Here is a 68,430-nt window from a genome sequence, read left to right on the forward strand (position 1 = left end):
GACTTTGTTGGTCTAAGATGGGGTAACGAAAATAAACTTGCACCTATTGAAAGTCGCTTCAGGCTTCTGCCAAAATTTAAAAATAAGCTTTGAAATTTAATTATTATTATTCTGATAGTAAACGCTGAGTTTGGTGCATTCGCTAGGGCATTTAGTGATTAGATTAGTCATGGATTGCATAATATATGGTAAGATGTGAATAAGAACACATTAAACCGCTTGGTTCGTCTGTATGTTGTAAATGAATAATGATTAATGAAAAATAAATGTTTTAATAGAAAAATCTAGTGGGATTGCACTCGAATGCATTTATGCTTGAGCTGAATTGAAAGTTAAGCATTCCGTTTAAAAACCGTGACAATTTCAAAGTGCATTCTATTATAATTAATTAATTCTGGATTCACTTTAAACTTTTTTCGCCAGAACAGAATTTGCTCTGACCGCATGGAAAGTTAATTTAAAAACTCGTTAAGGTCGGTATTAAGTTTATTTGTAATCTAGTAGACTTTTAGCTATTTTCTTTTATCTCATGCCCTGTGAAACTGACTGTGAAATTGACTTTATTTACTTCAGGCGCTTGATCGTTTAAAGCTTTTGAAATTCTGAATGGGTTTTTGTATCAGTTTATTTTCCATGCGGATTATTAAGAAGCTATTGGCACAGCCGTTTATGGTCGTTTGAACAGCACATAAATATCAACATAATTGGCCTTTTATTGGCAAGCTTTTTAGAACTGAAAGTCACCGCGAAATGAGTGTAGAAGAGACGAGAGAAATCAGAGAAAACTCCAATTCAATTAATTTCTAGGAGGCGCCTTTCAGCAACAAATTACCTAAAATCGCTTCGGAAATATGCACACCCAGAGCGAAACATTTTATCTACGTATTATTCAGGGCTCAACATATCGATCTTGAAAAATTTCTTACTAATAGGAAATCAGAGTGTAAAAGTGCATGCAAATCAGCAATAAATTTATATTGTTGTTTAAGTGCAAGGAATTTATTAATTAACAAATTAGATAATAAAAAACGCTTTTTTCTCGGCTTCCATTCGCTCCAAAGCATTTGGAGCAAAGCTATGAACCTTTTGGTTCAATGAGCACATTTTCCTTACACAGCAAGCAGTGAAATAAAAGATTAATTGCATTAAAATATTTAACAGATAAAGTAACTAGAACAATTCAATGCTCAAAATAAAAATACTTAGACGAAGTTCGCATATTCTTGCTACAGTTCTTTAAAAAATCAACAAAGGTTGTAGCAAAAATTAAGGTTTTCATTGACCAACTGCGCACTTGTTAGTTTGTTCACCTTTTCTACTGAAATAATTTAATTTCCCTTGGTAGGTGCAAATTTATGAACCTTTCCTCTTTTAAGCAAAGTAATTTCCCCTCGCGGCTTTATATCTCATATAAGACAATGCATGTTGTTGAACGACTTATGCCAACAAATTAAGCACACAGAGTTAAAAGCTGATAGCTTTATTAAAGCAATAAATCAATAAAGAGTTAATTTGTTCCAGATAAAATGTCAAATAAATTAATTTGGGTTGACGAAGACGACATGGAAAAAAGCCAACGACAACGGAACTTAGATGAAGAAAACGACTTCGTAGAAAGATCCATGGAAGAAGGTGGAAAATCCATAATGTTCCGGATACCAGCCGAGCTGGAAGAAGATCGTGGCGGATGGGGCAATAAACTGGACTTTCTCATGTCCTGCATCAGCTTGTCTGTAGGACTAGGAAATGTTTGGAGGTTTCCATATCTCTGCTATAAAAACGGAGGAGGTGAGGCTTGATTTTTAGCCTGGAAAGTTTCTGTATATTAACATGCAACTGTTTTCAGGCGCATTTTTGGTGACCTATTCAATAGCAATGGTAGTGTGTGGAATTCCGATATTCTTCCAAGAAGTTGCCATTGGCCAGTACTTGGGTTCCGGTGGGATGACTTTTGTTGGACAATTATGTCCCATCTTAAAAGGTGTAGGTTTCGCCACCATGACCATAGTGTTCCTATTAGATGTGTATTATTGTGTGATAATTGCTTGGACTTTATACTACATTATTAGTACTGTTGCGTACCTACCAGTATTACCCTGGCAAGGCTGTGGTAGGTCATGATCAAGCAACAGTCTCTTGGGGTTTTCACTGATAAGTCCCTTACAGATAACCTGTGGAATACCAAAGATTGTTTTACTAGTGGCAGTAATTTATCGTTTGTCAATGGCACCAAGAAGTTTTCACCAGTTGAGGAATATTTTGAGTAAGTCTAATTGCCAATATCTACATAAATCAATTGCTCGGCTGATAGCCGTTTAGTCAATGATTAAATGGCATTTACAGCGAACTTAATTAGCAAATCATGCGGCAAACGGGTTCGTGATTGTTGGTCTATCAATAGCGTGTTGGTTGGTTTGCATTTTCGGTGCAATAAATTTAACTATTCTTAATCACTCAATGATAAAACGCCTGGATATGAGTTGAATTATTGTTTGGAATATTTGGTACACCAGGGCTTGGGGGCTCCAAAACGCACAAAATCAGTGCGCAAGAAAACAGTACAGCTTTATCAAAATTGTCTAACAGTTTTGTTCTTATACTCAGTATGCGTATGCTTATACTCAGTATACTCTTATACTCAGTGGGCGATAAAATTATTTCTTATAAAATATGAAACTATTAAATTCAAATTCCAACGAATACAAGTAATAATCGACATTTTCCAAGGCTTTTCCCTTTAAAACACTACACTAAGTAAGGCAAATAAATACCATTAGTGAGAAAGTCGAAAACGCAACTAACCGTATTTTCTTTTCAGCCGACAAGTATTGGGTATCTCAGGTGGTTTAGAGGAAATCGGCGGAATGCAGTGGAATATATTCGTATGTTTATGTATCGGTTGGATATTGGTATATATTATCATAAAGAGAGGGTTGCATCAAAGCGGTAAGGTAAATTTACGAGTATCACCCTTCCATTTTATATGAAAATTGTTAGTCTCAATTTTCGCAAAGGCACAAACATTGACTTAGCTCTTTTGTTCAAAGATCTGGCCATTAAATAATCTAGTGAAAAATTGCAAATATTTGTTATTAAAGTGAAAAAACTGCGTGACTGCTTTTTTTTTATCAAACTCTGCATTGTTAAAAGAAATTTTCGACTGTTGAGCATCTTCATTTGCATGATCTGAACAATTTTGCTCTTCAGGCTTAATTTTTCTCTATCAGCTAATTTTTCTTTAAACAGATTATATGGTTCTTGGCGCTTTTTCCTTACCTGATCCTGATCGTGATGATGGTTCGAGCTGTAACATTAGATGGTGCAGGCGCTGGTTTGCTGTATTACGTTGTTCCCAAGTGGGAACAATTCTTAACACCTGGTCCGTGGGTCGATGCAGCTTCTCAAATTTTTTTCGCCTACAGCATTGGATGTGGAGCCTTACCAGCACTCGGATCTTACAACAAGTTTCACCATAACTCCTATAAGTAAGGGAAAACTTTCATTTTTTATATTGGGGCTCACGCAGATGATTATCCGGATGAAGTGTTTTCGTTTCCTAAACAACCAGCTTTTAGCCATTAAAATCCCTCGTTACAACTTTTAGTTATATGCCAATTACCATCACAAATTCAGATATAAAAGCAGTTAAACTTCGACAATTTGTTAAATTCATTACTCAACAGCACTATGCTTGTTTTGCTCATAAAATTGAGATGTTGGGTTAATATCAGAGTTTTTTAAATTTTATTTGACGGTTTACTTTAATAGAAAACTTAGAATATTGACTTAAACGTATTTGTTTGCAAAAGCAGATTGCTTTATTAACGTTGAGGATATTGACCGCCGCGTTCTTTAAATAGCGAAATTTATTTGTTAATGAATCACTTAATTTATCGAGAGAACGATCAATAACGCTAAGGCGAATTAAAAACCGCACGCTAACATTGTCTCCCACAATGAATTAAAGAATCATATTTTACAAAATATTCATATTTTATGTTGTAATTTAAGTTAATAGGCAAACGTAAGATAAGAAAACACTACATAAAACCTTAAGGCAAAAAAAGATAAAACAATTTAAAGGCCTGTTTGAAAACTGAAGTAAAATGACTTATTTGTACTATTCTCCATTACCTATTTGCCTAGTATATTTTTTATTAGTTTTGCAAAAATCTCTCTTGAGAACGTGCTCGTTTACCACAAGCCATTTTACTATGTACGTGTTTAGCAGAATTTAGAAAAATTAATGCTATTAACCTGAAGGAAGCGCAACTATTTGCAAAAGGAAAAGGCAACAGGTACAGGCATTTTTCTTTAGACTTCGGGCGTTAACTTAGCTTGATGGGAAATCCGAAGAAGACGAAGGTGTTATTCTACCTACGGGGGTTGTTCCGTTTATTAAAAACCGATTTTGCGTGCACAGATTTTCTAAGCAGTTGCGAAAGTATCGAATCGAATTTTCCTTGTTAGAATTGTTAGATTACTTTCATGTCGTATAATGGATTTTATGCATGGGATTAATTTTTTTTGCTTTTTTTAGAGACGCTGTGATAACTTGTGTGGTCAACACCTTCACTTCAGTACTGGCCGGTGTGGTCACATTTTCTATTCTGGGACATTTGGCACACGAGCAAAATGTAAATGTAGGCGACGTGGTTAAAAGCGGACCCGGATTAGTATTCCTGACGTATCCGGAAGTCGTTTTGAAATTGCCTGGAGCACCGTTTTGGGCAATTATATTTTTCATCATGCTACTAGTAGGTTTCAATCCAGAAAAAGATCAATTTATCATACATTTTCGGAAAATTTAACTGTAGAACTGCCGTTGTTTGTGTTGTGAAACTTTTAACTTTTTCCAACAAAACTGTGTTTTTTGCCATCAGCATTGATTTGGATCAAGGTACTTAATAAATATTCATGTTTTCGATGAAATATGTCGACAATAAATTTATCGCAATGGATTTTCCAGATATTGGGAATAGACAGTGCTTTCTGCCTCGTTGAATCTTTTATTACTGGATTGATGGATAATTGGTCGACCGTATTGAGGCCGCACAGGCAGAAGTTCACTGCCACAGTTTGCATAATAATGTTCCTGTTGGGAATTCCGATGGTTACTCATGTACGTACAAAAAAACCGTTTCACTTTGCCCGAGGCCTAATGAAGCGCTCTACCGTTCCAGCTTTAAACGACATTTGGACTTTTTTGCAGGGCGGAATGTACGTTTTCCAGTTAATGGACTATTATTCAGCCAGTGGGATGTCGCTTCTTTGGGTCTGTTTCTTTCAAACTGTGGCCATTTCATGGACGTTTGGAGTTGACAAACTGTGCGATTGTATCGAACAAATGATGGGAACTAGACCGAACATGTTTTGGAGGATTTGCTGGAAGTATTGCGCTCCTATTGTTATTGCGGTAAGTGCAATTGGCTAATGCAGTAGAAACTGGCCAACAAATTGATGATGAATTATGACAAAATGTGGCATTAATAGAACTAATGGCCAAACAACCGGCGTTGCACAAGCATGCGATATAAACGATTACTTCTATTGTGAAATATAGTGAGCGCCTGATGCAATAATGAACTATCAAAAATGGTTTAAGAAAACAGCCAACCCGTCGATTCAATAGCAGAGTAAATATTCATTATTCTTTTCGTTACAGGTGATATTCGTGCAGCAATGCATGGAATACCAGACGTTGCGTTACGGTGAATATAATTATCCGTTGTGGGCAAATATTTTTGGTTTGGGAATAAGTTTCTCTTCAATGTTATGGGTTCCTGTTTACGCCATTTACTATCTACTAACACAGCCGAACTCTATTATTCAGGTAAGAAAAACTAAAAAAAAATAGGAAAGGCCATTGTTTGAACTGAATTTCTTCCATCCGTTACATAAACCTAAATTAGACTACATCATAATCAACTTTTAACAAATAATGTATGGTTTATTTCAGAATTTCAAAGATGGATTAATTCCGGCCATAAAGCAAAGAAAAATATCCATATGCGATAAAACCACTGGCCAACTTATTACCCAAAGTAAAGTCGGATTAATAACGCCGTCCGTTTCTTTGGTGCAAAATGAGAAACTTAATTCGTAGAGAATAGAAACTCAGTCTGAAGCACATCTCTTAACAAGTCCAAGGAAAATTTATCTTCAGCCTTTGGGTTAGTTTCAAAATGTGTTAAAAGAGACTCTGAAATGTGAGCATTAATGGATTAATAGATGGGCTTCAGCTTTTATTAAATATAGGAGAGATTTGATTTTCAGTTCTCGAAACTAAACTTAACTATTATATGTAGCCATTTATTTAAGTCGCATCCGTACTTTCGAAAATTCTGCAAACTCTTGTGAAAATTATAGTTTCACTATATATTTTTTACGTTCTAGTAAAGTCACAGATAATTAAATGTTTTACATATGGAAGTTAGATGGTTTCGTCAATTATTTGATATGCTAGTTTGTGATAAATAATATCCATTAGAGAAAACATTTCGTAGAAAGTATCCTATGTATGTTAGATTGACTACCGTATGTTGCGGTTAAAGTATTATTTTTTCCTTAAAACATAATACGTTATGCATTATTTATTGCAATCATTAAAGTTAATATTATTATTCAAAATACTTAAATCATGTGAATCGGCTATTGAAATAAAGAAATCACTTTTATTTTCTTTCTCTATTAACAATAGGCTAATTTCCTCAATCAATTATTTATATGTCCATTGCGACTTCATAAATTAAAGAAAATATTTACAATTTATGCATCGTGGTAAGTAACAAAACTCGCAAATTGTGGAAGGAACACAATGTGATTAAGAACCGTCCCTAAGAGAAGGATTCACTTAACATAATAAACGTAATGTGCAAATTAGACGGAAAGCCCTTAAACCGGCATTGCGTTGTGAGCACTTAAGGAAGACTTCCTTTTTTCCTAATAAATAAAACCCGACTAAGAGATAAATCTTCATTTCCGCTTTCTTTGCAAACTCCCACGTTACTTCCACATTTTTTGCTCGAGAAATGAAAATGTGTTAAACAACCTTATTATGAATGATTTACTGTAGTTGAATATTTCAGCTTATCTTCCGTTATTCGTTTCATTAGTTAATCAAAATAAACTACTTTAAACCGCCGATGGATTTTATTTTGATAAATTATCCAGACTCCGCAACTGAACTCATCTCAACAACTCAAAAAATTAATTAATCTACTTATTTAAAGCGCAGAAATTTGGCCAAATGACTATAATGCATGATGTCAAACTCCCTAAATTACATTCCCTGAAACGATCAACAAGTCTTTAAAAAACCCATATTTATTTCATTTTCATTGTGCTTACGCTAGCCTTCAACAGAATACCTCAAACACCCTAAACCATTATATCATCCATTTGTTCTTATTAAAGGCTTTAGGGCGAAACACGCATTTAATCTAATAAGTAAGATAATTAAGAGCAATGGCTCATTTGGATTATTTTATTAAGTGCAGCAGGGGCGTATCAATATTTAGACAAGATTGTGAGTTCAGCAGTTAGTCAAAAAATATTTGTGTAATGTTTCATGTTCCCGTCAATAAAATGGAAGAAATGGAAGCTTCTTGAATGAAAATAAATTCGAAGAAATCTCAAATTACTGCTATACAGAGAAAAATTGAGAAAGATCTATTGAGAAAAAATGTCTGGCTCTTCCGCTGTTTTTTCCTGATGAGATTGAAATGACGAAAAATGGATTTTAACGCAACTTTTTAATAATTCTTTGAGTCAATTTTTTAATGAATTCTTCAGTGCCTTTATGCAAAAACTACTAGAAGGTTTTATTTAGTCCTTGGAATAAACTGTTGTTTTTGAGTTGATGCAATAATCCTTTTTGGACATTTTTGGGATATCTGTAAGATCTTGTGGAAATCGTAGTTTATGAGACAAAAAAACATTTCCGTGTATTGATAAGATTGATCCAGATATTGACTGTAAATGCTATAGTAAACGATAATGTTTCTTATAATAAGTTAATTTGCATGCAAGCGTTTTATAATTTATAACTGACCAACAAAGCTTTAGAGCCCTGGTTTTTTGGAAGCGTTTTATTCACAATGGAGTTCATAAAAAATCTCACGGAAAGAAAACGAGTTTTTAGAAAAATATTGCAAAAGATCATGAATGAAAATTGGAAGTTGGCGAGAGAACAAAAAAATTGTTTTTCAGCAAACATTGTGAATGCTACAAGCCTTTACAAAGAGGGCAAAAATGTCACCGAGGATTGGTGCAAAAAGGTGGTAGTTTTTGTAACAAAACATTCAAGAATTTCTCACTTTTCCAACGTGGATGAACTCGGTTGCTTCGTCAGAACATCGGTCTTACTTAGGAACAAGTTCACAGTATTTCAAAAAACTCATTTTTTCAATTATTCCAGCATCAATTGAAGAGGAACCAAATAGTTTTCTGAATTAAACTTAGGTCAGATCGACTCTTTTTGATCCAAAGGATATCGCAGTAGGTATCACCTTTTTAATCATGGGTTTTCCGGACTAATTTGTGTTAAAAAATTGATAAAATTTTTACCAATTTTTTGAGATATTCTATCTTGTACCGAGTGAACTTTAACTAGTTGTACTTTGCCTTTTATTGGCTCGCTGCTATGAACCTTCAATTCCATTCACAAAACTTTCAAGAAGTCTAGTTGCTTGAAGTGTTTTAGTTCACTTCTGAAATAGAAGATGATTTAATTTTTATGGAGGGAAGTAACTGCTAGAAAGGACAAGTTTTGCTATAAATGATCAGGAGGTTGATCGACTGCTGTTTTCTTGAATAACCAAGCAAATATTTAGCTCAAAATTGCAAAATAACAGTTGCTCTGAACATGTATTCAAACTATAGCATCTGGCTTCTGTCTGGACTCCAAATGATTCCACTTGAAAGCTGCGTTCTGTGTAGGCAGCAACAGTTTTTTTAGATCTACAGCAACAGGCTTGTGAGGCTTTCAGATGGCAAATTATAAGTTTAAAGTGGAACCCGTTTAGTCTAGGTCGGTTTGAAAATAATTTCGTCTAAATTGCTTCCATTTTGTTATCACCAATCAGCATTTTGAAGCGTAGGAGTAAAGCGCCAGCATTAATGTGCACAGGTAAGTCAGTATTGACCGTCTGCTATTTGGAAGCATCCCCGCAACGAAATCGGGCGCTGGCGGCGCACAGCGTCTCGACGCTGTTCTTCAGTCAGCGCCCGTCGTGTGTGGAGGCTATGTCTAGTTCCTCAAAGTGCTGCAACTTACGTGGAATTTAATTGGTAAGTCAATTTTTATTTTGCTGCAAATCGTCCAATTTTGCCTTGCCAGAAACAACTTTGTGCTTACCGAAATTTGCTTACCATATATTGTTTTTTGATTTAAGTCTTGCGCGGTTTAGAGCAAAATGCGCCTTTTGGCGCGCTTTTAGGCGCTCAGCTTTTAACAATTCACCCGAAAGCTTCTCCGAGCAGATAATTTCATTATTTTTCCAGTACTTTTTAGTAAAATGCAATGGGGAACAAGAACTCGAGTTTAGAAGAATGGCGGTGTGAGCGCTCGTTCTCACCCCAAGCGCCAACAAAGAACAACAGGTTTTCACTCTGTTAGAGCTTGGAAGTTCGCATCCCCATTTATTTCGAATACTTATGAAATGACTATCATACCGAGAAAAATTATGGAATCCTTCTACAGAAATAATTCTAATTTACTTCGAAACTTTCATATAAGAATCCGAATCAGGATATGTTTGAACATCCGAAATAATTAGTTTGACTGTACCAAAATTACCGATCGTGCAAGATTCTTGGTCATTTTAAGCGCTTGGAATTCCGACTGTGCATGATTTAAATCTGAAAACTATTGATGTTCGTTTAAATTATTGGTAACTAAAACTTAAGAGGCTTAAATCACTAAGCACAATTCATGTGTTCATTATATTCAAATCCTCTAGACTTGAATATTTAACATTGTTCTGTAATGAATTGTCAATAAGTTGGGTGTTTAATTAAAATTGTCTATTAATTAAAACACCATCATTATGCGGAAATGTTAAATCTGCCTTATGAGCATCAGTTAAAAAACTCATCTGCAAACAAAATTGGCAGCTCCTCGTTTATTTGAAGCTTTCATGTTTTTCGATACAGGAAAAATATTATTCTAACATTTTTTATTTGTATATGGACAATATTGCTTCCCAGTACAATGGAGATTTGAAATTCAAATACACGAAAAGAGCCCGCTTTAGATTGAAAGAACATGGTTGGAATTCTTTGAATTTTGAATTATTCCAAACCTATAAATCATTCAATAATTCCCTTTGGGAAACAATTTTGAATTTCGAAGCGATTCAGCGACGACGTCTATATTGGGATATTTCAATTTGGATTGAAGATAAGCAAGTTTCTGGAAAATTTGTGTCTTAGAACATTCGCTAATGGCAAATGACTAGTTTTACTTCTGTAATATGAAACAGTGCAACTTCAAATAGACGTTTTATTTAATAGGCAAATATTTGAATGTAATTGATGCGGATTGACTGCATGCATTAGTTAAATATTAGTTGCATAACATTTATGGATTTAGCGGATATAATGGCTCATTACTTTAATTGAAATACTAATTAACTGATTAATCCTTAAAATAATTCTGACTATCGATATTTGAAGTTGAATTGAATTATCCAATTAAGAAAGTAACGTTCAATTATGACTTTGTATTTATTTTTCGATCGCTAAATCGACATTCATTTGGATCTCTAATGAGCTTTTTGTTAATTAAAGTGAATCAAACTGCTTGTTTAATTATTAAGATAATGAGGGCAGCAGACGTTGTTTTCTGCTAAATGACTGAACTATTTGTATTAGCAAAAGATCAAGGAATAACAGAATAATGTATGAAATGATGATTGATTGATATACATTACGTAAGCTCGGAAAAACAAACAGACGAAGAACATTAATCAGTTTTATTAGTTTGCTTAATGTTTGAGGCAGCCCATCTAAACACACAGCACAGCGTCTTCAAACATTAAGCTCTCGCCCATTTTGGTGCAACTTCAGCATAATTTACACATCGTCTTCCTCCACTTCAAAGTTCAAAACTTTCAACGCCATGGGAATTTCTGGCTGGAATTGTGTAATAGCAATGGAACTTATGGACGCTTTTACAAAGTTGCTGAGGAAACCAGTTTATTTTTTCCTGGGTGTGCCAAATTAACCAGGCAACGTGTACTGAAAACTTTCAGCAAACGAATTTGAACTTATTGTAACGAACAGACATGTAGATGGTTTATCAATAGTACTGATTTTAATGAAAAATTAGGTTTAAGGATTTTTGGACGCTTCCACAAACGGTGCTGGAACAATGAATGAGGGTGTAAACTTTCGGCTCTTGCGGTTGATTCTTGCAGTAGTGAGGAAAAATTGTAGTCCACAGATTGTCAGGTTCTGTTTTTTACGGTCTTGGTTTTTCTTAGCTGGTGGTTGGGCCGGTGGAAAAACTTGTTAGTCCGAGTTACTTTGTCGTATATGTTGTAGTCAAACCGACTCCTTTTGCTCAATTGTAAAATGTCCCGGAACACCTATTGATAGTATTTTTTTACTTCTATAGAAAAATGTTTATCTGGATGTTGAGGAGATCGAGAAATGTATCTACAATAGGTTGTCGCGCTAATAGTTCCAAATCACAAGAGTGTCATTCACAAACCAGCAAACCAGGATGTTGGTTTAAGAGTTGCTTAAATTCAACACTTTTTTTCGAAGTTTTCCATATAGAAGTCTGTTATGACCTCTCTAGGTGAGCTCCTCATGGCTTTCCTTGCTTCATATTCGCAACGCGTTCGATTTCACTCGAAGGAGCTTTCTTTTAGGCAAAATTTGGAAGGAGTTGGTTCCTCCTCATTAATCTCTTAAAACACCTCCACTTCTAGTGATTCGTTGATTCCAGCCCAATATTTTCGGATTTGCAAGACGTCTTCAGATTGTCTGAGATGTTTCTTCGTGGATTCAAGGCGATTTTGAACTTTAAAATTTAACAAAAAGTTTCCAGGTTTTATGGTAGTCAGAAGGACAAACTCCGTGTTTAAAGGTGCAAACCACCCCGATTTATAACATGTTAATTCATATTTAATGAAAAGCTTTCCCCTTTTCATGTTAAGTTGGAAACGCACCTAACTTTTATCGATCGTCTTGAAACTCTGAAATATCACATTATGGTAATGTGTATGGCGCAACATAATATACACTTACGGGGGCCCGGAACTAATAAGAAATGAGAACTGATGTGTAAACTAAGAGGAAGAACATGCATTTTCAATGGAAATTTCGCTCGCGGAAATTCGATGCATTAAGGCGATATAACAATAATAATCTTTGCTGGAATATCACCAATTGCTAATACTAATTGGCGTTCGTCTTTGACATAGAGTGCACAGCGAATTGCAAAAGTTTGGATGCAAATATTCCAAAATATGATATAGAACTACTACTGAACTAGTCAAATTAAAATTTTGCGATTAGTTCAAATTGGGTTTCCTAACAATGCTAAATATGCAAATAAATCCACTTTTCTGTGGAATGGTGGGAAATTTATTACAACACGTTTCTGAGCGTAGGACAGTATAATGCAGGTGAAAACTTTGCGTGATAGAAAAACATAACCACTAGGAATAATTTGAAAAGTTGTATTGGAAATATAAACTTTTTTTATAGCTTATAAGTACTGAAAACGGCTAAAGTAATGATATAAAATCTGATCCTTTTTTGGCAAAAGCTCACCTATCATTACCCTTTAGGAAATTAGCTGCTTTCATTAAATTTGCATAATTAATAAAGGGAAGTTCTTTTATCCAAAAGCCAGGCCCAGATTGTAGTCCTCAGAGAACAGGTTTCGTGACATTTAGGTATTATTAGACCTGCAGTTTTTTAGGACAGGCAAATAGTTACGATCTAAATATAGTTTCCCTATCAAGACCAGGAAACTCTTTATAAATCTAGAGGATCATTTGAGCTGTAAAAATGTATTATTTCAATACCTTTTCATATGTGCAATATTGTCGTTTTATTTTCATTGTCTGATAACACAAAAATACACCAAATTTGATGAAAATTAATGATTTTTGAGAATAGACCAACTTGAGGATGAAAGAACGCGAAGACTAAATAAGCCCTCAATTAATCATTATAGCAGCTCGCTTATTTTTAGAATATCAATCGATTAATACCATATAAAGCATCCACAAAAGGTGCTGATAAAAGGCATGGCCTTTTTTGTATTTGTCTATTGTTGCTACTCGCCTACCTTAGGCCAAGCGAAAAAAAACATCCAAAAGCAAAATAAACAATCATAATGATTGCTGAAAAAGCGACATTTCTACTTCCCTAATTTCACGTTCTTGTTGCTGGTGCTCTAATGTTCTTCTCTTATCAGTATCAATCTAAATTACTTTTATCGACCACACATTTGAGTTGCTCATTAAATTTCTGTACCATAGAAATGATTGTTATTTGAAATTAATTTGATTGTAGAAAAATAATAGAAATAATTTTTATAATTATTCCTCTAAATTCCAGATTTTATTATTTCGAAAATAAACTAAGAAATTACAGTTAATATTTAACCAGTTGCTTTTAAGAGACTACTCGCAATTTATCGCTTCTACGTTTCCACATAAATTTACTTATTTCCCACACAGTCTGACGGTTTTGGACCATGACAATAAGAAAATAAACTGAAACATTTATAAGTGTACTATATGTGAAGAAACAATGTTGAAGGCTTAAGAAAGCGCTGAAACTTGTGCACGTCTGAACAAAATTTTTCAATTTTTAGAGATATTTCCTGCAATTGTATTTACACTCATGAAATGTTTATCTGCAATCTGTATATAAAGTTTATTAAAGATGCATTGTTTAATGTTCTGGAAAGTTGCTGCTAAATAAGTTCGTTTGAGTTTTGTTTTGATAGAGGAAAACTACTTCAATAATTCAAAAACTTTAGCATAGTGCAAGTTCAAAGAAGCTGCAATATCGCGCCTCATTATTTACTTGGAAAATAAACTCTTAGGCATGCATCCATTCACTTTGCGAGTGTGTTGCTGGACTAAATTATTCTTAGTCAATCTGGTCGCTTAGACGGAAAATTAATGCAAACATTGTTGGAATATTTAATAAGATCCGCATTTAATTAAAACTGTTAAATTTAATTGTCTAAATTGTCTAAAAATCATGCTTAGAATTGTAGATATTAAAACTTCATATTTATAGAAGACCTCTGGGCACCGATTAAGCGTATGAAACATTCAACTGGAAACTTTTATTGATTTTTAGTTATTAACAGCATTTGCAATCGTGGAAAATGAATATATTTGCATAACCGCGTCCCCTAGCCATTTTCCAGGCAAGCGAAGTTTTCCGAGTAGTTTGTTCTGGTAATTGAAAATTTATGTAGAATAATAAAAATGAAGCATTAATTCATAAGCCTTTGAAAACACTAACGAAACCAACAGGTTTCTATCGGAACCAATCAGTGAGCAATAAGGAAACTTTAGAAAATTTGTTTGGTTTCAGATGGAAGCAGCCTGGGTTCTTCATTGGTAAGTCTAACAAAACTGCAGCTTAAACAGTCGGAAATTATTCTATTAACTTGTTCCGCCTCAATTTACATGTACTAATTGGATGGCAGCCATTTTGGCACAAATTTGTTACACTTTGGCTTGGTCGCAGCTAATTTAACAACTGTTGCTACAATTCCTGCCCAAATTTCCCAACAAGGGAACTGGGAGAGTGTCAGATAAATTCACGTGCGAATGAACTACCAAACATCCTATTATATCGGAATTAGTTTTCCTCTATAGTTTGAATAATTAGATGTTGCTTTGTGATAGAATGGAGCTTAATGTTAGAATAGATTCAGGTAGATTAAGCAAGAGGATCGCTTTGCATAGCAATCAGAACAGTGAGTTTTAAATGTTCGGGCCAAACTGAAATAAATATAGTTTCAAAATCAAATTCAAACACGTTAAATATGCAAAGGTCTGATTAGCATCCTCCTATCAATTCATTTGTAAAGCAAAAGGAAAGTTGCATATTTGCAAATATGTTTCTGGACTGATTGCTGCTTAGACTGAAATTGCTGGTCTTTAATCCCATAATGGTTTCCGTGATTATACGAAATCATAATATACGTGTACAACTCTCCTGTGCAGAAATCCAATTTGCCCATCTAACCAAGCCTAGAATCTGGATGTTGAAGGTGAATTACATTAACAGTAAAGGGCGGATTTACGCTGCATAGGTATGTCTTCTTTTGGGTGAAATATTTAACTGTTTAAAGGCAGACCTTTAAAATAGCTTCATTACGTGAAATCGGCTAGCTGAAAACTTTTTCGGAGAGAAGACAAAGAAACAGTTGGCCTGATTGTTGATCTTCTGCCATTATCTGAGCTCGCGCTAAGTTATGGCTAATAAATGCACGCAAGAGTTCACACGTTTAAGACGGCTTATATGAAAATTGCGTTTGTTCCGATTCAAATTACAAAGTTTTCCATTTCCTGAAGGTCGAAGGAATGGCAGGCCGGGGATTTAGCTTTATTGCTAGATTTACATTGTCGTGCCTAGAATAAACAGACTGAACTTAATGACTATAGATTTATGGGCCCATTTGAATCATTTACAGAGAAGCTTTAAAAGTCATTACTTTGCATTTGCAGCGAGTAATTCCGGCTTGGGCACTTTGGGTAAGCAGGTTGCCCTTCTGCAGCTTATTTCATTAACAAATATAAAAACCTACCGAGCTAGTTCATTTAGCTTTGTAGCTTTGCCGTCTGATAGTTTCAGATAAGTGGTTTATGGCGAAAAAGGTGTTTTGCTTTATTTATCCAGACACGTCTGGATGGCTTCTCAAAGTCTTGAGCTTGTCAGCAATAAGTCAATGTGCGAGGTAACAAATGGGGCCATAAATTTGGTTACTTATATACCGGCTGATATTTATCGTGCAAAGTATTAAGATAAATATATTATAACTCAATTTATAAGCACGCACAAAGTTTACCTGGAAAACTGTTTCCATTGTGGAGTTGTTTTGGAACAAGGACGCTAATACTAACATTCGGTAATCAATCAATGTCCTAATCATTTTGTGAACAGCAGAACTTGTAGAGCGATAAATATATCATTTTATAGGAATTTCATTGTCTTAAATGAGAGTTGAAGGAGGTCAGCAAGACACTTTTTGTTTTCTTTCTCGAAAAGTGCTGGATTTCCTTGGAGTTTGTGATGAATAAGTCAACTAAGCTAACCTGAACTAACGCGAACGTTGATAGAAACACCTTGATGGAATGTGAAGAATATTTTAAAGTATAAAGTTTCATTACAGCGTTTTCTTCCCATTTTAATGAAGCTAAAGAAAACAAAAAATAGTAATTAAGGCGTAAGCGCTAGACCTTTGCAGTCAAGGAACAAAGGAGTGTATTAATTAAATTTTGCGTTTCAAGCTGGGCTTTATTACAGACGCTCAACTTTGCTTCATTTTCGTTATCTGGAGTGTAATGCGATATTTCATATGAGCGTAATTTTTAAATAAAATTTGCTTTCCATATTTCGGTCTCGAATGACTGGAGACCGGAAACACACAAAGGAAGACAATGAACAATGAACAATGAAGTTCTGTAGGAAAACCGAATCGGAAAAAAGTGCTCTGGATGCAAACAACATGGAAAAATCGAATTTGGAGTATTGAAATCTCGCAGATGAATTTATGGCGAAGCAGAATTGGAAAATCCGAGGCACATGATTTGCATCTCAATCCTCCATCGTGACAAAATGCGCATAAATGTTGAAATTCCAAGCCATATATTAAGGATTTTTGTATGGATGCGTAGAAGCGAGGATTACCTGGATGATATGAGATTTATGTGGACGTCTAAAGACGAAACTACCCAAAAATATCATGTCGTCTAAAGGCAATATCAACAACCCACTTAATATGGAAACATGCAAACCAAAGCTTCAAATTTTATGGATTTTTTAAACCACTGTTGATGAGCAGAAACTTTATAATATATGCGATTCTTTAATAAATCGGGAATAAATTAAGCAAGCATCAGGCTAATACAGTTAATAAACACTGAAGCTCATGTGGCTGAATATTTGACCTTTTCCTTCAGTATTGTAATTCTACAAAGAAGTAAATCCATTTTATCCATGGCATTTTCCTCCGTTCCTGATCCCGGGATTTATTGTTAGAAAGAGGGTCAGCACGTATTAAAATCCCTTAGGGGTTGTCTGTAAAATCGAGAACATTAATACGAATGAGATTTATCGGGAATGTTTAAACAATATACAATTGAACTGAAGTAGGTATAGTGGAATGAATCAATTGCTTGTCCCAAACCTCAACTGGAATTGAAGACGCTCAAGGGAAATTTGAAAAAGTAGCTTTTTTCGCGCTTTAATAACAATCACCGGAACGCAAGGAACGTTTTTTTTGTATCAGTTTGTACAACTGGGGAAAGAAACAATACGACGGAACTAATGTTTTATTTTATCCGGTAAATTTCCCCCAGTATGTCCACCCCTTTGGAGAGCTTTTTACTCCACTGATATTTACATTGTCAGTGGAGTTGAGGCGAGCATCAGAAAATATTTTGAATTTTTAATAGCTACCGTTGGAAACGCACTTGACTCTTTTCCGACCTGGGAAAAATAAACATTCACTCATAGAGGCAGGGGTGTCTTTTGAAAGCCGAATTGTTAGTTTGGAGAGTGAAATAAATTGAGGAACTAGCAACTATTCAACTTTTTTTGTAGGAAAATAATTAGTCTTGAGCAGAGTGAGGCCTCAAGCATGAAAGACCATCCATTTATCTCATTCTTTCGGTTTTAGAGATTTTATTCTCTAGAAGCTCATCAATAATTAATCACTAGCTGGTTCACGTTGCAATTTCTTTAAGTTAATGTGATTCGCTCTTTAGAATGCACTTTTATAAATTAAAATTCTGTCAAAGTAACAAGAACCTTCGTCAATTAAGTAGCAGCTCGACAAAACTTACTAAGGAAATCCCAAGAATGCTCTTTTTTATTTAATTAAGTACTTAAGCAGTTTCCATTAATAAGGCATAGATTTATGATGCATTTCCTTGTAAAACCTGAGCTTTTCTAAGAAAGCTTCACTGCCGGCATGAAAATTGCGGAAAGTTACGAATTTAGCTAATTGAGGTTCGTAGGCAAGAAATATAGTTTTTAATAAGACAGTTCTAGAGGCAGAAGTAACGGATTGGCCAGTCAGCTTAATATATTGTATTTAAAGAAAATTATAGTGCTAGAAGAGAACATTGAAGAAATCAAATGGATAAAGCAAATATTTAGAATAATCTCGATTAGATGTTGTTGTTTCTACTAAAGTAAATTAACAAAACCTCGCTTTCACCTTGAAAAATTTATGTTCCGGATGTAAAGTAAGGTCTTTTCAATTATTGAGCATTCCGGACTTGCTGGAACCAACCCGCTTTCTTCATATTTGATGGCTAAATTTAGATCCATTTGAAATTATCTTGACTCAAGACTCAATTGAAATTCTGATCGCATGTTATATAATTAAGCTGGATCTAAATATATTTTAATAGCGCTGGTAATTTTAATGCGTTTTAGGACCCGATAATTTATAAATTTTCAATTGGATTTTCTCGGTTAGGTTGTTAAATAAGCAGTTTTTATTCGCTGTTCGATTATTTTCATAATAAATCCAATATTTCAGTCCCTGTGATCATGTAATGCATTTTCCTTTCTTTAGGCTGTTTTATGTCTCTTTTATATAGTGCATTTCATTGTCTATTTTCGGCCATTTTTACACCGTTGGTTTTATCTTATCGACAATATTTTAATCAAGCAAACTGCATGCACATAACCAACAGCTAACATGTAGCAATAAAACAAAGTTATGTAATTTCCTATTTACTAAGAAGCTATTAAATAACTCTCCAAATACATATAATATTTTAACCCTTTTGTTTCTTTTAGTTGAATCTAGACTCGAAAAGGCAAACCTCAAATATTATCAGCGCATTTCCACTTTTCTCACCGAATAAATTATGTTTCGTTCCATTTTACCATATTCACAGCGTAATGCAAAGAAAATAAAATATTCAGTAAAATTTATTTTAGGGCCTTGGTACTTCGAATTTTATGTGATCACCAGTGGCAAGTTTCCTATACCTACATAAAACATTATGCAATGAGAAATTTCACGCAATATAAACCGCCAAAAATGGATCCATTCCATTTTTCCTCTAAATTTGCTTTTAGTACCAAACAAAAGTGTAGCAAATGAAAAGGTTTAATTAAGCTTAAATTTACTAGGACATAAATTGTTTCATTTATCAAAACAGTGTTTGTAAATACGACGCTTATTTGCGATACCTGGCCCGGCCTGTCTCTTGAGTAGTTCGATTCGTTGAACCAAAGATTAATTACCTTGTCGCAGTTAACCCTTAAGATCATTAATTAGTGCGCGTCTTTGTTTTATCACTTGGTTATAGAGTTTATCGTAAGGCTTTTTTTATTCACAGACAGGACCACAACCAGATATTAAAACATTTTTTTTCAATGCTAACAAAATTGTAAAACTCTACTGACAACACAAAAAATGTCCTCTGGGGAGCCAAGGAAGATTTCTGTGATTTTGTATGCATTTTAAAAAATTGAAGTGCCATAATTTTGGATAAAAAGCTACAATATTCAGTTTGAGAACTTCATCTACTTTGCAACGTTGTTGTAAATTTTAGATGGGAAGCGTTGGGTAAAAATATTCAATTTAAAGTGCTTTAAAATTTTAAAAAAATATGTGGTTTTTGTTAGATCAGTTTTTACGCCAGTTAGAGGACAAAGTTCCCAAAGAATAGTCGATTTAGCATTACTTAGAATTGCCATGCTTGATTATAAGGAAAGAATGCGATTGCTTCTTGGATAATAATTTTTTTGGATGTCTATAATTGAACGTACAATCAGCCAAATTTGAAAGTAAATTTAACACAAATGGATGCCGAATCCATTGAATCCGAACTGCTTGATTTGACAGAATGATCACGAGTTGTAACTTGAAAATTTCCAATTCCCCACCAGGCGGAAAATAGAAAACGAGTCTCTTAAAACATTCACAACAAGTCACGAACCTGATAAAATTACAAATATCTTGAAAAAACCCCATCTTGAACAAAATCTTCTCAAGTAATCGCAAGGAATAAAGAAAATGACGAAAGCGTTTTCCTCATCTAGCACTTTCAACTTTACAGCTAAAGCACACGTAAATATGAGGAAAAAGCTTAAGTCCCTGAAAAACTGTTCAAAATATGCAACAAACTTCCCAAATCTGTGCGAGAAAGACAATGGATACAAAATCAATACGCTGGCATAGAAGATTTCATCTAATCTTATGCCTTGCCCAAAAACTCTATTATTTACACCAAAAGCTTCCTCACTGAATGATTTATCTATATTAAATGATCCTCTGCCGAAATATGCTAAATAATTTATAACAACGCGAGAATTGCCATTATCTACCGAGCCAAGGCAAGGAAAAAATATGAAGGAAGGAAACCATCAAATATGAAAAGGTCGTTCAAAGAAAGTCTCTGGAGTGAACCGCACAACAGAATGATTTGGAAAACTCCGCGCCAATTTTCCATATTATGGATATTTGCCATAATTTTTTTAAGTATTTGCAAATTACAAAATAATATTAGGGTTTTATGGATTTTTCCTCAACGCAACTGCGTGTTTAACATCGCTTTTCGTCATTAGGTATTTGAATCAGTAGTATTTTTTTAATTATACAAATAGCAATTATGTTAAGTGCATTTCAATACATATCAGCGCCTATTTAAACTAAATCAAAAATAGCTAAATATTTAAACCTGCAGGAACAAAGACTTCTAGAGTAATAGGGTATGAATGCACACAACTAAATTATGTGCACGAAATTCAAACAAATGTGTTTAGTTTTAGTGTTTGTTTGTTTCGTATACCGCATAGTGGATGAGCATGAGGTGTAACGACAATGGAGCAACATTTTGAATAGAGAAAGATACACGTTTTGGCGCAGAGAGGAATAAATTTCATTTTGTATATTCATGTGGATGCGGCAGAACAATAAATGATAGACAACAGACAATCTTTGGTCATACCGCAACGAGGAATTCTCATGTTGTTTAGGCTTTATTAAAATCGTATTTGATTGGGTTCTGATTAGCTGAAATTTTAAATTTATTTATTAAGTCGTTTTGACGAAGGCAGACGGTTTCTTTGTAAAATATTTATTTTTCTTTAATGATTGTTCCTCAAAGGCATTCTTTAATTAATAATTAGGAAAGAAGCCATCCAGTAGCAGCTTTGATGGTGAATTTTGGAGTTGGTAGTCAAGCGAACCTCGCAAATTAACAAGCAAACGTGCCAAAAGCGATTGATTTTGTCTACACGAAGCAAGTTCTTTGAGTTTAATAGGTAAAATTAAAATGAGTCAATGGGATGGCCGTAAAAAATGTTATTAAAACAGCATTAACACCATACTTCAAATAAACACATTTTCTAAAATCAGCAGGAAAATACCCGCATTAATGGAACATTGTGAAATGTGTGTTGTGAAAATGAGCGGTCATTAGTTTAGCTGAAACAAACATCAACTCTACTAAATGCAAACAATGAAATATGCTATTAACCGCGCTAACTGTTAATTTAATTAATAAAATATACACGAACCATGGAGAATGTGTGCAAATTTTCATTTTTGCTCAGAAAAGATATCTCAATTCGAAATTAGCCTCTTAACGTATACAGTAATGTAACAAGACACTCTCTAGGTTTGTCTGAGAACGACTAATATACATTTTTTTTAGTTTTCACATTGAAAACTTGTCTATTTGTCTTCCAGACAAGCCTGCTGATATTAATGGGTTGGGGTGTGCTTTTAATAAAACAAATAAACATGTTTGCTATTAATTCCGTTAGCTCATGCAAGAGCTGAGCAAGATTAATTGAACCTTTTTGAGAGACTAAACAGTTAGCCATTAAAAGCTAGATGATAAATGGTCAATATACTGAAAATAAGTGCGTTATCATTGAGGTGACAAATGCGCTGCCTGGAAAATAATCTTCGATTCTTCCATCTGTCTACTACTATTCTATCTATTCTCCACTAACTTTGATAAAATTGAAAGCTGCCATTATTTTAATGTTTCTTTATTGAACATCTGCTGTTTCCCCGCTTGTTTCCCCGACCCTATGCTGGTTTTACTTATGTCGACAAAAATGCTCCATTCTTTAAAACCAAGCAAGATGGAAGGCCTTTTATAATGCTCTTGAAAAAGCAACGCTGTTCTGGAAGTTCAAACAACACATTTTGTTCCGACTAAAAGCTTTTCTATAGTATTTTATTGGCTATTTAATACTGAAGAAAATCATCGCAAGCCAATATTATTTGTTATTAATTGAAAACCAACCTGTAATTGTACGTGTGTTAATGTAATTAATCTGCAGTGGGAGCAAACTTGTAGATAGCAATATCAATCGCAAAACACAGCCTTAATGTAAAAACAGCAAAGCTTAGCTCTAAAAATACACCCTAAAAGTAGACGCCAGTGTGATCAATATTCGTTATAGTCACCCTAAAGTTTGCTTTCTCCTTTTAGACTTCAAAAATATTTGCTCACGTTCTGATAACTTACACTCTTGACCAGCTCTCACGATTCTCTTGGAAAAATACAGTTTTGTAGCAAAGTCTTTGGCGAAGCTATTCATTTCAGGGCTCGGGAGTATTTAAAAAAAATATTATAAAACTAAAATATTTTGAAATTAGAAAACCTAACGAGTTTTCAAATGGTTTTATTGTTTAAAATAAAATAATGTAGGAGTGTCGTAGTGATCATTAAAGCATAGTCAATTGAAGACATAAATTAATATTAAAAGTCAAACTGTAATTGTATAAACCAACTGATTTAAATCATAGCCACATATGCCAATTAGAAAACATGGGTTCCATTGATTACTCAACTTTCCCTCAAGTTCCCACAAGTCGTATTTTCTCACATCACTGTTCTATTTATAAGCAACAAAGTTTGAGACTTAATCTGTTGATATTACGATTCAAAGTCAAAGTTTCTGTTGCTTTAGAAAATTCACCGACTTTGGAAACTACGCCATTTCGCCAAAGTTTCCCAATTAAATCTCCCTATTTAGTTCAAGTATAAGTACTGACAAAGTATCTGAGTAACTTCATTAAGCTAATTTCGATTCATCGTCTACAAAAATAGTGGTATTTTGCACCTTTTGCTGCCTTTTCAACCAGGTTTAAATGGTAATTTTCTCAGGCCACTAAAGCTTTTTATTGTAAAAACTAAAATTGGGTTAAGCCAGTAAAGCAGATTTCCTGTACCAGCCAATAGCAGTTTTGGTCCAGTTTGAAAAGTTTAATTAAACTTCAATAGATTGTAAACGACTAGTCGATAACGGACCGCATAGTTTAAAACTACTGTTTCCAAATAAGTTACTGGACCTCGGAAAAGTTTGGGTTGGAAAAACAAAGAACAAGAGAATAGTAAAGCGGGTTACGAATAATTAACTCTGTTAATGGTTAAGGAATAAATGGACGCTTTTTGTTTCATACAAACCGATTGGGTTCAGTGGTTTGCTCAGTTTCATAGCTCTAAAGCTAATTCAGTTTGCTTCAAACCTCATTAAATGTCCGAACCCAATTTGCAAATTCTATGATTAGTCAAATTACTGGACACGTTCTAATCAAATCAAAGTGCGCTGGCTGTAGGAGATTTGAAAAGTCGCTCGCTTTCCAGTCACGTCTTGAAAAAGGTTCGAAAGTTAGATAATCCAGCTTTTTTGTTGCCTTACGTCACCTGAATTCTTCCTGATTCGATTTTTTCCCGCCGCTGCCTTCAACGAGTTATTTGTGAAATGATAGAATTTTCATATTCCGTGGTCGCTGGGAAAACGAGAAATAACCCGAACGTGTTTTATAATATTACATTAAGGATGCAAATCTGCCAGCATTGAAATACATTCTTCGGCAGTATGATTATTGAATCGGAATTCAAATACCCTATATTTGTGTATCATGCCCTCGGTTTGCTGAAGAATTTCTACATTTCACTTCAAATCACTCCGTAGAGTGTTGATTTAACGCCACAAATTCCCCAAAAAAAAACCCGGGAGCACTACATGGAAAATGCATTGTATTTAATTTAATCTGCGAGCTTTTTTTAAAAGCGCTGGCTAAATCGAACTCTGGGGAATCTGTCTACCTTAGTTAGTGCCATTTTTTTTGCTTAATCCCGCAATGTTGCAAACAATTCCGTGTAATTAACACGCTAATCGTAACGGGCCCTTGTTGGTCGGTATTTCCACAGCACGCAAACTATTTTATTTTCGTCTACAGATGGACGCAATTCTGCTAATTTTGTCTAATATTCCATCAAACATTTTAATGGCACTTTGAAGAACATTGCGCTGAGTTTCATTCGACCGAACTGGCAGCGTAAGTCGTAGAAACGCGAGTTTCAGCCATTAGAACCATCAAACTCGTATGGTTTGCGCCATAAAACAGCAACAATTGAAAATTTACTTCATGAAAGACAATTTTGCCGGCTGGCAATAAACGGAACTGTGCATTACTCGAGCAACTACGATTAAGGATATACTCTGGGGCATCGCTTCGTTACCAAACTTTATATAATACCCTCTAAAGCACGTTAACTTATCAGAAAAGGCTTTAGAAAGGAAATTAGGAAACCTTCAAAAGAAACGAATGGAGGGGTCTTTAGGGAATCACTTTGCAAAAGTTTAAAAATATCTTTGAATAGACGCATTTTTCCAATGAAATAATATACTTCTGAATCCAAGAGGACAAGGAGACTCAACTGAAAGTGCTATCAAGCAGAATAGAAGACTTTTCTGATTTAAGTAAGTACACATCTCTCTCAATCAAAGAGCTAATAGGCTAGAAACTAGGCCTGTAGGTGAATGCGATTATACTTATACTCGGACTATATTTTCAACATGCCCGTTTTTCTTGTTGTGAGAGAAAGTTTTCTGATAAAAATACATAATTCGGCTATAAAAACGATCGTTTTAAACCGGAAGACTATAAAACAGCATGTCGAACATAAAGAACAAAACCTTTATACCAACTTGTTCCCGCCTAATCTCGCAGTCTTCGAATACGAATTCTCTATTATAATAATGGACCACTTGTGGATGTCACAACTTCCAGCAATGGAAAGAAAAGGGCACGTAAGACAAACCCGAGGGAATACTACATCAAACCGACAAAAACACTTGGGGACTAAGGTTATGCGTTATCCTTCCTTAGATACGCATCCAATATATCCATAAAAATGAAAAGGGAATCGTCCCTTCTTGCTTAGGAAAGGACAATTTTGGTAATGGAACGGCAAGGGAATAGGCGTTGTAAATTGTGCTCATCTAACGCTCCAAACAATTACTGTTGGCAGTTGCATTATTATGCTGAAGAAAAAATGCGTCCACTTTGTTAAGTTCCTCTAATGAACAGCTACAGGCGACGGTTGGATCTCTTGAGAACCAGATATGATAATGGGCGAACCCAGCTATTAGCCAAACGGCAAAGTTAAAGGCGTTTTCAGCTTAAACGTGGCTAAATTAGGCCTGAAATCTGACCAATTTGTTTTCCAGCTATCTTAATCTTTCACTCTCTTCTTTATTGGGTTTCGCTGTGAAAATGAGCCACTTGTGGACGTTCCAGCAAAGTGGAGCAGAAAGGTCAGAAAATCAAAGATTAGGGCGGATGGGATCGGATTTCTATCATTTCCACGAATAAGCGGCAATAATCAACCTTTAATATTGATGGAGCTGATCATTGAGAGAATTTTTATTAGGCTTTTTTCATTGGGGATAATCTTTTTTTGAAAAATTGAGAAACTGCTATTGAAATAACCATTACAGATAAAAATTATAAAAAATCGAGCTAAAGGTTTAAATCGAGCTAAAGGTTATTTGCCATCGACCCACATTTCAAATAAGACGCATTAAACCAAATTTTCACTGAAGCCATTATAAAAATATCATTTAAATAGGCATTTAAACAAGCAGATTTTCTACACGAACTAAAACGTGTCGGCCTCTATGGATAATTTTCCTGAACGTGTTTCCCTCCGGTTAACACGCAATTATCTAAAAACGTTTCCGTAATTAGTAAACAAAATGCGTATTTACATTTTTCGTGACCTGTTAGCTCTCTGGCTTCACATATTTGTTTCATTTGAAAAATGATACTATGTTAAATAAACTTGACGCCATCGCATGCCAAGCCCTAGATTTGAATTACGGTTTACTACATCAGTTGAAAATTCGCTGATAAAAGCTCCAGCTAGAACCACTTTCAATAACTGCTGAATAAATGTTTTTATCGGGGGCAGTTTAAAACAGTTTTTTCTCTTGAACAGTTGCAGTCTAGCGCTCTTCTATTTCAGCATTTCAACGGCAATAAAAGTTGGCAGACGTTCCTAAATAAGGGCAGAACTTTTAAATTGGTAGAAGCGGAGAGGAAATTGGGTTTGGCCGCGACAATTGTTCCAGTTGTGACAAATTTGAATCGACATTGTGTTGAAAAAACTGGTCAATATATGCAGTAAAGACTATTTGAAATGTTCTGTGTTTGGACAGATTGATTTTGTCGCTCAAGGTGAAAATACGGAGTTAAAAATGTGGAATTCCAGTATAACTATTATGGAACAAAGCCTTCACAATTCATTGCTTGAATAATACACGGTATTAAAAAACAGAACGAATCCACTGATTTGCATGGCAATTTCCTCAGTTGACATTGTAAATTATAGCAGTAAACGTAATTTCCATAGCAAATATCTGTTTAAATCGAACATGTTTTCTAAATCACATGTTGAGGCTTAAATATGAAACTCAGAGGAATTAGAGGTATACATATAATTATTATGTTTTATAATTCTTAAATTGTTGTTAAGAATATAAACAGAATCTTAGACATGAACGCAAAGCTAATGCGGATAAAGACAAAACCAGGGAATATGCAAGGGAGAAAAGAAAGAGCATCTAGCGTTTATATCGGACAGAGAATGTGAACTCTTCATATGCACAAATCAATGAGGTTTCTATTAGCGACTGTCTGTGTGTTGGCGTGAGAAAATCGAGCATTCAACATTTGGGTTCGCCTGTTGTTTTATTTGCAAATTGTCTCTCAACACGGTTTAAAATTCATTAATTTTTAATCTGCTATTGATGGAATTATTCGTTTTTCATTTCCCCCCATTTCAGAACAGCAAATTGAATAACCTCCCATTGTTTCCTTAGTTGGAAAAATTGTATTACTAACCTCGAGGTCATTTCCAATTTTTACTTCAAATTACATTTTTAAGCGCCCGATATCTGAATACAGAGAATAAATAAAAAGAAGCAATTTAGCTAAGTGCACTAAAGCAACCGCAGTTACTTTTAAACGTTCTCTAAATAAGTATTTTCATTAAATTCAACATTTAGAAACGAAGTGTGTCGGAAATTTAAATATACAGCAAATTATTTTATTATCATTCCTGCCGCTTTTGGCACAGAAAAATAATTACACTGAATGTTTTTCTTTGGTCCCAATTCGCTGAATAATTTCAGTGCCCAGCTTTGCATCTCTTTGCCCAAGAGACGCAACTTTGAAAGGAGCTCGAAACTCTTGCGGTTAGTAGATTAATTTGGTAGTGAAGATTGGGAGACCCAATCTTCCTATGAACTGTTTGCTTCGGAAAGTGTTTAAAAAAGTGATTTTTGGGTCAAAAAGTGCTAATAATTTATAAATAGTTATATTATTACATAACAAAATATGCTATTTTTGTTTCTTCGACTGTTTCTACGTTGATTATTTTGTTATTGCATTCTTTAAAAGTTGACAGCTGGGCATGAAAACCTAATTAAATTTCCGCAATTTAGCAAAATGTTCCTGGGCCGATTGCCGGAATTGGCATTGAAATAACTATAGAAGAGAATTCTCCGTAGATTTAACATCTACAGAATTTCAAATAGATTATAAATTTTCCCTGATAGAGTTTAAATTGGATTTGCCGTGGTAACATAATTACGTTCCATATTTTTCTTTCGCTCTTAGAAACTGTGTAAGTAACAAACCAATAAAATATACCAGAAATTATTTCTCCTTGACATATTTCTCCTGTCTATTAATTGTTCAACGGAATTTAAATATCTACTATTTCGACGTGAAATTGTACACATTTTCTTGGCGTGTGACAAAGTTTAAACTATTTATAGCAAACGAAATAAACCCCAGATTATAGATTGAAGCAAAGTGCAGCGCATTCTATTCTAGGTATATTATAAATTTAAAAGCCGAATTTGAAATTCAAATAAATCATCAATAAACCATCATGTACGAACGATGGGTAATGAAATAAGTTTGGGCTTTTCAGCAAGTTTTCTCAAAAGATCCCACAATCTCATTCGTTTTAATTTGCGGCGTTTTGTTGTCACGAGAACGAAATTTTGATTTATGTGTTCGAGACTCACCTTAATATCTTCCAATTAGGTCTGAGAGTCGGTGTTTAGATGAAAAATACCGACAAGGCGGGCAAGAGAGAGAAATATAACGGCTATAAAGAAAAACCGTACCGGGATTAACATTTTTTCGCCATAAAAACCTCTTTTTGAAATATAAGCGGTTTAACATCAGGAAAGGACATTTGCTAAACAGCCCCCACATTATAAATAAGAAAAAAGCGGATTGAAAAACGATCGGATATTTTCCGCGTTAATGGAACAAAAGAATTCAAGGATTTCCGACCGAGGATTTTTATCATTGCAGCTTTTCATTTGCTTTTAAATTCACTTCACTTGGATTCTGAACATGCAAATTTTTCCCATTTCTTTCAGCTATTACTATTATTACAATTTAAATCTCATGATATTTCTTTTGTACGATTAAGCAACATTTTCATGCGAGTTTAGTTTATATTTTGAGCTTAATTTCTCTCTCACGTTTTATCCGCTTACTTATTCTGCTTGTTTTTCCAAGTACATTGGTAAGTATACATTTTCTTCTGTAATTGATTAAGTTTAAGCAATGTTTTTACTACTTTTCCTGACATTAAAAATACGCGAATAGTAAATACAGGTGGGTATAAAAAATGTCATCGCTTAGAGTCTGTGTTCACCTGTTCACCTAATTTCGCTGGAACTTGATAGTAAAACCGCCACGCTTAGCATTATAAAATTAAATGGCCACTCTGCACTATACCAAGTGTAATATCGTCATCTCACATCTCATTCTCATATTAACGGTCTCAATCTCTTTTATTCTCAACTATTGGCAGGAAGTCATCCATTTAAATAAATATTCTCAGTAAATGATACGTTTAAAATTAAATTTGTATCAGTTTCGGCCTTCCTTCGGATGTGCGACAATTGGAACTTTACGTTCGAAATAGCTTTTTGAAAAGTGATTTTGGAACTAAAAGTGGTCTGGGAATACTGAACTACTTGTGATTGATTGTGTGTGATTATGAGAGATTTTTGTGCAGTTATTCGACCAAAAAGTGCCAGCAGCGTTTCGGATTAAAACTTTGTCGGTCTGCAACCAGAAACTTACATTTGGCAGGTGAAAAAGTCGAATTGTTTCTCAAATGTAAGTGAGATCCACAGTGGCACTAAATATTTTCCAGTTGGTTTTATACAAACATTTTACAATTAAATGTTGCCGTTAAATGATGGGAAAATTGTTAAAAGTACTTTAGAGATGCTGCAAAGATAAAAACAGTTAGCGTCTTTGCTAACACAAAGTAAACTGCTCTTTTTCAATTCCGTGCTAGTCGTAAAGTTAGCGACATAAATTGGAGTTTTTAAGAGCCTTGTGAGTTAGGCTTTTATTCAAAATAGTGCAAAATTTCCTTGAATAAAAACTCGAAGAACCTACAGATTAGTTGCACTATATAATCCGCAGTTTGTATTGCTTGGAGACTCGACTGCAAAAGCGTTAACAGCACATTGATGTAAATAACATAAAGATGGGATTCTGTATATTATTCCAAAGCAGCAATTCATAATAAGCAAAAGGAAAAATCTGGCCCCATTATGAAAACATGCTGCTTTGGCCTTAAGTAGTCGCGTGAAAAAGTTATTATATTTATTTTTTAATTTTAACCAATGCCGAAACGTTGTGTAGTTTGTCGCATTTCTGGGTTAAGGCAATTAAGCCACTATCCACATGGAATGATGTCGAACATCTAAACAGTGGATTTTTCTGGTAATGTTTTAATCCAGGCAGAATTGAGATTGTGTTTTGGCCGAGACTATGTGAAAGTGATTGTTCTTGTAAGAAAACTGTGCGAATAGTATATTAATTTTGTTGCCATTTCGACCGGAGCCTGTTTGGCTTTGCAGGATTTTTACCAGGTATTGAACTGTTGGGATCATATAACTAATTTCTTAAAATAATCGCAAATGCTTTTTCTAACGTTCTTTTATCGCGCTTTGTCGGGAGTAAGGAGACAATAATTTGGGTTTTGCCTCGATTGTCCAACAGTAATAGTAATTTTTCGTTTTTTTTCATCATTGATTCAATAAAACAAAAGCAATGTTCGGTCACAACGTGTTTTTGCATCCGGTGCTAAAAGCCTGGTGATATTTATCAGAAATGAAATCACAATGTTTATTTACTGCAGTAAAAACGTCAGCCTGTTATCATGCTTTCAATTTTTTGCTGCCGATTTAATTGATTAAAATTGCATGAGGAATATCAAATATGAAAATGATGCAGATGATCTGGTGTTGTAGATCGAAAGCTGACTATACCATTTATCAAAAATTCCAGACCGTAAGCCGTTGAACGAGCATTAAATTTGCATTTTTCCCAATGATACATCGCAAGTATCCACTAGATAATGGCAATGGTTGTTGTAGTTTATTCCAGACATGCAGCTTTTTTATTGAGTTAGGCAAACCTAATAAAACGCTGTTGATACCAACTTTGGTCAGACATTAATTTTTGAATAAATTCCTCATTTCATCAATCAGATAGAATAATCTAGCCTCAGTTGCATGCGGTTTGATAGCTCGCAGTAAATTTGCAAAACCGCATAAATAGTATTGTATTCGTGTTTTTACAACTATTGGCTAAAATCGGGACAAATATTTATGAAATGGAAAATGGTATCAATTTTTCCAATTAATGTTTAAACATCACCATCCAGTGAAACACGTCTGTGACCAAATGTAGGTATTTGGCTAGAGAATCAAACGTTATTTAGTTGCAAAGTAATAACAGCAGAAAATTAAGTTTAGGAAAAAGTTAAGCATTTCAACTAAATTATACATTGCCAAATAAGCGCAACTGTATGCATTCAAGATGATTAATTTCCCATTGTCTTGTATGATTTGGCATATATTGGTAAATGCTCGAATTCAATTTGTACAACACGGACAAGTGATAATAATGTTCCCCGTAATATCAAGCGATATGCCTCTATTACTGTAATTGGGCTTATCTGGGGTTTGAGGGTCTCTTAGCATTTGCACGTGGCTTAATTAGGTGTAATTTGAGGTGCATCTGGCGCCAAGCCGAGTACCATTTCTACGCATTCAAATCACTTTGGTTCAACTAATTTTGAAACACCAAAATGTTGGCAAAAATTACATAGCGTCTGTTCCGATAGAGGGTTTGCAACTGAATTGAAAACGCGTTTTGTTTTTCACAAATTACCAAAGTTTCAGCGCTTTATTCAGGTTTTTATCGAGGCTTCAACCATGAATCCATTGAAATGGTAAAATTTCTCGAGTGCAACTCGTATCTAAAGCTTTTGAAATGGACTCAACCATCATACAAGTAACTTCAATTAAAATTAAAATATATAAAAAACGAAAGGAATAACGTTGCACAAATAAGAAGATTAAGTTAAAAAATATTCACTCAATGCTGCGGCGTTCGACTGCTTAATATGAGTTTTCGAGTAAAAATAAGATACGGATTGACACGATTAATAGATATAAGTTTATCAAAGAAATGCTAGATTTACGCTTATGTTGCCTTTAATTCTATTTGATAAATTTTGCCCAAATTGAACAAAGAATGAAAATATGAAGGAACTAAATTTCTATGACTCTTCCTCCACAAAAGAGTTTGGAAGAATAAAAGTGATAATTATCTAAAAGAAAAATTACACCCTGTGGATTTTCGCAACTAAACTGCTCAACAAAATGAAAGTTACACCGCCAAATTTGCCCAAACTTTGCAACTGGATAAATTCTGATTGTTTGGGGTGATTTGCTTTCTGTTTGAAGTCGTATTTAGCACCATTTGGGTTCCGTTAGTCCCTGTTCTGGCAAAAATTAAGCACATCAAAGAAATTTTCAACAGAGTAACAAATGAGAAAATGCAAAGTTTGACAAAAAGGGTTTCTTTTGGACCTCAACAGCAAAAGTATAAAGATGAACCAAATGGCTCCAACTGCTTTTTGAAATTTCGGTCTTCTCGTCTATTTACAGGATGAGCTCAAAAAATTACTTTTTGATCCTGGCAACAATAGCTTTTCTGCTCTTAGATTTTAAAAAAAATTTAAAAAATTTTAAACTTCGTAGACAATTTAAGACAAAAACTCGATAAAGGGGGTTGCATAAAAATGACCCAAAGCACAATTGCTCCTGAAATCTGTGATTCCAGCAAACATTCAACTAAAGTGCAGTTCACTTTCATATGTTTCGTTTATTTATGTAACCTGGTATGTTTTAGCTCCAACATAAACCTTAGATTCTGCTAATCGGTTCAAAAGAAAAAAACTTATCACTACAGTACCAACAATTTTTTAAGACCCTTCTATAAATAAACGAAATGAGCGAAAACAATTTTTTTTTGTCTAGCCATGTATGCAGGTGGAACTTCGTAGGATCTTTATTTGTACCACAATTTTTTTGCAAAAACATGCACTAACCGACAAAGGAATGTGGTAAATAACGCTTCAAACAGAAATCTAATTGCTCGTAGCGATCAGAATTTATCCAGTTCCAAAATATTTATACATTTTTCCGAGTAACGTCTAATTTTTTGAGCATTTTATTTGGCATAAATAGAGATGCCTAATATCTCATATATTTAACGACAAGTCTATTTTTAATTGTATTATTAATTTAGAAAAATTATATAATCGACTTGTTCATGTCCTATTGTGCAGAGGTATTGTTACTACCAAAGGGAATGCTTTAGTTTCTGAAGAATATGGGTTTATATGTGATTTCAACAAGCTGAGGTTTCTGCTTATTCCCTTAGATATGCGAGAAGTTGCTTAATTGAACAATTTAGAGAAAAATATATTAACCTTTAAACCCGAATTGATTTATTCAATAGCTATAGTTTTCTTTGCGCTTCCTCTGGATGCTAAACAATCCATTGATAAACAAGACTATCGCACTTCTTCTAATCCATCTCCAAGCGAGATTAAAAAATACCTTTAAAAGAAAAATCCGTATTATAACATAAGCTCTAAGTCCACCTATATCTTTCGTAATTTCGTTCTCTGCTTTCATAGTTTGCGGAATGAATGCCCAAAAACCGAACACGAGAGAACAAAAATGAAAAATGTTGTTGCGAGTTAAGACGAGCTTTCACTTGGTAAAGTTATATTATTCAATTGGCTGAGAAGTAAAGAAAAACACTATAAAATTGCCATTTTTTTGTTACTTATGGACCTATTGACTTTTATCTTAATTATAATCCGTTTACTCGGACAATTTTATCACGTTCTGGGCTTAGAACTGTTTGCTTGAACATAGTTTGTAATGGAAACTGATTCTTCTCCCTTCTAGATAATGATGGAATAGAATGTTGTCCGGAATGTCTTTCCTTTGGAACATTAGAAAGATGCCAACGGTTTGAAGCCCAATAACCTAATCAGTTGCTAATCTGTGCATTTTTGTGAAAGTAGAAACACCAAAATGGATAAGGAATTTAAATAGAAACTAAGGCACAAAGTTGCTCTAAAGAATAAGCAACACGTTCTTCACCAAACGTTCCGAAAAAAAATATGGAGAAAATACTCAGATCAAAGTATCATATCTGAACAAATTTTATGTAAAAGTGAAAAAACACAAAAAAAGCGAGAATTGAACACATAAAGCGTCTTGTACACATAAAGCGTTACAATCTTCTTCAACCACCTCAATTTTTCAAGCTTTCTTCCAGAGGATAGTGGTATTGTGGTCATTTAGTAGCCACTCCATATACAGGATGTTTGCTTTTAAATGGGGTGCTAAAATTATTTTTGTTTCAGATACTTGTGGTGCATGAGTCGGGACGGTGGGCGTTGGAAATGATGGCTTAGCGCCCCGGTGGCGTGACGTCATGGCCAGGGTGCAGGCGTGGCCGTTAAGAGGCTGGACCTGGATCCTGTGGTTGGTAGCATTGTGCGCTCTGGCCACGGCAGAGGTAAGCTCCAAAAGCGCACCAAAAGCTTACCAAAAGCCAACCATTTATCCCAAAACTACGTATTGATTGGCCCACCCAAACTCCCGTTTTACTTTACTAAACCATCCAGACGCAATGGAATTGCCAGTTTTGTAACCGTGTTGTGATGGTTCAGTTCATTTAAAATTGGAACCGTTTTAAACGTGTATGAACGCAGCGAATAAAGTCAAGCATAGGGCTCAAGTTCCCATACATATGTTTAGCTTCGGGCCTTGATGCTCCAAGCCTGTTTGTATAGCTGGAACAGCCCTTAACGAAGCTTAATTTCTTGATATATACATTCCATTTGAATTGCTAAGAATTACGGAGCTCTGTGCTACTTTGCGGAACATTCGAATAAACTGTTTTTCTCGAATTGCGATAAATCGCGAGCGTTTTGCATGAAACAGTTTTGAACATGAGCCGCGTGTTAAGGACGGAAGGTTTAAAGCTAAAAATAACAGAAAAATTTTAGAACTTTCTGGAGATTTAAGTTAAATATTTGAAGACGTTAGTTATCTGTTAAATTAACCTGCGCAATAAAATAGCACCCAGTTGCTATATTGAAATTCACTCTGAGAGCCAGACTTTCTTCATTTGCTGCATGTAAATCGAAGAAGCTGATAAATGAGTCAGAAGCCATTCAAATAAAGTGAAATTCATAATATCGCCGGGTCAGTTTCAGCCGTGCTTATAGCCGGAAGTTAACAACTACCCAGGAATAAATGACCAGGAGAATTACATATTGAGGCATTTAGCAGACAACAAAAGCTTGTATAGCGTCTAATAGCTTCGCTTTTGCAGCATCACGAATGCAATATCGATTACCTTTTCTATTTTAACCCTTTTATCAGCTTTATAGAAGCTCGCTGGATCGGTGAAACAATCAAGCCTCTAAACCCGGAAAAGAAAAATATTCTTAAAATTCTTTGCTTGCAAGTGGTCTTCTAAGAGACTCTATTTCCATTGAAAGCCATCAGCAAAGGAAATTACAGATGAACTTTGAACAGACAAGCAGCTTGTATGAGTGCAAGCAAATTTTCACTTTCGATTCAGTGGGTATTAAAATTCCGGTTGAAAGTCTTTTTTGTATTAACCGACAAGCAAAGAAGCGTAAAAAGAAACGTAAAAGATCTCCCAGCCAGCTAATTCGATAATTTACAACAATTCTGACACTGAATAGAAGCCGATTGAAATCGTTCCATCTCTTGGCCTTTTTTGCGCTAAACTAGTTATTGTCTTGCAAATCCCGAATTTACACAGGACGAATAGACATCTTTTATTCGAAAAAGACGCACCCCTTGGGGTTTCCTTTAAAGTCTTGGATTCGTTCGGATTGTTAACCGGGATGAAAACAACCAAGCAGTTTATCGCAATTTTTCTCTGGTTTTCTATTCATTCTCCCGAGTTTTTTTAGTTGTTTCAATGGAAATATTTGGGGCGGTTGAAAATCGTATTTCGTCCGGTTTAAATACAATATGAAGAAACGCTGTTGATTTAAATGTGAATAATTAATTAACTAGTCAGGACGAAATATTTAATTTGTATTAGTGCAGAATTATTCCATTTAAAATATTTAATGCGCTCGAATAACAAATTTAAATTACTCGACGTTGTTTAAATGCATCCTCCAATATCCGGTCGTATTTGTCAGTCGGAATTTTAACGAATAATGCAATAACTTTGCGATTGGGTTGGGAATTGTTGATTTTGCTGCACATTTCCTGCAGATTAAAGTTAACAAGTCGGCATTTTAACCGAAAAAAACCGTTGAAATGTATTCGAATTCTAGACCATCAACTTGATCAAATATTATGGATTGATTCAAACGATAATTTCGTTGCAGTGCATTTTCGGCTGATTTGCCAGGACTGTGATGCTGTTAAATTTCCTACATTATCTACTCAACGTACACATTTTAATAACAAAGCAAATTAAATCACTAATTCGAGGCATTTTATGCAATTTACCAACATTTGCTAATCCACTATTTATCGCTTGAAGTTTATATTAAATATTCGACTGGACCCGTTTTCTGGCGAGCCAAATCTAGAGTCACATAATTAACTAAAATTTCCATATAAACTCGTGTTAATACAGCTCAACTTATTTTTGCTGTACAGAGCAGATGCCAAGATTTGACAAGGGATAGCCGCAGGATGTCTTCGAAATTAATACACCCCAATTTCCCATATTGCAACTTAGCGATCATTCGAACCTTCGCAGACTTGGAGACGCACTATTGCTCACAGCTACTCGATTAGGTTGAAACGGGACTGAGGATGTAACGAAATTTTCGTCTCTAATTACTCAATAAAAACTTTTATGGAACTCCCTGGTTCGGCTAAGTAACTTCGAAATTCATCAAAGGGTCAGAACTGTGAATTATTCAAACGATTCGCGAAACGATATGTGTCTAGCCATCTGCTGAAGCAAACTTTATTATAAAACTCGCAGCCAACATGCGCATCATCGGGATGGCAATTTTGAACTTAATAATTAACTTCTAGTTCAGCATCAACTTTTAGCTGAGTTTTGCCAAATAGTTTATGGAATTGTCCTCAAGAACTTACATCAACTCTAGAGCTCCCAAATATGGAAGGACATAAAGAATATTATTTTTAAATGGCTCTTTCACAACATAGCTACGTTTCTCTATAGAGGCCTTGATGCGAAAGCTTACAGAAAAACATGCATTTGCACACACATTTCGGTGTTACCCTGAAAGCATGCATTGATTTAGCAAAGCTTGCTCTAATTTGTAGGCCTGGATTAAATCCTAATACACAGTTTGTCAAACGGTCCCAAGCAATTCTGCACGTGTATTTTATCTATACTAAATTTACAATCCCCTGGGGCGTGTAATAATATTAAATCGTGCCTCTTGTCTTATCCACCCAATTGTTCAGCCAAACCGATAAAACAGACTTTCAAATGTAGCTTTCCTCAATATGTTGAAAGCAAACATTGTGATACTCTTGCGGCGACTGGAGACTAACATAGACTGAAATAATATTTAACAGAACGTTGTAAATCGAGCTCCAAGGCTGTTGGCTCTTAACTCCATTTAGATCTCAGTGAGTTTGCAACCAAATAAATTTACATGGATACTTCATAGAAGTATCAGTGAAAACATCTGGGCAATTTCTCTAAGGATGTTTCAGCTTTCAACAACGACCTTTCCGAATTTCCTTTCCCATTCAGTGTATTTTTAGCGAGTCAAAAGTAAACCGGCCGACAGAAAAACTAACTTTTCCACAAGGTTTTTCGACGTTCTCCTTAATTGCTTACAGGAAAGCACGCTTAATTGGAACTGAACCTTAATACATTGAAAGGAAACAATACATTGAATTTGTGACATGTTCTGTTAACTCAATTTCCCGGCCATCAACTTTGGATTGATTTGGCAGGAATGATTGAGAACATATAGGGGAATTTGTTGGATTTTGGTCGAAAGTTCTTAAAGCCATTAAGTAATGAACTGGAAACGCTTTAGTAAATTCTCCGATATCGTTTTGATATGCAGAACGAACTAGTGGAGATACGTTATATCGATTTAAATCGTCTAGTCAGTTTGGAAACATGTTTCGTTGGATATATTGATCAAGAACATAAATTCTCTGATTTTAAATGAACAAGACGAGTCTCCGAACTTTGACTGCAAGGAAAAATTTGTTTTAAGGTATTTTTTCATTCTGTACTTTTTTTATAATTTTGTCACTTTCTCTTTATTAGTAAGTTTATTTGATCAGCTGTTTAACTAGCTGGCTGTATTGACAATTTCGAAGCGCTTTCTTTTGGTATTGATATTGGCCACAGCTTTCTATTGTTGCGTTTGCTTCTAACAAAATATATTTAATTTCTTTGTTCTGTTCGGAAATGTTTTTCATTTTCCCTTTCCCTAATGCTTCGCTAACAGTATTATCATTTGAAAACTCATAATTTTGATCCCAACGAATTCAATTCATTAAGCGGATTGCTTTTTGCCTTTATTTTTACGCATTAACAATATTTTCTTTTGTGCACTTAGACATTACTTGCTTTATTCTCGTTCGTTTATTCGAATTAGTGCATTTCTAAATATTATTCGTTTTTTTACTCAAACCATATTTTATTTGCATTACGTTCGGATTGGTTTTCCTTCCTTATAAACTGCTCAACAAAATTATCGCCAATTTACAAAACAGCCAAAATCTCTCTAACTTCGGAACTGGATAAATTTTGATCGCTTAAAGCAATATGGTTTCTGTTTGAAGCGTTATTGAGTGCTATTTATGTTTTGTGAGGGGCCCTTTTGGTAAAATTTAGTCACCTCAGCTAAGTTTTCTACAGGGTGGTAAATCAAAAAATTTCAGAGAGTTTGGCATGCTTCTCGTTGAACACAAAAAAGGTATTTTCGATCTCAACACCAAAAGCTTAAAAATAAACGTAATAACTGAAAACGGTTTTTGAATTTCCTCTAGAGGCCATTCCCTCTATTTACACAGTGGTCCAAAAAAAATTTTTGTTCTTTAAACGATAATCTTGCTGCTCTTGGTCCGATTTTTACCATCTAAAACTCATGTTAAATCTGAAATTTTATAGACAATTTAAGACCAACACTCGCCATATACGCCATATAAATCTGTGAAGTCCACTGATGAACTCTAGATTTTGAAAATCGACAATAATGTATCTCTGCAAGACCAAAAACGTATTTCTTGAAACAATTCTGTAAATAAACGGGATAGTCGGAAATTACAAAAAATTCAGATTGTTCCTTTAATCAAATTAAATAAAAAGAAGAAATCCAACAGCTTAGAAGAAGCGAAACTATTTTTAATCTTCTTACGTTTGCCCATTTTCAACTGAACATTTTCAATGAGCAATTGCACCATTGGAGGTAATTGTATATGAAATGTGAGTTTACAAAGCTCAGAAAGCTCACAAAGCAAAGAAAATTATTAAGGTAAATGCAGTAAATTGAATAATTTCCAACTAGGAATATTTAATCGAAATGGCTTTTACGTTCTATCTCAGCTGGTCAGTATCATTTAATATTGGCATTTCGAGCGCAAATAACCATTCCGATATGCTGCCAGTTATTCTAAAGCTTTTTCAAATTTGAAATTGTGGCTGACAACAACTGAAAATAAATTTTCTCTCCATTTCAGGCAACATGCAATTACTAACCCAGCGAAGTTCTAATAAAACCAAATAGCACATTTTTGCTGTTCAATTTCCTACACGAAAGATTTAAAGCAGCCTGTTTGTAAAACAAAAATGTTTTCCTTTGCAGGAAGCAAATCGAGAATCCAGATTCATTCAATCAATGCCATTTAAATTGTGTCGTGTCCTGTTCCTCGAGTGTAGCGAGAAACGAGAGACTCGAGACACAAAATAAGAAATATGTTCCAATATGTCAATGCAGTCGCTTGCTGCTTCTGACCATTAATATTGGATACTTTATATTCCGCCATTGCTCATAAAATATTGCAAGCTGTTGCTGCTCGCTAATGGATAATAGAATGGTTCTCGAATTTTTCAAATCAATATACGAAAAGAAGATGGAAAAATAAATTTGCTTTGAGCTGTGCTTTACAAAAATAAAACGAATCAGGGAATATGCATCGGAAATTGAAAACTTTATTACTAATGCAGAAGATTTTAAAAGAAAATCGTTTTTTTTTCAGGTGCCGCAAACATGTCCCCAACGAGCAGAAATTGCGCCATGCACCTGCCAAGTGAAAAAGAATGGTCTGGATATTCTTTGCGAGTTTACCGATCAGCTGCACATCAACAACGCGATGAGCATCCTGAAAGGAAAATCCCTAATTATTTTCTATTTAAAATTGCGCCATAACAATTTGAGAAAATTGCCTGGCTTCGTGTTCCTCGGACTTGATATCCATCATTTAACCATCCACAACAGCAGCTTGTCAGTCGTGGAAGAGGCGTCGCTCAGCTCGATTGGTAAGTTCATTTTTCCTGTAAGACCGATTGAAAAAAGTGTGAAAATCAATGAACCAATTTATATACTTGAAGAAGAAACAAATATATTTACGGCGAAGTATATATTGCGATGAAAAAATGGCCGCTTTACGGAAGTGCTTCATAAAATTTACAGCGCTGTTACTGAAATGATCTACAAATATCATGGTGATTGTGATCTGAATGGTCCCATTATTCAGTCACTATTTAATTAGCTTTGATGGGAATGCGTGTTATGGGCTCGTTTTGGGGTTTGGTCGCATTTGCCCAAAAACCTTTAGTGGTTGAAGTATTGCACGATACATCAGTTCAGATCGTAGGTTTGCACTTCAGCTAATAAAGTGGGACACTGACAATATATTTTTATATACTCAAAACCAACAGAACTTAACACGTTCCGTGGATTCTGGCTGCTTTTGCAAAACAAAATCGCGTAAATGAATGAATTAGTTGCTCGAGTACAATTGCTTAAACTAAAGCGGCAAAAAACTAACAAATCGCGATTATTCCATTACCGTCCATTACAGCTTAGAAAATTGATATAAAAATAGTGGCTATAGACATAAAATATTCAAAATCATTAATGCGACAAACAAGAAACAAGTAGAATAAAACTCAGTACATACTTCGGCCCAAGAACCATCCAAAAGAGGCGTTTAATACGGTATTTGGGACCATAATTAGCTTTCTACACCATTTCTGCTACGAGTAAAATTTGTTGTCGCCCTTTATTCCTCCTCTTTAATTTCGCACGCGATAAGGCCTTGTATCTGTTATGGAACAACAGGACATTCATTCTTCTGTTGCTAAGCAGGGGTATTTTACCTTGGCGAGCTTCAGTGCCTTTATTCATTATTTTCCATCTTTGATTGTTATTGGATTTTTTCAAAAGGTTCCACTGTTTTTGTGGATACTTCTTTAACTGTGTTTTTTTATCAATCTCTTCAGTTGCTTTATTCACTCTAACTGCTTCTTGATAACTGATTGAATGTGAGTCAAGATTTTAAGAACGCTTTTCCAGAGTTCAGAGCATATTTTGTTCTTGTCGTGCCCACTAGTGCGTAAATTTTCATTCCATCGGTGCTATTTTGTAGATTAAACTCCAACCTGCCTGGGGTGATTTTCAGTTGATCATTAAAAACGAAAGGTTTAATGAAAAAGCGGAACTTGAATGTTTGAATACATAAATCTGCGTTCTAATTGCTGTCAGCGCCAGATTCTTTAATTCTGGATTACTTTTTGTGATTGAAGCACAGTTGGATGAACCACTAACGCGCTTTAATTAGATTCGTTTGAAGACGGGAAGTTTGGCGTTTTTTCCTAATAGAACACAAAAGGGTACTTTGTCAATGCGTACGAAAGCCCAAATGTGTTAAGCATTATGCAATATCAGACTTATTGGGCAGGAAACTCGTTTGCTTGTGCAGGTATTGAAATTTGCAATTTTCCTGCCCGGTTTGCCAGTGGAATTTAACGCTAAGCCAACGGGAAGCAATTATTTTGCGCCTTCGTGTCTGTTTTGCAGGATTGCGGGCTTGGTTTTAGAGGACGCTATTATAAAATGCAATTGGAAACTCCAGAATTTCTAACTATAAGGATTAAAATTATAATGCATTAAACATGTACAATATTTGCGGATTTGTTGCAGGAAAAATGTTGACGCAGCTGGATGTTTCGCAGAACAGCCTTACGCAAGTTCCATCTCCCGCATACAGGAACCTTAATCATTTGTTGATTCTCAACATGAATCACAATAAGATTACCAGCCTGCATGCGAAAGCTTTTAATGGACTGGATACTCTGGAAATTCTTACTTTGTATGAGAACAAGATCACATCGATCGATCCAGATGCTTTCGTGGGATTGGAAAAGTAAGTACTCAGGTTTACTATCGCGTCAACCTGATTTATACCCAGAGAAGGTAGAGATAAGACGTAATGCTTTACTGGCTGCGACAATAAACGGGTATACATTATTTAACTATCCTCTCGCATTAGGTGTGCAGCTAATCTGTTGATGGTTATTACGGTTCGGATTATCTTAGCTCTGAAGCCTGCAGGCTCTTAGCAGATTTTCCACAGAACGTTATATCGAATCTGTAAATAATGTGAATTGTTCTGGCAAATTGCCGTTGGAAACAATTAATTCTCGATTTTTTTCATAGTGTTATAAGTGTGTTAAAATGCGTTTTTCTCGGATAGCAATCAAGAAGCAAGTAATTTGCAGCATAGTCAAGCTGTCCGACACTTTAAGAAAATGGCGCAGTAAGCAGGCTTAAAGAACATGATGGAAGCTAAATGATTTAATAAGGCTTGGAAAAATCCTCTACCGAAAAAGATTAAATGCTTTGCTTTCTACACAAAAACGCTCTGTTTTGTAGAGTTTTACTTAAAAACGCTGACGATTTGGATGTATTTTTCCTAAAAAATGAAACGATTTATTTATAGCTTTGTAGGAATTTTACAAAAACTTTTCGGAGTCAAATTCGGGACAAAAACGAAAATAAATTTATTCCGTTTGTTCCCGAAAACTTTTAAGGTTTTCGCAAAAACCGATCACCAAGTAAAAGTTTTTAATCAAAAAACGTAAAAATATACTTTTTTGGTGATTTTCTTCCTTACTAACAAAATAGGGGTCTTTGCAGCCAAAATTTACAAAATAAGTTTCGGTTCATTTATCGGTTTGCAGAGAACTTTGGAAAACCCCTTTCAGCTTCGAATTTGGTACAAAGACCAAATGATTTTATTCAGTTTTTTACCGAAAGCAATTAAGATTATTTTGAAAATACCGCCAGAGAGCGAAAGTTTCCAAAAAAATATTTGGAAAATTTGCCACCGTCATCGGTCTGAAGATATTTCAAGTTTCTTTAAAATTCCAGGTCATTCCAGTTTTAGCACAGTTTCTATTAAGCAATTCTTGCTACGCAAAAAACGTATTATTTTTAGTTTTACTTAAAATACTCACAATCTTCAGGTATTTTCTGTGAAAATAATAAAATAAATTTTATTGGAACACTCGTCCTGAACAGTTTTGTACATTTTTTTCTGAAACCTTTTGCAGCTTCCAATTTTGGACAAAAGCCTAATAACTTTTTCTAGATTTTTGCACAAAAATATCTCCTCGAGCAGAAGTGAAAGTGTATAATCAATTATTCGGAAAACTCGTCACTTTTGTCGCTGTGAATAATTTGGTTTATTTAAACTCCGGTGTCTTCACTTTTGGGTCAATATTTCTAAACAAATCTCTCTAAACAGAACAACGCGTTTTTCCTAACGTTTTACTGTAAAATAGCGGGAAACTGAGAGTCGTTTATGCGAAAAAGTAAAAAGATGGATTTTAGAAGAAAAGTCATCATCATCTTTACAGTTTGGTCTTCTTGATCATCTTATTCGAATGCCCGTTTTACGTTTGAATTTGGGACAAAATCGAAACAAAGTTATCTTGTTTAGAAAACTCGTCACCTTGATCGCTCTGAAATTTTTTAGTTTCTTCAAAATTTCCTAATTTTCCCCCATTTTAGACCAAATAGTTTCAAGCAATCGTATGCCCAAAAGCAATATGTTGATGGTTTTATTTGTTAGATGTTAAAATTCCGTCATCGGCCATGAGTTATAACTCATTACCCAATGAGTTATAAGACTCATTTACTCATAGAGCTGCAACAACTCAAAAGTGCAACTCAGCAGTGTTATCCAGGCCTACAAGGTGGTCACCGTTGTGTAGTTTGCATTTAACTGCGAATTTTCTTGCAGGAAACTGAAACGGCTTAACCTAGGAGGCAACGGATTAACGGCCATTCCTCAACGGTCGTTAGGCATACTCGATATGCTTAAGAAACTCGAGATGCAAGAGAATCGGATTAGTGAAATAAAGGAGGGAGATTTTGAAGGTAGATATTTTATGTGCCTTATTGATTTAAGGAACGTGCGAAGGGGTCATAATTCGCCGGTGATACAATGGCTTGAAAGTGCTATAATTTAAAAATTCCTCGTAAAAGTTCACATATAGAATAAAATTGCCCTTCTCTCATACCCACAGGTTCCTGTTCCTTTTCACGAAGTTATTAAACTACCAACTCTCATAAATTTTCCTGCTTGGAGTTTCCAGCCAGAGTTGGTGATAAAAAATGGGTTTCAAAGTTCACAAAGTTCATTCCAGCAACCTTATTACATGGGAATTAATATGACAAAATCTAATCAACTTTCACAATAGAAGTGCCTGGGTGGATTTTTTTATAGTGAACACGAATAAAACAATTTTGAATGCACTTTTTGTGGAGGTGAATTTATTTGAGCAAACCTTCCAAATTAATTTCCTGCTAATGAAAGCAACACACGACTGCAATGAAACTCTTTTAAATTGCATTTATCCGGGAATAGCGAGCGGGATTGGAAAATATCCAGAGTAAAACACAATAATGAAATGTAAACATTCCATTTCATTCTATTCGAGTGAATGGGAGTTGTAATGTATGCTAAGTAGAGTCTATTTAATCCTTGCTGCGTAAAATAATATAATTTGTGTTTTTGGGTGAATTTATTAAATTAATCGTCTGACTTTTTAATTAAAAACCTTTGATTTTTTTGTACAGGGATGCGAAACTTGGATTCTTTGGGACTGGCACACAACAAACTTCGAACGGTCCCTTCACGGGTATTTTCCCATCTCACCCTTCTCAATTCTTTAGAACTGGACGGAAATAATATCGACACAATCGATAAGGAGGCTTTCGCTGGATTAGAAGGTAAGATAGCGCCATTATGTGATTTCTCCTGGTGCAAAGCTTGTACCCAATTAAATTCAGCTGAAGAAATCAATTTTTAAACGAATGGAATTTTCCTGGATATTAGCAAAGCTAAAATATATTTCTCTTTTTCCAAACAACCATTAAGCCCTCAGGAAATCATGTTCATACATATTGCAATACTTCTAGCAGTTAAGGCAAAAATAATAAAAAAATATTCCAATTTACAGCTACTGTTGTAAAGTTATATTAACAGCACAGTATAAGAAAAAGGGTTTTACATAGATTCATAAATCAAGTGTCGAATATGGCAGGAAATACATTCTTATATTTAATATGAATTTAATAACGCAACCAAACCGTCACTAAAAATGATAAATGATTGGAAAATACCAATAATAAATTCCAATTTCAGCGTATACAATTTAACGTTTATAAAATCGCCAGCACGCAAAATATCGCAACGTTTAGTTCGTTTTATTTTTTAATTAAATAAACAATTCGAACATTAATTGGGCGCTGTTTAAAGGGGAATTATAAATTAAGTAAACTGGCACTTTTTTACTATCAATTTGGAAATTAGACTTCTATTGGAGTGGAAATGGAAGAAGATTTATAATCGAAGTAGCAATATAGGAAAGTCTAAATACTCATCCTGCTGGATAAAACATGAGGTAATTTCCTCTAACTGCCACAAATTGCGTAATTAGTGGCAAGCGATTTAGTGAGAGCATGTTTGTATCTGCAATATGGAGGAAATGGGAAAACTATCCTACTGGCACAAAACTGCAAGTATCGGAGATTATAGAGATTTCGATCATTAATTTACTGCTAACATGAACATAAGATTTATTAATTAATTTACTGAACGCACTCGATTCTAAAATTGTATTCATTAAACACAAATATTAAGGAAGCAAAGAACGAAATATGACTGAAAACCCAAATACTGGTTTAAAATGTTCTTAATTTAGTTCATTTATCAGTCGAAAAAATATTAAGGCTTGAATTGGCACGATTAATTTTTTACAATCCCCTAGAAACCAATCTTTTCACTTTTCAAAACGAAAACGATTTTTCCATTTAAATTCATGAAACCTATTACAATTGTATTGTGACAATCGTAATAATTTAAATAAAACACGTCTTTCCCAAAATGGAAGTGAAAATGGTGCAAATAATTTTAAACAAAACAAGGAGGAGTAAAACACACCTGAAATACAACATGCTATTTAATCTGTCTAATATTATATTAAATTATGGATAAGAAACAAAGCAGATAGCACTTCGAAATAAACTAATTAATAATTAAGTCTGACTCATTAAATTCCACATGCAAAGCGAACTTTGAGGAACAAACATTCAACATATAACACGCAACTGGTATTGGATTCATCATGCTAACGTCGAAAAAAGGCTGATCTGTCGGATGTTGCATAGATTGTTGTTTCGTTGTCTTCTGATTCGAGAAAATCTTTGTTTTGTTTGCAAAGTTTTAAAAAGTTGAAGAAGATAAAAATTGCAAATTAATCCACCCATCAATTTGAATATTTCAAATGCCCCGACCAGAATACATTTAAAAACGCAAGATATTTCTTGCAGATACTGCCATTTAAATTCTGACAATCTGGGTCGTTGCTTTCCATTAGTCCAGAAGCATTGACAAATCGCTGAGTGTTTAAACTCAGCGAACAAGTATATTTTCCATTAAACCATTGCGGTTAATATTTGGAGGTTTATTTTGAACGATAAATTTTAAACGAACAACTTCAAAAAAGATCGGAGGTTTTCATTGAAACTCCTAATAGTATACCATTAAAATCTTTTATAGAATTCGATTTGACTTCAGTATTTCCAATATCCGATCTACAATCACTCAAATTTCCCGGCTTTTTCAGTATCAATATAAAAATGTTTAACACAACACAAAAAGTTTAAATTAAAATATTTTATTTCATATGGTAAACTTTGCAGAAGAACTCCAATAAAATGCATGTTTCTACTGACTGAAAACTAAATATTCATTATTTCCCAATTTAGCAACAAAATCGCATGAATGTGTTCGGGCAAATTCTAAAATTTCAATTAAATCCGTTTGAGGCAAATGCTCAACTATTTCCGCGAGAACTGAATTCTATAGCAGGAATAATAGGGCTTGTTTACAAAACAATTAAACGGCCAGAATATAACAATGTTTATCTAATTTTGAATTTAAATCCAAACCAACTAAAACTGCTCCATTTAGGCAGCTGCGCTACTTCAGGGTTATTTTATCAATTTATTCGGCACTCTGCATAAAACATTTTCGAACATTTCAACAATATTTTCTTTGCTTGACACAAATAGAATAAGACAAAAGAAAAAATTGAGGCCTGCAGAACTAAACAGGGTTGGGAAATATATGTTTAAGGTAAAAAAGCATTTTATAAAAGCCCCTAAAAGTAACCAACCCTTTGGGCTTTGAACATTTGCTTATCAGAAAACAGAACCGACATTTGCAAGTATAAGCTTTTATGTTCATGTTAAAGATCCATCAGCAATTCAAAGCAGCCCCCGATCTTTGTAGAAAAAATATGGTTTTCTTAAGGTCAAAAAACCACAATTCGTTTATCTTATCTTCAGTTGTGATATGAGCGTAAATCCAGACGAAAATTTAATTAATTTGTGCATAACTCGATATTGTATGATACACATATTATTTTTTACGTGTGAATATTCTGATGAGAACTTCGTGATTATTTCCAATTCATGTTTAAATTATTCGCTGTATTAACAAGTTTGAAACATGCTTAATAATTTAAAAAATACCTACCACGGAAAAGAAACAAAACATAAATTACGGTGCAAAACAAAAGACGCTATAATTTTTAAGCGAACTTTTGCATAAATAATTGCTTCTTTTTAGTGCTTTTTGCACTTGAATAATTGCCATCTAGATTTTTAAATCTTTTGGAATTTAAGGCTACGGTATAAACGAATGCACTTGATGTGAAACATTTTAATTAGACTTTAGCGACCTAGTTTTAGCGCGAATAATTTCAGCTTGCGAAGTGGGAATTGGCTTTCGTGTGCTAACTGTTGAACATGTTTTCTGCAAATAAATATACTGGCTTCAGTAGAATTTTATTATAATTGTAGACTGTCTGCATTTTTAATGAAACAACTACTACTTTTGTATTTGTAACACGTAAATTTGCCCAACTGCTACCTAATTCTTTTTCAACGCCCTTAAGACTGGAATCTAGACAAATTTATTTGCTGAGAAACTGTGTCGTACGGAACTGGGCGTTTTCCTGCACAGAATTAGGCCGATATTAATGTTTTTTGTCTTAGGAGTTTTAATATTCTTCTGGTTTCATATCAAGCAGAAATGAATAATTGCTAAGCTGTTCTTGTAAAATTACATGAATAATTCATTAAATCATACTTTTGATTAAATATTTTGTTGACTAATTGCCTAGTAGTTACGTTGATTAAGATTAATTGATCTGCAGAAGTTCTACGTGTTGGCACTTTGGGCCATATACGGTTGATAAAATTCTCAGTATTTACCCTCACATTTGGAATCGAAATAAATCACAACGACGCATAACTCAACAACTTATGAGACACATCTCGGTGAGTTTGATAAATCGGCTCTTACAATTGTTGGCGCTTCTTTGCTTTTGGGCCTATTTCGCTGGAGTTTATTCACACTTTATTTATTCATCACATGTAAATACCTAATTTACAGTTTCAAAGGTAAATTAAATATGAAAATTAATGAAATAAATGTAGTTTTATTTCCCAGAGCAACAGTGAAGTACAATTTTGAAATTATTCGCACCAAGCAATAAGAATAAACTAATAAATTCACATTTTCCTTGATAGCCTGATCAATCAAGCTCGTGCTAAGCATACATCAAATAGCTGAGAGGTAGTCACTTTCTGTTGCCCAACCAATCAAGCAATTTTATCTACCAATGTCGATAAGCGTAGTTAATATTCATAAACGCATACATAATTCATGGATTATGTCATGTCAAAAGGCGCATAAAAGCTTTTTGAAAAAACATTAAGTTTCTAAAGAAATTATTTTTTAATGAGCAGAAAAGCATCGATGTTAGACAGAAATAGAACCATTACACGCGAATTTTATATCTCACTTAGTTGAACTCTGTACGATGAGCGTAAAAGTTTATGTACACATTCATATTGATTGAAGGGAAATGATCTGATCCGTGCTTAGTACGGTAATAGCCTTTCAAACACATTTGGGTTCAGATTGTAGGGAAACTGGGGTGTTAAAAAGGATTTAATCTTTGCAAGGATATTTCCAGAAAAGCTGCTTTTATTACTCAACCGGAAAATTAAAGTCACTTTACGGGTTACGAACAGAACAGAAACTTTATAGCTGATTAGTATCTTCATACTTCGCTTCGGGGCGGGCACCTTATCTGGCACTTTAAATAATTTGTACATTACTTTCGGAGCAATCATAAATTCTCTCTGACAATTGCAACTGATCGTGAAAAATTATGTAAAGCAAAAACATCCATTACACGTCCATACACGAATAAAAGCAATTTTCGGTATAAATAAAAATCCACAACAGACCAATAACACACATTCCTGCTGGGGATATTTTTCTAACTTAATTTTGTTGCGGCGAATTGTCTCGATAACGACTGGAATACGTGCGAAATAAAATTCTATATGATGGAATGGATGGAATTGCGATCTGGAAAATAAAAGATCGTCTCGCTAATCTAGCTACGTAATAAAAGGCTTCAAGGTCCATTTCAGACGGATAAAACGGATCTCGCTTCGCACAATACCGTCCAGTTAATGCACTTAATAAGAGAAAAATTGTATTATTCGCAGAAAACCTGCAATATCTGCGACTTGGGGACAACAACATTCACACCATTCCAACAGAGGCTCTTAAGCGCCTGCATCGTTTGCGTCATTTGGACTTGAGGTCCAACAATATTTCATTTATATCCGAAGATGCTTTTGCAGGATATGGAGATTCGATTACGTTCCTTAATTTACAGAAGAATGAGTAAGTTCTGTTTCAATTTTAAGTACGGGCAAGTCAGCTCAATTGACACAAAAAGTAAAATTAACTGGCACTGAGTTTCATAATAATAAGTTGCAAAACAGTGGAGAAGAGAATCCGTCAATATTACTTGCCTTTTACAGCATCCGTTCGCTAAGTGGCATGATTTTCGAAAACCTGAATTCATTGGAAACTCTAAATCTGCAAAACAACAAGTTGATGCATGTGCCGGAGGATGTAATGGAACCAATACTCGATACTCTCCGGGTGGTGGATTTGATGGGTAAACCCCGTAAAAAGCCCTGTGTTTTCTCTCAATTTTTTGTTTTACAGATAATCCTTTACTGTGCGACTGCGAGCTGCAATGGTATAAAAACTGGCTGAGAAATCTGAAAGACAAAGACGACGAAATGATGCAGAAGAAGAGGACGGTGTGTACCATGCAGCACGAGCATCGGGAATACAGTTTACAGAGTTTGCCTCTGGATAAAATGAAGTGCAAGATTAAATCGTACGAGAATTCGGCTTACAGTAGCGCTGACACGCAAGTAGCTGCATCCAAGGCCCTTGTGGCTCTCAACCTTTTGGTTCTAGCTAAGTTTTTGCTCGTGTCTAGTTAAAATGTGGTAAGTAATATAGGAATTTAGGTTATAGATGTTCTTGAGACCGTAGTGAGTAGATTTTGGTATGACAATTCACATTAGAAGGAAAAAGAATGATGGGATTGAGCAAGTGAGTTTTGGACACATCAGAGATTTCCAGCGGCAAGCTAATGGCACTTGCCATACCAAATCAGAGGATTAAATATTAGAGTTAGAGAATGTAGGTTCTAGTTCATTGAAATGAAGATATATGACTATGCAAAAACAGTGACACCTCACTGTATTGCAAACAGAGCCCTACAGCATGTAAGTGCTTGCGTAGTTTTGAATTTTGAGGCTTTCGCATTTAGGGAAATTATCAATTGAACGGCAAAACATTCGCACCAATACTGCCACATTTTCATTGTAGGGATATAAAAAAATAACATCGCAAGTGATTGTGCCTCGCAATGAACATTTGGACAGAATTTGCGAATTTTTTGCATTTTTCCCCTTTTTCTCCTAATATTTCGATTCCACCAAACTCATATTTATATCTGAACACTCGTCAAAGCAAGTGGGGAAAGCTCTGAATGGAAAATTGTCACTAGCTAAACTAATAGCACGTAAATCTCTAACTCTCTGTCCTTAGATCTATCTAGATGTTGTTGTTCTTCTCATATCTTGATGTGTAATAAGCGGTAGTTAGAATTATTTTTTTGTATTAGTTAATAGTATACTTGGCTGAAAATCGCATCCAAACTAACAAAAAGATAATTGATTTTCTCATGGAAGATCAGGCCTATACATATCATAGGTGGAAAACCTTTACATCCAGTCATATCAACAAGTGTGCCATCTTTTGCATTTCCAAGGACTTTGATGGATAGAAAGTTTTTGGAAATGCGGCCACAACTTTAGGTTAGTGAAACTATTTGTATTGGAATAAATTGTGAGCTTTGATAATTCATATCAGTAGTCGTAAGGAAAAATCTTGGAATAATTATTAGTAATTTCACTACCATGCGTACATTTAAGGCAGTGGTAGTGGATAGTTTTTAAAAAAATCATGTGCGTTCCAATTCAATATCACAGTTTTGAAAATCAGCAATTTTTGCTCTACACGTACCTTAAAATTAGAAAATAAAAGTAGTTCATCATAGTGTTAGAAGCATCACATCAACAAGACTTCGTTAAAAATTTCGCGTTTCCAAATAATTGCAATCTAAAAAACTCCAAAATCTCTCACCTATTAGTAGTCGAGCACTATATTCAACTGATTTTTTGTGCTGAATAGCCAACATTTTACATAATACATATCATTGTAAAATATTATTATATCTACACTATCTGTGGTAAATTTAAACATATCTTTATTAATATAAGCAAACTTTAATATACCATGATTCTTTGGTAATTTGATGATGTTTAGGCAGCCGTTCTTTGTGACGGAGTCAGCCAGACCACTTCAAGACATATCCGGCCGAGGTACCACAAGACAATGTTGCGTTGAGATGTTTAAAGCTCAAAAGAAAAATATTTTTCTAAAATTTTCTATTAGCAAAAAAGGTCGTTATCGGCATGTCAACGCAACTGTGGCACTCGGCCCTCTGTTTTTTACTATTTTCCCTAACAAAATATTATATTCAGACATATTTAATCGCTCTCATATCAATACAGTTAGAACAATGGCTGTTGTGTAATGAGTGTCATATATTTATCCAGATAACTATAGATTGTTTCTGAAATATAATATTCTATCTATAAATGTCGAATAAAGAGCCCTATGCTGACACTAAACTGTTTTGTCTATTGAATAATCCCGTTTTCCTCTAGTTTTTATGGTTGCTTCTATTGCTTTGTTAATTTTAGTGAAAAAAAAAATTTGGGAACTTCAAATGAAAAAAATTTAAGCGAAACTTACTTCCAGCGAGTGACGTTGTCTTAAAATCGTTTTTTCCTAAATTCAAAAACATTTTTCAAGATTGAAGACTATTTTTCAAAAGTTGTGGGAATTTTTTTGGGAAAACAGCTTTTTATAAATAGAAATTTTCTGCATAACTCTGTTAATATCGGGGGGAATTGAAAATGTTGGAATTTGCTGAAAAACGTACGAATTTCTATAAAAATGTATTGTTTTCCACTGCTGCCTCACAAAAATGCGGAACCTTTTAAGAAACGCTGTTACTAGTGAATGGAAATGAAGCTCTTGAAAAAGTTACCAGTTTTATCTGAAGAAAATTCTAGAGCATACAAAAATAAGTGCGCTATAATTTCGATAAAGTCGTAACATAAAATTCGCCACTTAAAATCCACAAATCTGCATATGAGAGCAGAATAAATGCTATGAAAAAAACTACAACCCTGGTTGCCATCTACTTCTACAAAATGAAATGCTGTCCGGATCCAGACCGCTGAAAATTCCCTAAAACCCCGATATTTTCTCAAAAAGCTCATTTAGTGGCTGTTACTCTGCCTGAAGGGAGCTGGATCGTAAAAAATCTGAAATATATCGGATCGTTGCTGGCCGCTGAAAATCCCTAATAATAAAATAATTTACAACAGAAAAACACTAGTTTTGATATCTTAATTTTTACGACTTTTTAAGCACATTGAATTTGCAAAGTTTAAAGATTTTGATTTGATTTGTTTTGGGTTAAAAACAAATTACTGCGGAAAACCTGACTGATTAATGTTGAAAAACTGAGTGAAAATGATTGAAATTTTGCAAACACTTGGCGGTAATTTACAGAAGCAAAATTACCTAATTATTTAGTTCGAAATTCTCTGGATTTCTATAATAAAAACTTACTTCTGTTATAAATTCAAAGTCAAGAACAGTTCAATTTAGGGTGTATTTTAAAGAAAGAAAAGCCTATCATAACGCAAATTACCAGCCAAGACAAGAAACAGTATAAGTAGTTCACAAAAAGTCAATAGTTTTACATATCAAAAGAGTTTTCTGTCGAGAACCTCATTCATGAAAAGTATAATATCTAAGGTTAAATTAGTTTTACAGAGAGAACATTTTAAAAACTTAATGCATAATCCAGAACGCCTCTCATCGTTCTTTGTCGAGTAAATATGGCATGCAGTATATGATGAAATACATGTCAATAATATGGGACTAWAAGCTCTACATCTACCGGGCAACCAGRGGCAAAGTAATGCGAAACTTACCTAAAGCTGCATCGTGCCACCTGGAACGAAATAAGAAGAATATTTAGTACAGAAACTTAGTCTGGAGTGTGATTATTTCAAASGAASAGAGMAAATAAAGATAGTTTAAAAATGCCATCAACTTAAGTTGCTTCTCGAAAAAGTAAACTCAGTTCACGCTAAAGGATTGATAGATTATAACTMAGGTTTACCAGCATTCTGCAAGCTGGTGCCCCATCAGCTTTCTCTTATTATTAACCCTCAAAACCTCAACCACACTTGAACAAACAATAAAGATCTACTCCAAATGAAAAACTAACTTTTCAGTGGGCAGATAACTGGTAATCTAGTATTGGCACCAAATCATCCTGTATATGCCGCCCATGAACAAWGGACTGACGMCATATTTTGTTCGCTTCCCGTACCAAACTTAATCACCTTTTCCAAAAAAACGCTTTCCGAAGAKAGTGAACTAAGGCAGGGTCGTCGTCCCTTTGGATRAGTCATTTGCAGTTTGATTTCCGTTTGTTTTAATGTTGACTGTTTAACTGTGTTTCCATTAAATGCTCTCGGGCTTTTGTTCGATTTTTGTGAAACTTGGAGTCTTTTCAGCTGGATATGTTGTGTAGATCCACATTTAATRCTCCGATGGAATACGAACTTGAATCATAAAATCAATTTCTATTGAACAGCTAGATGTGTGTGCAAAAGTGATCTAATCTAAGTTTCATTTTTGCASGAGTTCTCGGATCAGTTTTTGCCGAACTTTTAACTACATTTATTMTTGTAATTGAATTGAACCTGTCCTGACTRAATCTCTACTACATGACCTAACTTGAAAGCTGGATCCGCCCTTGCTTCTACTATTGTTTACTTTCTTTCGGGTGTTTTCTTTAAACTACATGAATTATCTGGACTCGTTAATGCGGGAAGCGTGGGTACTTGGCAAACCCATAGAAATAGCACATTAATAAGAAACGTTTACCAGAAAACACAAAAGGCTAAAAAAACATCATATTGAATATCAAAAAATATTTATTTTCGAATTTAAAAAATATAGTTCATCTGATTAACTTAAACGAAGAGTGCGACAGCACCCTAATTTTCCTGAGAGTCGTTTGCGAGCTTTCAACCAATCATCATGGCTTTAAATTCTGAAAAACATTTAAATAAAATGAGCATTAAAATGCAGCATACATTTGCAATAGATTGAATGCACTTCACCAAATAATCAAGATATCAAACAGTGCGAACGTTCGAATTTTTGCGTCTACGCACCTTCCCAATCTACAGTTCCTGAATTATCAGTATCAATTTCCTTAATCATTTCATTTAGATCTGCCGGGGTGAGTTTGTCGTCCAACTCTTTCAGAATGTCTCTAAGCAAATCAACCGTAATGTAGCCCAAACCTGAAGAAACAACCCTAAAGTATATCAAGGTGGTTTTGACAGTGATTTGTTACCTTCTTTGTCGTATAACCGGAAAGCATCTTTCAATTCTCTTAAGATGGCCTCTACATCTTCCTCTTCTTCCACCAGGAATCTAGCTGCCAGATGTGCAAACTCCTCAAAACTCATCACTCCGTTGCCATCTTCATCAATTTCTTTAATAATTTTCTAATTTCCAAAAATTGTTAGCACCAGAATTGAAATACTTGAACAACCGAACTTACAGCGAGTTCTTCAGGGTTGAGTTGGTGACCCAACATATCCAGGATTTGCCCAATCATTTCCACGCCAATTTCGCCTTTCTTCTCCAAATCGAACGAATCAAATATTTGCTTTAGCACTGAAAAACAAGCAAGCCGGGTTAAACTTTAGGAAAAATACGGGCGTTGACTTACTTTTGAGCTGATCTTTTGCGATATCCAGATGTTTCAAGGCTTCATAATCTAATACGACTTCCTAAAATTTGAACATTTGTAGGTTTGTTTTATACTTACTTTGGAGCAAGTGGTACATGTTATACTTACGGTTTTGGTGTCCGCCTAAAATATAAATCAAATAGTTAATAAGCCAATCGGAAAAATGTATGAATTTTTATATTAGATTAGTTTAGAGTTTTTTAAGCGCAGTTGCTTGTATAGAAAAGAATCGAATTCGCTTACCATCTTAAGAAAAGCGCCGCTAACTGTTAGATGCCCGATCAAATAAAGCAACTAATACCGTTTTGAGCAAAGAAATATTTATAAAATTATATCCAGCCGCGTCATAATTATTGACATTAAATCGCGTCACCGATATTGGCATAGGACAATTTGTTATCGATTGCAGCTGCTTTCGTGGCCATTATATCGGTTCTTAAGGTCATCCTAAATAGAAACCAGCTATAAAAATACAGGTGAACTTTGCTAATTAATGATGAAAAGGCAGTATTCGATATTTTTGCCCATCATGTTGTTTTTGGACCTCGATTTGCTTCTCTACAGTTTTCCATATTCCAAATAGTTTTTCTTAATATTATGGCTTTAAGATGATTTGAAATAACAGAGCGCTGAATTATTAGCTAAAAAGCGTACTTACGGGTGGCGGTTTTTTTGCCGCAGGCTTCTGTTCCTACAACGAAAATTTTCAATATTAACAAACCCATATTAAATTAAGATAATKTTTTGTTAAAACAGCGAAAAATCAAAAACATTACTTGCGATTCATCGGCCATTCTACCGGTAACTCACTAACTCACTGTGTTCACAAAGTAAACCWAAACATGCTCGATTAATTCTCTATATATAGGTAGAGCTCTTATGTCTGTCAGCACCCTGTTAATTAGGTAAGAAATTCTTTGAAGCATMACAAAAAGATTTAATTTCTTGCCAATGAACTTGTCAACACTTWATTTTGTAAACGCAATCGATGTTGTCATTGAAAATGCATTTCTATAGGGTGGCAGCAAACAAATAATTAATTTGGTCGCTAAAATATCATTGGAACTGAGAAACCTAAACGGAAAAGTGTTTAGAATTTCTAAAATCAAAGAATTTTCTCGAATAACAACATTCTCATTGCAAAAAGCGTAACAGAGTGACAAAAGAAGACAAAACTGAAAATAATAGTAAGTACATCGTCCAAGCATGATTCTGCTAGTACGCACTATTTTTGCAGAAAAAACATTGATCTTTAATCGAAAGTTGCAGAATACTGCCATTGAGAATCTGTATCGTTTATTCAAAAACCGAGTTAATGAAATGATTACTAGCGAAACCCACGCTGCTTTAAAAGGTTTTGCACATTCAGAACCATTTTAGTTCTGCTTTGGCATCATATGAAATCTTCGTCAAAGAATGAACCATTCATCAAGGCATTCAGTTCTGGTTTGCTCTCTAGATGGTAAAACATACTTTGGGAGCAATTTTGCTGGAATGGAAAATGGTTTTCACAGCTTTATATTGATGTATGCACTCAGAGAAATGTTGAACATAAAATTTTCCAGTCAATTGACAATCGATTASTAAACACGAAAAACTATCGATGCCCTRAAGCAAAATGTGAAAATTGAAGTTAATATTAATACTTCTAATTACGTCTGTTCCCAAATTACTGAGAATTTCTTGGGTTTGACTCAATAATTTCAGAGAGGATTAAGGGACGAGCTTCTCACCAGCTTTCTAATAGACAGCGAGAGCTTTAACAATATTTACGACTTGGTAAGTTAGAGCGTGGAATTCAATTACTTAAATATAAAACAAAGGAGCCAAAGTTTTCTGTTTGTGGCGTTGAACATTGAATTTACCAATAGATTTAACTAGAAGTGATCAGTACTCTACGCCGACAGGCTCAATAAACATGAAAATCCTCCGGTAAATTGGTTTATTAATTAAAATATATACAATTTCGTCAAAATTYSGCTTACTTCCTTAATCCAAGCAKTTATTGGGTTAATAAACTGAGCCAAATTTCAACGAAGCAWAGCAATGCTGAGTYTAAATTMAATTCTATTTAAATGRGAATATATTAAGTTACTGTTACAAAATCACGCTTTTCCTATTCGCGTCAACATCAATTTTTAATGTGTTTTTATTGTAACGTTTTTATACGAATTAGGGTCTAAACATCGTGGATTCCTGGTCCGCAGTTTTGTTCATAAACGTATAAAACCTGCTGATTTTGATGGAAACATTTATCCGATGTTCCCCATATGATCTGGAACGAAGATCGGTAGAAATCACTATTTGAATTTGTTACCTCAACTTTGATTAAGAGCAGATCACACACCTAAGCCTTACTGAAGTGTTGTGTACAAACTGTAGACACCGCTGCGTTTTCATGCGGCTGAGGATTTTGCTAATTTCATGGACTTTTTATTTAAAAAGTTTTATTTTAAAATAGAAATTTTGGGGAAAGGCTTTGTCTTCATTTAATGATAGCCAAATCAATCGTTTTTGCAAATCGTTTCTCAGTTCGTACTGATACGTGCCTGTACGCGAAGGTCAAGAATGGCACGAAAGAACACTTCGGATCCACAAATAAATAATTGGCAATGTTCGGATGCCATCATAGTAAATAAAACCAAGAAGTTGAGCGGCTTTATGTTGTACTTTCCATACGGATCCCCTCCAGCAGTGCGTCAGAATAAACATGAGTACTAGAAAGCTTTCTCTACAAAAAGTGATGTCTTTCGTAGAAAGTGTGGATGAATGTGGCATTGTAAATATGGTAAGTTTTGAATTATTCTGGGTTTCATGTTCTTTTATACTCAATTGAATTTGCCTTACTTTGACCTTAATTGCACGAGAACAAAAATAACAATAGTTCTTTTTTCTAGGATGATCTGGATAAAGAGCAGTTATTAAGTGAGTGCAATTTAGGTGTGATAAGTTTTCAAACTTAGCTTGAATCACAAAAACATACAATAAAAGTAATATTTATATCAAACAAAATTCAGACAAATCCACTCTTCTTTCACTGCTAATTAAATCGTTTAGTGTTAAAGTCCACTTTCGACGCATTTGACGTGGACAAAAAAGGCTTCATTTCGGTGGAAATGATCGGAACTATTATGGACATGCTTGGAACGCAGCTCGATTCAAGTGAACTTGAAGTAAGCCAATTCTGAAACCTCAACAGTTAATCTAATGTTTCTATATTATAGGACGTGATTGAAGAAATTGATGAAGACGGAAACGGAGAAGTGAGTTTTGAAGAATTTGCCAATTTAGCAGCCCGATTTCTAATCGAAGAAGAAGAAGATACCGACGCAATTCAAACCGAGCTGAAGGGAGCATTCAGAATGTATGACCGAGAAGGTATTATCACAATTACTTGCTAAACTTCAAGCCTCAATAGCATATTAATACACAGGCAATGGATTTATTACCATTGAAGTTTTGCGCGAAATATTGCAAGAGCTTGACGAAAAATTGACTGACGATGATCTGGACAGCATGATTGACGAAATTGATATTGATGGATCGGGAACGGTTGACTGGGAAGGTACGTGGGTTATTTGGCATGAAATAATCACATCTCAATAACTCGAATTACATGGGAAAATGGCTATGATACGTATCAAGTTACTCAACAGCCCGAAATTAAAAATAACATTAACAATGACAAAACACATACGTTTTTCCGTTTATTTTTTTAAGAAAAACCTTTAGCTTTCGGTATACAATGTTCCAGAAATAAATACATTTGCAAAGAAAAATTAGCACCAAGGAAAAAACCGTGGTTTTGAAAAATTGCGCCTTTACTTTGATATGTTCAAGTTCGGGGCATGATTTATACGTGTGATCTAAATAAATTCATATCTCAGTTGTTATCGGGTTTTCGAATAATAAATTCACCACTGGCTGCTGCATGTAGGTATCAATAAATAACGAGCAATTAGTTACTAATATGTAATTCATTACTATTTACTTTACCTGTTAAAGCTGTGTATCATGGCAATTATATTTTTTGTCAAGTTTCAGATTTTTCTCCATTAATTCTGTTTCAGAATTCAAGGCAGTTATGATTGGTTAACATTGAAGGCAGTCGCATTTACAACAAATCAAATGGGCTTCAGGATTTGATTATATACTTTTCGCACGTTTGTTAGGATTTTTTTATGTTTATAAGGTTGTAGATACTGTTTATTTAATAAAGTTGTTTATGAACAGAAATCTAGAGTTCATTCAGAGAACAGAAGATCTTTTGGGAGTTTTGATAAATAGCTGGAACTCAATTTTCTCTTATTTGTAAAGTTTTTCATGAAATGCACAAGACATTTTTGGATAAATTGAGATATATTTTTCAAGCTGTTTTTTGAGTGATTTTATCAAAAGCAGTCATTTACTAGAATTCGCAGTAAAACAATAAAAAGTACGCATAAGGAAATGTTTTCCGTATATCCCAAATCAGATCCATATCTAGTTTTTCATAAAGATATGGTGGGAATAATATAAAAAATCTCAGCTTACAGTATGAGTTTGAGATTTACAGATATCTTCAGTTTAAATGATTCTAACTACACAGGCAATGAGATGGGCCTCAATTAAATTATTGTGACAAAATGATGATTAATGAGCTTTTTGAAAGCGACTTGATGATGAAAGTATATAGGCATGGCTTCAAGTCGTAACTAAATGATTAAAATAAAACTACAATTAAAAGCTGAGTAGATGTTTACTTTTTTGCTTATTTATATACTGATCTCACAATAATTTATTTGCGTTTATATTTTAGTTATTGTTAATAAGTGTCACTAGAATTTAGTGTTTGTGGCTTGTTCTTGTTATATTCTAATCTCTTCTCTCTCTGATGCAAATCGTGCACATTTTAAGGAGCTTTTAACACTTTGAAACTGAGTTGAACCACTCATGAAAATAAATCTAATTGAGCATGATTTTCGGCTTGGTTAAGGCTTCAAAATATTGTAAAATATCGGAGAATATATTCCGAATCATAATACTAGAAGAATTTTCATATAATTCAATTTATTTAAAATAATTAAAACTGTATAAAAAAGCACGATTTGAATGAATAACTGACGTATTTAAAATATAGCGCAAATATTGTGACAGTCATATAACAACTTTTTTAAAATTCAGAATTTTCTGTAACATAATTTGCATAAAAGTAGCGAAATATACACAATTTACAAAGCTCTCGGCTGTTTTGTTTATGTATACAGACACTCAACAGTAACCGTGCCAGGCCAGGAAAAAACTGGCGTTTGGTATCCGATCCAGGACGAAAATACAAAGCAGAAACGTTTACACCACATTATCGAGCAGACTTTACAGTGGTTTAAAATTTAATTTGATTCTGAACGGCTTTAATCCAGTCGAATGTATTTCTGGCACAGATCCAGCTACGAAAGCGGGTATAAAATTTTCCGGGGCGAGCCTACGTGAACGCTGGCTCTGTTTGATATCTGGTAAATTGTTCACATTGTTAATAGGTGGGAACAGGATTGGACTCGAGTTGGATTTAAGCATAATATATACTTGAACCAACATATGAAATTTCTATAATGGCAACCAAAGGCAATAGCTTTTCAGCGAAATGAAATTAAACACTTAGAAATCAAATTTTAGCTGCTCAAAGTACCAGAAGAAATTATAACAAATCTTCTATTTTCTAAAGCAAAATACGGTTTGAAAGATGCCGACAAAATACGATTTAAAAAAGGACACCAAAAATCACCGAGCCAAGGAAAGCGTTTCCCAATCTAATAATTTTTTGGATAAGGCCTTAAAAAGAAGAACTATTTGCTTAAATGCACATTACCCAAGAAATGTTTAAACTAGTTAGAGCGCAGCTCAACTCTGCAACTTATGCGCTAAGCAAACGAGCTTTTATCGCCCATTCTCTCTTTAAAGGGACTAAATTATTTAGGAGTTAAACCAAAATTAAAAATTCATAATTCGAAAGTTGATTACCCCACATTGAAAAAAAGTTTGTAATGGCGCAAATTGAATTTGCAAAATTGGCAAATAGATACCTACAGAGATTAGATCAATCGAATGGAAACGTTCATAACGATTTATTATTCGAACGGGTTTAATGATTTGTTGACTTTAAGTTAATTAAGAATCATTTTTGCCAAGCCAAGTTGCTACAGGGGAGTAAATTCTGGCTCATTAATTTTGCAAGCTGACAAGATGGAGTAATTAACATGCGTCCCAATTGAAATAGCCCTGAATAATAGCTGTTCGATGAAAATTTATATTTTTTGGAAAGAGGAGAAATGTTAAATCACCGACTTTAAGCTGCAAGGAAATATAGTGTGTAAAACATATAATACGTGAGAAAAAATTCAGAAAATTAGTTTTTAATTAACGAACTATTGAAAACAGGAGGATTTTGTATGAATACAGTGTAGCAATAGGTACCTGTTCAAATAGAATATTTGCAAGCGGAAATTATAAATTATATTTTGAAATTGGGAAACCAAAATCCGCGCCTGTGGAAACAATTAACAGCTGTTTAACGGAAATTAAAAACTCACTCGAAAGTAACTGTCCGCCTTCTATTTTAAGAATCCTCAGATTTATACAGTTCCTACGTAATCTTAAAACAAGATTTTCAAATTTATGTCAGTTACGTTTTGGAAAAGGTAACGAACGGCCAGTAATCGCCAGGATGTCGGTATGTCTTGCACATTTTCCCTGTAGATCGAATTTAATCGGTTTCCTCATTTTTTTCAGGACGAATTGGATAAAGAACAAACTGCTCGTAAGTACACTAAAATAATTTTTTTAATTTTCTTGTTGTTTTTTCTAGCTTTTTCAACAATGTTTTGTAATGTAAATTAATATTTTATTGCATTTCGATGTCATCTATTCAGAGCTTTTAATTCAGTCGTAAGAGTTTCAACGGAATTGAAACTTCTCAACTGATACATAAAAGGAGGACATAAAAGTTGATAGAAAATTTCTCCTGAAATTGATTTCAAATAAAGTAGACGAACAGATGGAAACGTTCATTTTCTTCTTTCGCTTGTACAGTTTTTAATTGCTTGTGTTTTTTAGCTTGGTTACTCCCTTAAAAAAGCGTCATATCGTAATTCCTCAGGACAAAACTGGAGGCAATTAAACTTAGATTTTGACGAAATTTTCTTAAATCTCTGCTCATATTGAAGTCTGTGCTCTAATCCTGAAAATATTCTTTATTCACGTGCCATTTTCTGAACCAAAAACTTTGACAATTTGCAAAAAATTTTAAGAAATGAAGTAGATTCAACAACTGAGTAAACAGAGCCGATGTATTTTAAGTGAATATCTCCACTTCAAGTATTTTTTAAATACGGTTTTTCAATCAATTGCTTAACATCCACTGTCTGGAGCCGTCATTCGCATTAAGTGAGAAATGGCTTCAACCCAAACAATGTAAAGTTCAGACATTCAGTCAGGAACAGAAAAATCAATACTCTCTAAAATCTCTCTGCCCGAGGAATAAAACGACCTTAAATGGGTAAAGCAGGTTATTTTTAAATTATTCCATTGTATTATTTACATTATAAAAGGAACTATACAGTTGGATAGAAATAACGAAATTTGCGGAAATTGATTTTCTATCAACTTTTATATATTTTTGGCCGAAATGAGCAGTAAAACATTTTTAGAAGATAGATAAGATAACTTAAATCAGATAATAAAAACAATTTCAGAACTCTATCGATTTTTATTAGTTGACGATTAAGGCCTTCAGTTAATTGATAATATTTAAGTCCAAAATTGCATTATTTTCAAATATCTACAAGCATTTTGATCATTTGTTTTATTATATAAAACGTATTTTTTAGCTTCGCTGATATACTAATGGGTAATTAATAATGTTTGGCAGATTTGTCTACAAATTCCATATACCCATCAAACACATCAAAGGATCACACCTTTAAGAAAAAAACATAAAGTAAAATTTGATCTTCGCCCTACATTTCACTTGATTTTCAGCAGTTCTAAGGCAATTGCTTTGTAGCTGAACATCTACTAATAAAACTAAAATAGAAGACAAATATAATCAGTTAAAGTCCAGCTAGATTTGCCAATTCTAATGGCCTTAAAGAAAAGTAGTTTTTCGGTGGAAGCTTCTTTACTCTAATTTGAACGCCATAAAGTACCTATGTAAAAGCTCATAGCTTTTATACTTTTTTTTATTGCGGCGAATTCGTGTAAAAGCTCTAAATTGGCATTAGAATAATCTAATCTGGAGTTTATAAAAAAAATTAAAAACCTAAATGGACGTTTCAAAAATATTGGCAGAAGCTCCACTTCCTGAAACCCAGTGGGCGTTACAATGATCCACAAATCCCAATCTGATGGATATCGTGCATGTCTCAAACATTATCTCCACTATTAATAAATAGTATTTTTAGCAGAAATATTATTTTCAACCACAACATGACATTCCGTGGGAGATTAATAACAAAACACAATGATATAAACATTAAGTTAAATAACAACTTAACTTATGGTCTAGGCAATTTAAGTCATCGACTAGGATTAAGTTCGACTGAATAATGAGCAAAATGTGACGCTGATTCCACAATAACTCTTTAAAGTTTATATAGCCACAGCTATCATCTAACTTCAGCGACACTCAAAAAGTTTACGGCAACAGTTAACAGCTTAATCGTAAAGAAATTTATATAAGCGAAAATAATATTTTGTTTATATTAAAGTTTAGCAGCAAGAACACAGGCTTTTATCAAAGCACGCAAGAAAACCTGTTTTTTACTCGTGGAATCGTTGGTCATATATATGAGAATCCTTACATCGAATTTATACCAATTTGTTTCAAATATAATCATCTTTTTCCTAGTTCTGAAGAAAGCATTCGACACTTTCGATGTCGAAAAAAAGGGCAGCATCGGTACCCAAATGGTTAGGACAATCTTCGCCATGTTGGGTATTACTACAACTGAGCAGATATTGAATGAAATTATTGCTGAAGTGGATACCGACGGTACGAAAATTTTGTTTGTAACTTTTGAAGCAGCCAATTAAAAGTTAGAAACTGAATTGTTGCAGGATCTGGTGAGCTGGAATTTGAAGAATTCGTTACTCTGGCTGCCAAATTCATGGTTGAAGAAGATGCCGAAGCCATGCAACAGGAGCTCAAAGAAGCTTTCCGTTTGTACGATAAAGAAGGTAAATTCGTGGAATTAAGCAAATTGCTCAAGTTATCGGTTTTCCGGCTTAAGTGCAGTTATTAGCTAATGGAAGAATCGAGGCAGTTTCTAAGAAATCTATTATTGTTTTTTGCTGGGTTTTATCACACAATTTACCTTAAGTGCCCGCAATTAACTTCATCATGCGTCGAGCGCAAAATTCTCTATTTGTTTTTTGCAAACTTATGCATTTTATACATGAAGCGTTCAGCTTGGCATTGGTTCAAATACCATCAAATGGTCAGTAGGTAGTAAAATGCTTCGTTTCCCATGCTGATGGATACTGACGCTAATGCAAATAAATCCTGCTCAGCTTACTTTGAACCTGAAGCTTTTTGTTATACTATTAAATTAAAATGTAAATAATCCACCAACTAAACGAAAACAATGTAAATTTCGAGTCAATCACATGTATATTTGCTTAGAAAAAAGTGCATTTTGCGGTAAATAATCAAAAGTTTTCGGAACATTTCAGGCAATGGTTACATCTCAACAAAGACTCTGAAAGAAATTCTAAAGGAATTGGATGACAAGCTGACCAACGATGAACTGGATATGATCATTGCTGAGATTGATACTGATGGCTCAGGGACCGTGGATTTTGATGGTGAGTAACATGAAATGTGTTGCAATTTTCAGCTGCTTCTATTGCCACATAACATAGGAATAAAACGAAAAATTCCCTGTGGAAAATCCATTTTGGCACGGCCATATCAAAACACATAAATACTGAAATTGTGGTAGGTGCACTTGGCAAGCAGGAAACATTTCAATTTAAAGTGGCTCTTAATCCGTCAGCTTTCCATTATCTGGGTTAAGATTCGATATAAATCACTTGGACCCAAACAAATAAAAACAACTGTTCAAATTGAGCTGTTCGTGTAATTGTTCAATTTCGTTTTTGTAGAATTTATGGAGGTCATGACTGGAGGCGACGACTAAACTTAACTACCACCAACAACAATGGGGAACAACCTGGCCAAAGTATTATTTAAATGGAATCATTTTTATGAAAGTGATGAACAGTTTTTCTATTGCAAATGGGAGCTGAGTTTATTTTATGTAAATAAATGAATACCTATCAGTTTATTACAAAACAGTCTTTGATTTTCTCATTTCATAAAACCGCTAAAATTTCCTACTTTTCCTTCTGTTTCTAGTTGTCTTGGATAGTTTGAGAGCAGTTATTATAAAGCTCTGTATTATTTACTATCTACCTAAATTTTTTTGGGTTACTTATTCTGGACTATTTACTTTTAGATCCAGTCATTAAAGAAAATGCAAAAGGGCTTTGTGTTAAATAAAAGTCCAATCCGTTCCTGTTTCAAGAGACAAAGCGACTGCAATAAATCTTATAGAAAAAATTATAACGTCTGATTATTAGCCAGCTATTTTAAGTTTGCAGCAGATTTAAATACTCACATAATTTGCTCATTCCATTTCTATAAAGCTCCAGTGGCATTATTAATTAATTCAGTTCGGTACAGTTGCCCGATTGTCCATTTTCTTGCTATCGAACTCTTTCGAACATGTCGGTAAGAAATCGTGAAAATTTCAATAAAAGTAAAACGAAACAAAATTTCAGGCAGTTTATTTAAAATGTAAATTATCTTGCAAATTGAATGTTTACTTCATAAATTTAAATATGTTCCATTAATTATTGGAAAATTAGCATTTAAAACTCTATAAAAGAAAAATGTTTATCTATTTACATGCATAAATATTTTTTTACTTAATATGCTTACTGAAGTTTTTTCTCATTTTAATTCCCCACAATCATAATATTGTGCTTCTGTTCTGGGTTTAGGATGAACTCTCCAAGGAACAAATTGCATGTAAGTTAATTGTGATGATCACCTGTCCTGAACTTGTTATGACTACCTTTCTCTTATTAATATTTTCTTATCGAAATATGTAACTGTGGTGTATAATATACCACTATAATGAAAGTAAATGCCATTTCGGTCAATTTTTGTGTAATGTACAAGCTTGACCGTTCTTAAATTTTTAGTGCTTAAAAATGCTTTCGACACCTTCGATGTGGAGAAAAAGGGCAGTATTGGTGTGGTCATGATAGGCACCATTTTAAGTATGCTTGGAGTACAAACAACTGATAAAATGTTGGCAGAAATCATTGCAGAAGTGGACGAAGATGGTAATATCAATTTTTAAGAAGCATCTTCATGCAACGTTTTGCTTTCGCAACTTCACTCAAAAATTTGGGAAAATGTGCCAGTTTTTTTTATCAAATGAACAAACATGAAATTACATCTGTTAAAAAGGCCCTAGTTTCCAAACAACTATTTATTATATTTTTAAATGTTTAGCCTGAGGTCCTTACTCTTGGCATGAGATAGCAACATTTGGCCATTTGAACTTGATTACTTTCCGGCTTAACAAAAAAACATTTTACGTATAAAATGTTTTATAATACATAAAGAATGCATGTTGGATCTGATATTTTAGGTTCCGGAGAGTTGGAATTTGCCGAATTTGTAACTTTAGCGTCACGATTCATGGTGGAAGAGGACGCGGAAGCGATGCAACAAGAACTGAAAGAAGCCTTTAGATTATATGACAAAGAAGGTGAGGAATCAACTTTATTTCAAACTTTTTCGATTTATTATGAGGGTCTTTAATAACTTGATTCAAGGCAACGGATATATCACAACGAGCACCTTGAAAGAAATCTTGAAAGAGTTGGATGACAAGTTAACATCGGATGAATTGGACATGATTATTACTGAAATTGATACTGATGGTTCAGGCACCGTGGATTATGATGGTAATAAGTTTGGAATCGATTGCAAATCTTCTCCAGTTGGAAATTTTGTTGCAGAATTTATGGAAGTCATGACTGGGGGTGATGATTAGGATAGACAGATTAACATTGAAGGGGTTGGGATTCAGTTCAAGTACCTCTTTAAAATTGAGGAAGCATTTGATCAAATTTTGTGGGATTTAATAAAATTGGAATAAACACGTTTTATGTGTCTAAACTAACTTCTACATATTCTTTATTTAGCTTGGTTGAATTTATTAACTTTTGAGACATAATAAAATTCGAAGGTGCATTTGTCACGGGCATGTGAGTGACTAAAGCTTATACGTTATAACCGTAAATGAAGCATTATTCAACAATTTGCGAAATTTGCCAATTTTTGCAGCCTGTCTAAATTCAACACAATTATTTATAGTGCGATTATCACATGTTCTTGTAAATTTCACACGCATGCATGACTCAGATGCAACATGAAGCAATAATTTTAATAATATTGTACGCATTTACCTCCCGTATTGCTCATATAATTCCCGCAAGGAAAATGATGCATA

General features: G+C 34.3%; 5 protein-coding genes across 10 annotated transcripts; 4 read left to right on the forward strand and 1 right to left on the reverse strand.

The window, feature by feature from the left end:
* The first annotated feature begins 1,498 nt into the window (after positions 1-1,498).
* LOC125505025 (sodium- and chloride-dependent GABA transporter 1-like) lies at positions 1,499-6,677 on the forward strand. The gene is made up of 10 exons (XM_048667959.1): positions 1,499-1,788; positions 1,847-2,110; positions 2,167-2,263; positions 2,819-2,951; positions 3,247-3,485; positions 4,541-4,757; positions 4,970-5,122; positions 5,213-5,416; positions 5,666-5,833; positions 5,960-6,677. Exons 1-10 carry the CDS (start codon positions 1,527-1,529, stop codon positions 6,104-6,106), a joined length of 1,884 nt encoding a protein of 627 aa, XP_048523916.1. The 5' UTR covers positions 1,499-1,526; the 3' UTR covers positions 6,107-6,677.
* Positions 6,678-9,191: 2,514 nt separating this feature from the next.
* LOC109533619 (leucine-rich repeats and immunoglobulin-like domains protein 2) lies at positions 9,192-52,643 on the forward strand. 3 transcript variants are annotated; one of them, XM_019898984.2, is made up of 10 exons: positions 9,192-9,291; positions 14,578-14,603; positions 34,335-34,489; positions 40,180-40,459; positions 42,126-42,348; positions 44,230-44,366; positions 45,069-45,221; positions 50,085-50,265; positions 50,406-50,545; positions 50,596-52,643. In XM_019898984.2, the coding sequence occupies exons 3-10, from the start codon at positions 34,406-34,408 to the stop codon at positions 50,880-50,882; spliced, it is 1,485 nt and encodes a 494-aa protein (XP_019754543.2). In that variant the 5' UTR covers positions 9,192-9,291; positions 14,578-14,603; positions 34,335-34,405; the 3' UTR covers positions 50,883-52,643. The 3 variants fall into 3 exon arrangements, with proteins under 3 accessions (XP_019754543.2, XP_019754544.2, XP_019754545.2); XM_019898985.2 differs by lacking the exon at positions 14,578-14,603 and having other exon boundaries at positions 9,203-9,291; XM_019898986.2 differs by lacking the exons at positions 9,192-9,291; positions 14,578-14,603 and adding an exon at positions 29,450-29,701.
* Positions 52,644-55,019: 2,376 nt separating this feature from the next.
* Positions 55,020-56,699, reverse strand: LOC125505026 (troponin C, isoallergen Bla g 6.0101-like). 2 transcript variants are annotated; one of them, XM_048667960.1, is made up of 8 exons: positions 56,644-56,699; positions 56,526-56,558; positions 55,976-55,990; positions 55,847-55,907; positions 55,676-55,791; positions 55,466-55,619; positions 55,281-55,412; positions 55,020-55,156 (listed from the first exon to the last, which is right to left on the reverse strand). In XM_048667960.1, the coding sequence occupies exons 1-8, from the start codon at positions 56,659-56,661 to the stop codon at positions 55,131-55,133; spliced, it is 555 nt and encodes a 184-aa protein (XP_048523917.1). In that variant the 5' UTR covers positions 56,662-56,699; the 3' UTR covers positions 55,020-55,130. The 2 variants fall into 2 exon arrangements, with proteins under 2 accessions (XP_048523917.1, XP_048523918.1); XM_048667961.1 differs by lacking the exons at positions 56,526-56,558; positions 56,644-56,699 and adding an exon at positions 56,111-56,223.
* A 1,785-nt stretch (positions 56,700-58,484) lies between these two features.
* Positions 58,485-66,194, forward strand: LOC109533604 (troponin C). 3 transcript variants are annotated; one of them, XM_048667958.1, is made up of 9 exons: positions 58,545-58,655; positions 58,765-58,792; positions 58,925-59,040; positions 59,092-59,245; positions 59,301-59,432; positions 64,749-64,892; positions 64,958-65,077; positions 65,573-65,704; positions 66,005-66,194. In XM_048667958.1, the coding sequence occupies exons 1-9, from the start codon at positions 58,578-58,580 to the stop codon at positions 66,037-66,039; spliced, it is 939 nt and encodes a 312-aa protein (XP_048523915.1). In that variant the 5' UTR covers positions 58,545-58,577; the 3' UTR covers positions 66,040-66,194. The 3 variants fall into 3 exon arrangements, with proteins under 3 accessions (XP_019754518.1, XP_048523915.1, XP_048523914.1); XM_019898959.2 differs by lacking the exons at positions 64,749-64,892; positions 64,958-65,077; positions 65,573-65,704; positions 66,005-66,194 and adding an exon at positions 59,938-60,099 and having other exon boundaries at positions 58,485-58,655; XM_048667957.1 differs by lacking the exons at positions 58,545-58,655; positions 58,765-58,792; positions 58,925-59,040; positions 59,092-59,245; positions 59,301-59,432 and adding exons at positions 62,467-62,573; positions 62,633-62,660.
* A 337-nt stretch (positions 66,195-66,531) lies between these two features.
* LOC109533627 (troponin C) lies at positions 66,532-68,082 on the forward strand. Its single transcript, XM_019899000.2, has 6 exons — positions 66,532-66,632; positions 66,905-66,932; positions 67,109-67,252; positions 67,564-67,683; positions 67,751-67,882; positions 67,937-68,082. The coding sequence occupies exons 1-6, from the start codon at positions 66,627-66,629 to the stop codon at positions 67,969-67,971; spliced, it is 465 nt and encodes a 154-aa protein (XP_019754559.1). The 5' UTR covers positions 66,532-66,626; the 3' UTR covers positions 67,972-68,082.
* The last annotated feature ends 348 nt before the right edge of the window (positions 68,083-68,430 follow it).

This window comes from Dendroctonus ponderosae, unplaced genomic scaffold (genome assembly GCF_020466585.1).
Source record: "Dendroctonus ponderosae isolate FM_Combo_2020 unplaced genomic scaffold, Dpon_F_20191213v2 Dpon_F_20191213_62, whole genome shotgun sequence".
Taxonomy (NCBI): domain Eukaryota; kingdom Metazoa; phylum Arthropoda; class Insecta; order Coleoptera; family Curculionidae; genus Dendroctonus; species Dendroctonus ponderosae.

Bases quoted from the DNA above. Each gene is read 5' to 3' on its own strand.
- LOC125505025 (XM_048667959.1), top strand. From the start codon at position 1,527: ATGTCAAATAAATTAATTTGGGTTGACGAAGACGACATGGAAAAAAGC. The intron at 4,758-4,969 runs GTAGGTTTCAAT...TGGATTTTCCAG, and splicing joins TATTTTTCATCATGCTACTA to ATATTGGGAATAGACAGTGC. The intron at 5,123-5,212 runs GTACGTACAAAA...ACTTTTTTGCAG, and splicing joins GAATTCCGATGGTTACTCAT to GGCGGAATGTACGTTTTCCA.
- LOC109533619 (XM_019898984.2), top strand. From the start codon at position 34,406: ATGGCCAGGGTGCAGGCGTGGCCGTTAAGAGGCTGGACCTGGATCCTG. The intron at 44,367-45,068 runs GTAGATATTTTA...TTTTTTGTACAG, and splicing joins AAAGGAGGGAGATTTTGAAG to GGATGCGAAACTTGGATTCT. The intron at 45,222-50,084 runs GTAAGATAGCGC...TATTATTCGCAG, and splicing joins GGCTTTCGCTGGATTAGAAG to AAAACCTGCAATATCTGCGA.
- LOC125505026 (XM_048667960.1), bottom strand. The intron at 55,792-55,846 runs GTAAGTCAACGC...CTTGTTTTTCAG, and splicing joins CGCAAAAGATCAGCTCAAAA to TGCTAAAGCAAATATTTGAT. The intron at 55,157-55,280 runs GTGCGTAGACGC...AATGTTTTTCAG, and splicing joins AGGAACTGTAGATTGGGAAG to AATTTAAAGCCATGATGATT.
- LOC109533604 (XM_048667958.1), top strand. From the start codon at position 58,578: ATGAGTACTAGAAAGCTTTCTCTACAAAAAGTGATGTCTTTCGTAGAA. The intron at 59,041-59,091 runs GTAAGCCAATTC...TCTATATTATAG, and splicing joins TCGATTCAAGTGAACTTGAA to GACGTGATTGAAGAAATTGA. The intron at 64,893-64,957 runs GTACGAAAATTT...GAATTGTTGCAG, and splicing joins TGCTGAAGTGGATACCGACG to GATCTGGTGAGCTGGAATTT.
- LOC109533627 (XM_019899000.2), top strand. The intron at 67,253-67,563 runs GTAATATCAATT...CTGATATTTTAG, and splicing joins TGCAGAAGTGGACGAAGATG to GTTCCGGAGAGTTGGAATTT. The intron at 67,684-67,750 runs GTGAGGAATCAA...ACTTGATTCAAG, and splicing joins TAGATTATATGACAAAGAAG to GCAACGGATATATCACAACG.